Here is a 72,089-nt window from a genome sequence, read left to right on the forward strand (position 1 = left end):
GGAGAGCATTAAACTCTGGCCGCTTTTCAAGGTGAGGTGATTCCAGATTGGATTTACCTGGAAGTAGAAAAACCCCTCCATCTGTGCAGCGTCTCTGTAAATTCTCCCCGTGAACTTAGCCAGGCGCTCAGCGAGCTGTCTTTTGGCTCCACTGTTCCTCTGGACGTGGCGTCCATGTCTCAAGGCTGCTCCGGCAAACTGTCACCAGCGGGGCGGCTGCAAACAGCAGACACGCATTATCTCACAGTTCTGGGGGGAGCTGTCAGGGTCAGCGTGTCCCCGAGCCGCGTTCAGGCGTCCATGGCGCAGCGTCCGGGGGTGCTGCTCAGCCAGCGCGGGGTCACCCCGTCTCTGCATCCATCTCACTTGTGCAGCCCTCTCTGCCCTCATGTGATGGGGTCCCCTCGGTGCTGATCTCGTGGCTTCTTGTAAGGACACCAGTCATCTTGGATGAATGGCCCATCCTATCCAGTGGAGGAGCCTCTTGGAACCGCATCTTTTATTTTTTTAACTTTTTGTTTTGTGTTTTTTTTTTTAATGTTGGTTTTTTATGATAGCTGATTTTTTTTAACTTTAATCTTTTTGTTTTGTATTGAGGTATAAGCGATTGACAATGTTGTGATAGTTACAGATGAACAGCAAAGGGACATGTACCTATTCTTCCCCAAACCTCCTTCCCAGCCAGGCTGCCACACAATATTGAGCAGAGTGTCTTCTGCTACACGGGAGGCCCTCGTATATATGTATCTGGAAGGGAAAGTTGCTCAGTCGTGTCCGACTCTTTGTGAACCCGTGAACTATACAGTCCATGGAATTCTCCAGGCCAGAATACTGGAGTGGGTAGCATTTCCCTTCTCCAGGGGATCTTCCCAACCCAGGCATGGAGCCCAGGTTCCCTGTGTTGCAGGTGGATTCTCTGCCGGCTGAGCTTCTAGGGAAGCCCGATTCTTCCGCAGAGCCCCTTCCCATCCAGGCTGCCACACAATATTGAGCAGAGTTCCTTCTGCTACTCAGGAATTCCTTGTTGGTTACAGGCATGTGTGCCAAGTCGATTCAGTCATATCTGACTCTTTGTGACCCCATGGACGGTAGCCCGCCAGGCTCCTCTGTCCATGGGATTCTCCAGGTAAGACTACTGAAGTGAGCTGCCATGCCCTCCTCCAGGAGATCTTTCTGACCCAGGGATCAAATCTACATCTCCTGCAACTCCTGCATTGCAGGCAGATTCTTTATCGCTGAGGCACCAGGGAAGTCCCCGTGTTGGTTATCCATTTAAAATATAGCAGTGTGAACATGCCCATCCCAAATTCCCTATCCAGGCCATCAGGAACAGAACTCAACAGCTGAGTTTCTTTCGCCCCAGGTAGGATGAGAGAACATTAGTCTTCTCCCCTCTGCACAATGCAGGGATTTGTTATTATTGTTCAGTAGCTCAGTTGTGTCCAATTCTTTGCAACCCCATAAGCTGCTGCACTCCAGGCTTGCCTGTCCTCCACCATCTCCCAGAGTTTGCTCAAATTCATGTCCATTGAGTTGGTGATGCCATCCAGTCATCTCATCATCTACCTTCTTCTCCTCCTGCCCTCAATCTTTCCCAGCATCTGGGTCTTTTCCAATGAGTTGGCTTTTCGCGTCAGGTGGCCAAAGTATTGGAGCTTCAGCTTCAGCACCGGTCTTTCCAGTGAATATTCAGGGTTGATTTCCTTTAGAATCCTCCAGGCAAGAATACTGGAGTGGGTAGCCATTCCCTTCTCCAGGAGATCTTCCTGACTCAGGGATCAAACCCAGGTCTCCTGCATTGCAGGCAGATTCTTTACCATTTGAGCCACCGATGCAAGCACTTATGTTGACATGCTGATTGGAGCAAAGGAAGGAGTTTACCTATACATATAACCAAAAATCCACTCCCCTGAATTCCCAGGGGTCTACGGATATTGTGACGGCCACCTTCCTTTCTATTTTCTTTTATGGGGTGTGCCACGCTGTGTGTGGGATTTTAGCTCCCTGACCAGAGATCAAACCTACATCCCCTGCATTGGAAGGATGGAGTCTTAACTACTGGACCACTAGGGAAGCCCCTCCCCACTTCTTCTATTTATTACTTGTTACATTTTATTTCCCATGTCCGCTTACTGAACAGCCAACCAGTCTCCCCACCAGTCAACCAGTCTTCTCTCTCTTTCTGCCTTCACTAGCTTCCCTAATAAAAGGCTTGTTTTCACGCTTTTAGCTCATCTAGATTGCAGGGAAATTAGAGCTTTGGATGAGAGCATGTAGAACCCTTTTGAATTGTCGCAAGCTTTTTTCTAGTTGAAAATGTTCTGTTTCTTCAAAAAAAAAAATATGTGCCCACTAAAAGCAAATATGCTCTCTGATTCTATCGCTTTGCTTACTCAGAAATCACCAGTGTAAAACTGCTACCGCTATTGTAGGCATAACGTTTTTCCCTTTCTTTCTGATTTCTTTAACACATGGTTCGTGGCCTTTGCTACATTTCAGCAGAGTTGATTAAGTTTTCAGCTACAAGCCTAAATAGTAAGTGTGCTTGTTACGGTCACCAAAAAAAAAAAGTTTTTGTTTGGTTGTGTTGTTGTTGTTGTGTCTCCACAGCAATTTAAATTGCATTAAAAACAACAACCAAATTTAATATCCCCATAAATAATATCCAAATTTTAAAATTCCCTTGTGACTTAAAAGCTGTAGGTGAGTTTTATGTTTTTTTATAGTAGCTTAATCTCTCTCTGACATGATTATTGTGTCTAATAAGGCAAAAGAAAAATAAATTCTGACACTGGAGAAAATAAGACAGCAGAGTTAATTGGCCCATTAAGAGTGCAGCAAGAAGTTGCAAACCCAGTGAGCTGTGAGGGTGGAGGGCAGCGGGGTAGGGGTGGTGGGCCCTGCCTCTCCCTCCCCTCAGTCCTCTTGCTGCAGTATTTTTCATTTTTGTGCAGTCTCTAACTCACACTCGACTCTTTGTGACCCCATGGACTGCAGCGTGCCAGGCTTCCCTGTCCTTCACCATCTCCTGAAACTTACTCAAACTCACGTCCACTGAGTCGGTGATACCATCCAACCATCGCATCCTCTGCCACCCTCTTCTCCTCTTGCCCTCAGTTTTTTCCACTGAGTCAGTTCTTTGCCTCAGGTGGCCAAAGTATTGGAGCTTCAGCTTCCAGCATCAGTCCTTCAAATGAACATTCAGGACTTATCTCCTTTAGGATGGACTGGTTGGATCTCCTTGCAGTCCAAGGGACTCTGAAGCGTCTTCTCCAACACCACAGTTCAAAAGCTTTGATTCTTCAGTGCTCAGCCTTCTTTATGGTCTGTATTTCACATCCATACGTGACTATTGGTAAAACCATACGTTTGACTTATGGACCTTTGTCGGCAAAGTGATGTCTCTGCTTTTTAATGTGCTGTCTGGATTTGACATAGCTTTCTCTCCAAGGAGCGAGCATCTTTTAAACTTCATTGCCGCAGCCAACATCTGCAGTGATTTTGGAACCCAAGAAAATAAAATCTATCACTGTTTCCGCTCTTTCACCGTCTATTTGCCATGAAGTGATGAGCCCAGATGCCATGATCTCAGTTGTTTTTTTTTCATGTTGAGTTTTTCCAGCCAGCTTTTTTGTTGTCCTCTTTCGCCCTCATCGCCAGGACAAGGGTGTGGTCCCTGAAGCGGCTGCTGGCTTTCACGGGGCTGCTTTGGAACCAGGGTCATGTGTAATTCTGGCTGTCTATGTGCCCTCTCCCTCCTCCAACTTGCATGCTGCTGCAGATACTGTATATTTCACTCGGCACCTTCTTTGTCTTCCTGTATGATCCGGCCAGGAAAAGGAAAGCCCTCGGCTCCTTAACCCTCCTGGTGTAAAGCTGCCATGCATTTCCAGGTCCTGCCAGGTGGCTGCCCTTCCAGGAGACCTGATTGGGAGTTTACGGCTGGGAGTTTAGAGCTGTCTCTCACAGCTCTTGAAAGGAACCCACTCCACCTACACCCTGAGTTCGAACTTCTAGCCTCCTGAACTGTGAGACAAGATGTTCCTGTTTAAATCACCCAGTTTATGAAACCTTGTTATGGCAGGTGTAGCAACTGAGACAGGCTTGATACTCTGTTGTGTTTGGGAAATGGACTGTGGCCAAACCTAGAGGGAAGGTCAGATGCCCACGGCTTAAAGGTACTGTACATCTGCAGGAGACGCAAGATATGCGGGTTCGATCCCTGTGTTGGGAAGATCCTCTGGAGGAGGAAATGGCAACCCACTCCAGTATTCTTTCCTGGGGAATCCCGTAGAGAGAGGAGCCTGGTGGGCTACAGTCCATGGGTCACAAAGAGTCAGACATGCCTGAACAACAACATATCTGCATAGGTCAAGACAGATGATAAATGAAGAGCCTGTGAGTGTGTGTGTGTGTCTGTGTGTGTCTGTGCTCAGTCATGTCCGACCCTTGGCCACCCCGTGGACTGTAGCCTGCCAGGTTCCTTTTCCATGGGATTTCCCAGGCAAGAATACTAGTGTACTGCCGTTTCCTCCTCCAGCGGATCTTCCCGACCCAGGGGTTGAATTTGTGCCTCAAGTATCTTCTGCACTGGCTGGTAGGTTCTTTACCACGGAGCCACCGGAGAGGCCATAAAGATTCTGGGTTGTTAATAAATGAATGGATGTGGCTGAAAGTCCTGGAACTTTTAGGAGGAATAGCCGTGACAATGATGCAAGAAGCAAAGCAGGCATTTTAACACTGCATAAGCAAGCTGGCTAGAAAACTTCCCAATAAAAATTTCACATGAATGGTTCATAGTTTTGTAATATGAAAAATAAGGTAAATCAATAAGAAAAGACATCAAAAATCTAATATATAAATGACAGAGGTTATGAACAATTTTTAAAGAGGATATATAAAAGCTAACAGATGTGAAAATGTTTAGCTACATCAAATACAAAAAAATAAAAATTTTGCTTTATACATTTAGAGTTTCATTTCTTGGACATTCATTCAGTTAAGGGCAGATTTCTCCTGCCAAATTTGTTTCATCTCATTAAACTAAGAAGATTCTTTATATATATATATATATTTTATGCTTATACTTTTATCTGATAGTATGTTTTACCATGTACGATTTTAATTGCCAACAGTTTAACTGTTGACTTTTTCCACTAATAACTTTCATTATGAATTGGATGATAGAAACTTTAATTTTTCAAAAAGTATTTTTTATGGTATAAATTATATAAAATACATAATTTATTTTATAAATTATAAAACAGAAAAAACAAACAGAAACTTACAGTCGCACTATGAAGATCTTCCCATTGATACTAAGAGTATAATACATGTACTTAGTTCAAATGATACAGAAAGATGCAAATGAAAACTCCAAATCTCAGTTTTCCACTCCCCTCTGTTCATCTCTGCAGTGATGACCACTTTAAATTGCTTCCATATCATGCACAAATATTTTAACTTGTATTTTTACATGTATTTTAACTCAAATTGTTAGAAAATTTTAAGTACTCATGGGAAGAGAATGAAAAAGAAAAACGAAAAGACACATATAGATGAGAGAAATGTACACGCAGAGACTGGATGCTCCCTCAGTAGAACTTTATACTATTTTACATTACAGCCTAAGTGTTTCCACCGTCAGATTTGCAGGGCTGTGGATGCTATAGCGTATACTGGACAGACTGTAGGCCACCAGGCTCCCATGTCCATGGAATTCTCCAGACAAGAATACTGGAGTGGGTTGCCATTTCCTCTTCCAGGGGATGTTCCCAACCCAGGGATGAACCCACGTCGCCTGTACTGGCAGGCAGATTCTTTACCATCTTCACCAGGGAGAACTGTGTATTCTCCCTCGTAATTGTGAAATACCACATTTTATGAAACCTTAGGAGTTACTCAGATTTTTACATGTGGAGGAGGAACGTCTTTAAAATCCTCAGATCCTGAAGTTATGCAGCTAGGGTGCTCTCCTAGGGAAATATTTAGAAGTGCAGATAGAGTTTATGAATAGTGATATTTATGCAATATTAATATAAATAAGAAATGACCCAAACATCCACTCTGGGTGATTAACACAAAGTATGTCCATGCAAGGAAATATCATGTAACCATTAAAACAGTGAAGACTGCTTAAGGACCCACCTAGTGATATTATTTTCTAAGCAAAGCAGAAGTGGGAGGTGGGTGGGAGGTTCAAGAGAGAGTGGACATACATATACCTGTGGCTGATTCATGTTGATGTATGGCAGAAACCAACACAATATTGTAAAGCAATTATCCTCCAATTAAAAATAAATTTAAATTTATTTATCTAAGTAGGCTGTCAAATTGTAGATAAAGAATGATCTCAAGGGACTTGCCTGATGGTCCAGTGGTTAGGAATCCACCTTAAAATGCAGGGGATGCGGTTTCGACCCCTGGTCAGGAAACTAAGATCCCACGTGCGGCTCAGCCCATGTGTGACAACAAAGATCCTGACTGCCACAGTGAGGACGGCGCAGTGCAGCTGAAATTTTAAAAAAATTAAATAAAAAAAAATTAAGGATTCAGGGGGAAAAAAATTCAAAACTGGAAAAAAAGAATGATCTCAAGCATGGGGGAAACACAGACAGATACAATCGGAATAAATTATGCCCATATTCATAGGCTGGTTATTTCTGAGGGATGAGATGATGTATTTTCTAATTGTTCTACTGTACAAAATAGATTAATATTCAATTTCAACATTTAATTAAAATTGGCACATAACTGTTAGAATATTGCTGTCACAGCTTTTCTCTGCAAAACCAAATTTTGTTGTTTAGTTGCTAAGTTGTGTCTGACTCTTTGCAATCCCGTGGACAGTAGCCCCCCAGGCTCCTCTGTCCCTGGGATTTCCCAGGCAAGAGTACTGGAGTAGATTGCTACTTCCTTCTCCAGCAAAACCAAATAGACCAGCAGTAATCACGTCGAAAAACGTGGGCTGAAGAGACTGCTCGGAAACCTGTCACCAACGCTCGGCCAGGTTTGAAGGGGTCAACAGACTTGCCGAGAATAAAGCAGTTAAAAGACACCATAAAAATGCAGGGCAGAGGCTAATATATCAAGCTGGTTCTCTGAACTATTGAATCTTTAATTCAGAATTTAAGCAGTCATAAAAATGAACATGAATCGCCTATATCACCCACATCTCTTCAGAAACTCAGTTGCTATCACTGGTCCCTAAGGATGAAGGATGAAATTTTTTAAAAAGCACATTTCCTGGAGTTTTAAGAGATTCAGTAGACTTAAGTGAACCTCCCTTGCCTGGGTATGCAGAGAGTGTGAACAAGCAGGAAATTAGGAAGCTCAAAACTTCAGACTTTGATGAGAAGAACGCTTCCTGTTTAGCCAGGGGTGAACAGCTACACCCAGGACTGAACCCATATCGCAAGTTTAGCATCGATATAGACAAGATCAACATCAGACACAGGGCCCGGCTGCCCCTCATGCTTCCTGTGTAAGTGAATTCCACAGCTTCGCCACCCCGAGTTTTCTCCATTTCCCTCCGTGAAAGGGAGGTCATTGTGGTCTCCTTACAGTCAGCTCATTTCCTCCAAGGAGCAGAAGGGGAGGACTAACTGGGGAGCTGCAGACCTCCAACCAGCCTCGTTTTTCTTATTTAAATTCTGATTCTCTGGGAAAGACGTGTGTTTCTGTTAGACTATTTTCAGAAACGGGCCTGTTCGTAAATGGGTCGGTGGTGCTGCGGAATAATATACAGGACTCTCCCAAGTGCGAGGAGAGGTTGACCCAGGGATTGGGAAGAAAGGAGTTACTTAAAAAAAAAAAAAAAAACAAAACAAAAGCGAAGTTTTATAATGTTGAAAGAATAAATTCGCATTTTTTCTTCTCTCTCTCTTTTTTTTTCACTTACTCAAAGGCTAAATATTGACTTATTGTTCAGAAAGAATGATAACGCAACATTATTTTAAAATTCTCGTTATTAAACCAGTTTGAGATCAGTTCACTTGGTTTTGAAAAAAAAAAAAAGAAGAAGAACCGTCAATTCGTGGGCGTGTTCATGCCTGGAGGAGTCTGGGACTCTAGCAGTGAGAGCTGAAGCCCGTCGTGTCTGGGTCTTCATGGGCGGGTTTCGGGATGATTCAAGAACATCACGTTTCTTGTGCTCTCATTTCTAGGACTGTTACATCAGCTCCACCTCAGATCATCGGGCATTAGATCCCAGAGGTTGGAGACCCCTACCTTAATCCTTCCCATGATGGATAGTGAGGCTTTGTTCCACCCCCGGTCCTTGGAAAACTTGTTCTCCACAAAACGGGTCCCTGGTGCCAAAAATGTTGGTGACTGCTGGTTTGCAGAGAAGAAGGACTTATTTCTGGTTAGAGGGTCCTCCAGTGTGGTCAGGTTGAGAATATTTGCCTCTGTATGCACCACAGTAACAACGAAACACCGGTTTCATCATTATTATTTTATAAGTAAAGGTACAGCCATTCTTCAGCATGCCAACTGCTAGCACATGCTGCTTAATTCTTATCATGTCCTTGCATGGTTGTTATTATCAACCCCATTTTTTAAATAGGGAAACTGAGGCCCAGCAGGACTAAATAAACTTGTCCCAAATCACACGGGCAGAAAGTAAAAAAAGTCAGGAATCAGAGCTTGGACCACACGATAGCATAAAATCACATTGCTGTCACCAAGCGTGAACCCCTCAGAATGAAGGGTTGAGGAAGGGTAATGCCTTCACAGTTGCTTCAGAAAGTAAGACTGCCATATGCTCAGCTGTGTCCGACTCTTTGTGACCCCATGGATTGTAGTCTGCCAGGCTCCTCTGTCCATGGGATTCTCCAGGCAAGAACACTGGAATTGGTTGCCATGCCCTCTTCCAGGGGAGCTTCCCCATCCGGGGGTCGAGCACGCATCTTCTGTGTCTTCTGCACTGCAGGCTGATTCTTCACCCTCTGAGTCATCGGGGAAAGCCCTGAAGAGACTTGTGCTTCCAGAATCCAGGGAAGACCCTTCTAAAAGGTTTCATTCAGTTAGACCACACTCAACAGGAGCAGCGCATGGGGCAGCCTCAGGCAGGGAGGGACGGGGTGCCTGGGGAATCAGGGAGACATCTGCTCCAACAACACCGCCCGCTTACTGGGGCCACCGTACTGCTGATCCTTCCGTGAATACTTTTTCCCTTTCTCTTACGTCTCAAGCTCAGGCCCTCCTCACTCTAATAGCTCCTAACTGATTTTTTTTTTTTTTCTTGACTCTTTTCCATCCATATCGGGTCCCAACCCATAGCACCATCTAATTAATTTTCCTGAAGCACTTTGATCATGTAACCACTCTGACCTCAAAACATTCATAACTCCTCTGGCCAGTTGGACAAAACAAAACTTTTTTAAGCCTTGCATCCAGGGTGATGCTGACCTTTGCTTTTCCCGGACGGGCTGAGATTCTGGACGAACACGTTGGCTGGAAACACTTTGACACTTTTGCTTCTGAAGTTTTGTCTCTACTCTTTCACTCGGAAACACACACACACGCACGCACACACACACACACAATTCTCCTTTCCTCTCTGTCATGCCAATCAAGACCACATTTTCAAAGCCAGATGGATTTTATTTTTGTTGTGGAGCAACCCCTTAAGTCTTGGGTGCTTAAGTCATCCAGCTTGAAAGACACCACCGCTGAGTCTCCAGCCACACCAGAAGCCAGAGGTGGTCTTGTTTCAGTATCAGCAGGAAGCAGTGGCAGGGCTTGAGGGTAAATTGTGGAAAAGAACACGGGACAGTTCTGTGCGCAGAATTCGCGGATGGATGGTATTGTGAGGTAGTGGGAAGGAAGATGGGATGAAAAGAGCTGGGACTGCCTTAGAGAAGAAACGAGGGCTTGAGGTGTTGCTCACAACCATCGCTTTAATGACTTGTCTTGGAAAACTCTGAAGCCTTTGTTGCGCTTCTCCTGTGGCTCAGATGGTAAAGAAGACCCGGGTTCAGTCCCTGGGTCAGGAAGATCCCCTGGAGAAGGGCATGGCAACCCACTCCAGTATTCCTGCCTGGAGAATCCCATGGACAGAGGAGCCTGGTGGGCTCCAGTCCATAACATAAGGTCGCACAGAGTCACACACGACTGAAGCGACTTAACACGCATGCACGCAGCCCGTGAGACCCTTGGTACCCGGTCCCCGCAGCTGTCACTGATGGAGAGCATCCAAGACTTAGAGGCTGTGGTGTGAGGTTTCCAAGGAAAGGATCCTTCTCAACCTGTAAGAACCCAAAATGCCTCTAAAGACTGGAAACTCCAGGCAGGAAAACACACTCCCCTCCTCCTAAATGTAGAAGACCTACCTTCCCACTTCGGTTGCTGTTGCAAACACTCGGCGGGACCCGACCACTCTAACCCAGGCCTCCTATCTTCACAAACCTCTCAGTGGAGGCTTTGATCAAACCCCGCTCAGTCTGATGTTATCATTAGCAGCATTTTACAGCATAAACGTATTCCACGCTGTGTGCTGGTCACAGTCTGTCTCCGGGATTAGAAGTCCTGGAGTCTTGGTTTATAAGTTTGAACTTTCAGGACCACATGTGATATCCAGGATAAAGCATTGTGACTAAACAACATAAGTTGGAAGAAATTCATGGTAATGGCATTTGGCTAGAGTTGAAAGCTTAGCTTTTAATGTTCCTGAAGATCTAAGAGCAACTCGGATTTTGTTTTCTCCCAAGGTCCTTCTCAGTTAACTGCATAATATCCAATTATGCATCACAGAAGAATTTAGGGTTGAGGAAACCCAGGGACTATCGGAATCTTTGATTCGACCAAATATTCGTTCCCCAAACCAGTGCTTACACAGCTAAACTCTCCCCTCTGGGACTGAGTTGATCGTCATAACTTTTGAGCTTGCCTTGCAAACCCACAGACTCATTACAGTAAGATGCTATAGCTTACAATGTTTTAAAAGTGTAGTGCTGTAGCTGATTTTGTTCGTTATTTGATCAGGAAAGGAAAAAAAAAATCCCACCAATCTTTTTTTTTTTTTTCCTCTTGATAAATGAACTGGGCTTTTCATATTTATTTTTTAAGACTGTAGAATTTTAAACACATCATTTTTATAGGTGTAGGAATCACAAGTCACTAAAATATTTTGATCTTAAAGATGGAAAACAAAAAACTGCTGTTATCATTTACTGCAAGTATGCAAGGGGGCCCCAGGATGGTTTGTTTATTCTGATGTTTCTTTGTGGAGAGGCGAATGGCAGGCTACCCTCCTAGCCGCGTCTCCTAAACAGATTGCTGCCGCCACAGAGATTGTGCTCACATAAAAAGGTGTAAGTTATTTGTCTTCTTTGCAGAAATACTAGGCTGTAGAGGCATTTATAAATAGTTTTCTCTAATTTGATGAAGACATCATATGGACACACTTTCCCTAGGTCCAAAGCAAGAATTGGGTTCATTTTCCTCTTATTGGAAGAATTATATTCTCCAGGGAGTGAGTCCGAAGTTAAGGGTTTGTTTTAGGCAGAATGTCACTCGGGGACCCATTTCAGTCCTCCACATCAGCGTTTCTCAGCCTCAGCAAAACTCATCTTCTGTGGCCAGAAGTTCTTTGCTGGGGTGGGGACTGTTTGTGGCTCATAGGATGTTTCATAGCTTCTCTGCCTCCTGTCCACTAGAAGCTGGTAACACTCCCCTCCCCCAAGCCAAGTTGTAAGGATCAACTGTTCACCCGTGAGGGGCAGGGAAGGGAAGGGAATCTCCTCCAGCTGAAGATGACTGCATCGTTGTTTAGTCGCCAAGTCGGGTCTGACTCTTTGCGACCCCATGGACTGTAACCCACCAGACTCCTCTGTCTGTGGGATTCTCCAGGCGAGAATACTGGAATGGGTTGCCATGCCCTCCTCCAGGGGATCTTCCCACCCAGGGATCGAACCGGTGTCTCCTGCGTTGGCGGGTGGATTCTTTTTATCACTGAGCCACCTAGGAAGCCCAAAGGTAGTAAGCTGGGGACAGGCAAACGTCCCTGTCACCTGGTAGATGGGTAGCTGGTGACATGCTTGGTTCCAAGGCCAGTGAAGCTTCACCCTGCCCCCACTGCCTTTCTCTGCTTCGACAGCAGTGGCTCAATCTCACAGCTGAGGCAGCAGCCTCTGACATGATGCTTCTACTTTCTACATCACCCCCTAACCCTTCCTGACAACGGTTCTACACCCTCAGGGCCAGGCACTCCTGGGTTAAGGAGCTTTCTCAAAGAGAAATGGCGATTCTTCTGATCCTCTTTAGACACTTGCTGGTAGTCTGTGAACCCACAGCAAAGGCAGACACACAGATGGCACCGCACAGCCACTGAGTGTTAACAAGCTGGGCGTGGGTGGCCCGCAGTGGAGGGTGGGTGGCATGCAGTATGCAAATCGATGTTAAACTAACAAGGCCTACAGTCCACGGGGTAATAAGGAGTCAGAGGTGACTGGGCTACTAACACTTTCACTTTTTTCACTTCTTCAAACTTTAGCATCAAGGTCACCTAGGGTTTACTCAACTGCAGATTACTGGGCCTGCCATGAGTTTCTGCTTCTGTGTCCAGGCTCCCAGACTAACCCAATGCCCTGTGACCTGGGTTGCCTCTGTTGAAGCAGTTTGGTGAGTTGTCCAGATCCTCCTGACATTTGAGGAGATGGAAAGTCTGGGCACGCGCAGACGCAGTCATCATCCGTCTCAGTTTGAGGCATGTTTCTTTTTCAGCAAACTCTCACTTCAGGGTGATTTCTCTAGGTTTTCTCAGCCACCCACACACCCCAGAGTGTGGAAAGCCTTCCTTCCCTAGCATGGGCCGGGTGGGGTGGGGTTGTGCTGTCTAAAGGCCCATCCATCATTTTCAAAGTAGCATTTCTCCTCAATTTTCAGGAACGGCACACAGGAGTGGTTCCTGGGGGGCAGCCTTGATCCATCAGGAGTGATGCTCAGGCCCCCAAGTCTCCAAAGTTTCAGAATTACTCACTTGACCTAAGTGACCTTGGGAGAAGAAAACTCCATGCCTTAGGTTCCAAAGAAAGAAGTCAACTTTATCTGGATTTCCATGTTTGCCAGATACACTTGCTTTGGTGATGATATTAATATTTTCTACTAGAGACGTTTATGCTTCTGTATGTAGCTTGTATGTCAAGCAACATGATCCATCACTGGTTACCACTGTCTTTAGAATAACTGGAAACAGTTTAAAAGCAGTGTTACAGAGGGACTTCCCTGGTGGCCGAGTGGCTAAGACTTTGTGCTCCCAATGCAGAGAGGGGCTCGGGTTTGATCCCTGGTCAGGGAACTAGGTCTCGCATGCTGCAACTAAAGATTCTGCATCTGTGTCCCACAACGAAGACCCAGTGCAGCCAAATAAATAAATATAAAAAATAAGTAAATGAAAGCAATGGTTACAGATAGGTTTCAACTTGCATCCTAATTCTCAGGTATGAGTAGCAATGGCTAGAGTCCTGTATGGAGAAAGATCTCCAAGCTGACGAGAGTCTCAACACCGGAGTGCGATGACCGATTAGCGATGTCCACTATGGGAAGGGACGCGGGGAGCAGCAGTAGGGTTTTGCCCTCCTCGGTTTTCCAGCGTATATGCTGCTTTCAGTTTAGTGACCATCAATTTCAGCTTGGGGGCCGCAACTTTTTATAGGGATATATATACCCGAAGCGAAAGGAATGTGTCCAGATGAAAGTAAACTGGATTTTCAGGGAAACATGACCATCCCAGATGCCCTACAACCTTACAAAAGAGTTGCCTGGGACTTTCCTGGGGGGTCCAGTGGTTAAGAATCTGCCTGCCAGTGGAGGGGACATGGGTTCGATCCCTGGTCTGGGAAGATTCCACGTGCAGCAGGGCGACTGAGCCTGTGAGCCGCACCACGGGGGCTGAGACGACGCACCCTAGAGCCTGTGCTCCCATTAACAAGAGAAGCACATTGCTGAGAGGAGCCGGACCCCTCTGAGCAACTCACGCAGCTTACTATGGCTGCCATTCTTCTCCAGTGCCACCCAGGCAGGCTGCCAGGAGACTCCCCGTTGCAAGCAGCATGCTGGGTCTTGGAGCCTGGTTGGCTCCTGGATTCTAAAATATTCTTTTTTAAAAAATATATTTATTTATTTGACTGCATTGGGTCTTAATTGGGGCACACAGGCTCAGTAGTTGGCGGGCGTGGGCCCAGTTCTCAGCGGCAAGTAGGATCCTAATTCCACCACCAGGGATCGAACACACATCACCTGCATTGTAAGGTGGATTCCTAACCTTAGGACCACCAGGGAAGTTCCCAGACAGTGCTTTCAATCACAGTTCAGTTCAGTTCAGTTCAGTCACTCAGTTGTGTCCGACTTTGTGGACACCCCATGGACAACTGCATGCCAGGCCTCCCTGTCCATCACCAAGCAACTGTCTTTGGAATCACCGGGGAGCCCAGAAACAATCCCCCCATGTTTTTCAGAGGACTGGGTTCAGGAGGAGGGTCAGGATTTCCAGAAAGCATGACCACTCTCCCAGCAGGAAGTGCTGCCGCTGGGAGAAAGGAGGCATGGTCTTTGAAGGCGACTCCAGATCCCAAGAGAGTCAGAGATATACCGGAAATGACCCTTGTCAGGCTCTGGGGAGAAGGTGGCTGTGAGCCTTTGAATGTACAGCCCTGGTATATTAAGAGTTGTCTTCGCTGGGTCACTGATGGAGGTGTCTCGAATGCTCTTGCCTGCACTCAGTCCTATCCGACTCTTTGCAACCCCTGGACTGTACCCCTCCAGGCTCCTCTGTCCATGGGCTTCTCCAGGCCAGAACACTGGAGTGGGTTGCCATGCCCTCCTCCAGGGCATCTTCCCAACCCAGGGATGGAACCTGTGTCTCCAACACTGCAGGCGGGTTCTTCACCACTGCGCCACCTGGGAATCCTCCGTGTAAACAGACAGCCCCCAGGACCTTTTGAGGGGAGCAGAGGAGGATGCGAGAGTCCTGGGCATTTCTGGAGGGGAAGTGGGGGACCCGGAGACCCAGGGCTCCGGAGAAACAGCCTAGCTCGCAGTTTCGTTTGAGGCCACCTCTTCAGCTTCGCACAAAACCATTCTTGGTGAGAGGGAGCGAAGGCGGCTGGTGAAACCCCTGCGGTTCAGTGAGTCAGCCGCTCCCCACAGAGCAGGCGACCAGACTCCTCGAAATGTTAATTATCTGTTAGAAAAAACAGTTTATTTTACACAATTTCAAAACCCCAAACCCAGTTCCTGGGCAGACGCTGTTATTTAACTCCCTCCACTTACAAGTCTATGCGCTCCATAAAGGTATGTGAAAAAATCATCAAGTGGGCTTTTTGGAGGTGACAACAGACGCTCTTGACTCTAACCTGTGTTACCTACCCACACCGTGACCGAGTTCCAGGCAGACGTGTGCCGTGAAATGACATCTCCTCCCTGCCGCAGTTTTAGATTGCCCAGGCCGTTTGGGAGAACCGGATTAAATCTTAAGCACAAAACGATCGCTTCCATTCCAGCTTTATCACATCATTCGCATAGTTTCTTAGGTTATTTTATCAGCTCAGCTTCCTCCATTTCTCCAGCGATAAATTGCACTTGATTTCTTTATTTTATGGAGTGCAGAGTCACAGTCATTTCCTTGTCCTGGTTCCGTTCACTTCCTGGAAGCTTTGTTTGAAGTCTGCAGACCGTGATGTGTAATTCAACTGTGGCCCTAATATGTGGGAAGCAGCAAACTGCTAGCTTACGTCAGAAACAGTTCTTTTCCCACGAAGGTTCTGGCAGTGGCCTAATAAGTACTTTAGGGCTTAGCGCAAACCTGGTAGAAAGTGAACATTCCAGGAATGTTTGATGACTGACTGATAAGATTGATCTGAAATAGAGTACTGATCTCGCCAAGAGACGCTTAAAAATGTGAAAAAGAGGCCACACCAGGATTATTTTCATGTTTGCTTTTTGTTGGCTTCCTCAAAGTGTCTGCACCAGTTTTTTTTGTTTTCCACTTTTGTCATGTCCTCTATTCCACCCACATCACCCACCATTTCACAAGGTAAACAGCCTCTCAGTTTATCATGAAGATCAAAGCTGCCTTTCCTTTCTCTTGCTTCTCCCCCAGCTCAGAATTCCTCCACATTGCTTCTAGTGAAGTGAAGTCGTTCAGTCGTGTCCGACTCTTTGCAACCCCATGGACTGTAGCCTACCACGCTCCTCCATCCATGGGATTTTCCAGGCAAGAATACTGGAATGGATTGCCATTTCCTTCTCCAGAGGACCTTCCCGACCCAGGGATCAAACCCAGGTCTTCTGCATTGTAGGCAGACGCTTTACCGTCTGAGCCACAAGGGAAGTCCTCCTCTCTAAGCCCCAACGGGCATCGCTTTTCTTTCCCCAGGTAACCTGCTCACCTGTGCCCGGATCTCATTCCTTCCATCGCCTTCTTTAATTCACCACCACTTCTTCACACCTGGACGTCCTCTTTCTAGCTTCTCTTTTGCCTGTTGATGATGAAATGACCTGTATATTAGGATTCATTCAAATCTGTCTTCATAAACATAACACTTGAAATACTGGCCTGGCACTGTCTTGGATTTCACTGCGAAACATTTCCTTCTAAGAGAAGCCACTTGCACACTCTATCTTTAACCCTCTACCTACTGATTCCTTTTCAAACACAGTTTCCAAAACTGGAAGAGGAACAGAAATGAGAAGAAAGAGAAATAGGCGTATAAAGATAAGTCCTGGCAAAACCCTGATTATTGTTATTTTGGCCATGCCGTATAACATGTGGGATCTTAATTCTCCCACCAGGGATCGAATCCACTCCCCCTGCTTTGGAAATGTAGAATCTGAACCCCTGGACCACCAGGGAAGTCCTGCCTGTTTATTATTTTTAAGGCGCAGATGTGGAAATGGGGAGAAAATAAATCTCGAACATATTCTTTGTGCCGTTTGCCCGTAAAACGTGTGATAAGGAAGAGGCATGAAACTGTCGCAGGAGAGAGATGTTGAGTTTTCTAAGGATTTAAAAAGATTCGTGCCACCTCGTCTACTCCCCATCAACATGTCTGATGGAGACCTGGATGTGTTGATTGTCGAGCGAACAGCAGACAGGAAGTCCGGGTTTATGGTCTTTTTTTCCTCCTAGGACAAGCCATCTCACTCGTTTTTCTTTGAGTTTTGATGACTAAAATGAGGGAGACTGCATTGGCCTATGACTGAAAGGAACCAGGAAGCCTGATAAAACTGGGCATCTGATTCTGAAGTCACCGAAGGCTCGTCTCCAGGTAAGTAACAAGTGGGGAGGAGGGATGTCCCTGAGAATCCACAGTTCCGGAGAGGGGTGGGGACCACACAGCAGCCACTTTCCTTGGCTGGTGAGTGCACTGGCTCAGTAACAAGTAATGCTCACCGTTTTGGAGCCTTTCTTAAGAAACCTCAAATGTCAGGAAAGCTACCCAATTGAAAGTAATTACAGACGCCTGAGGGAGCTCGGACCATTTCTAGCAGCCGCCGATTCCTGTCCAGCTAACTTATCCTCCTTCTCACTGTGTGGGATGGTGTGCAATTTGTGCTAAGTGCCTTGGGTATCATTTATCCAATTTTCTGTCCAACACTTTCCTAAATTCAGGTGAAAAACTTGCTTTCAATCAACTAAGATACTTTAGCAATTACTGAAGGCACCTGAAATCTTTCTGGAAACAGATTAAGCAAATATTGTACTAAATAAATATATAAATGACACTGCTGACATAATTTGCTAACTTTTGCACTATTATCATTTTAATGATTATTGATATATATTTTTAACTTCTTCTATTTGCTAATAACAAGGAAGGAGCTAAGAACGTTTGAATTAATGTTAGTATTAATTTTTATAGATGTTGACATGTTCCTGAATGTCAGGAAAGCTATTTCCATGGCTGTTTGTAAAGTTATAATAATTGACAGGAAAATAGAATAATAAACCAAAAGGCATACATTGGAATGATAGCGAATAAAGCTTAACCCAGGGCATTTCCCTCTGATAGAAAAGACCTTCAGCTTTTGAATCTTATTTATGCGTCTAGCCAGATGGTGATAAAAACAGGAAAGAAGCATTGGGATGGAGCGTTTTAATGAATTTGTAACCTTTTTATTTTCCTGCGAAAGGGAAGTACCTAACATTTCGAGTCGCTAAGTGGAGTTTCGAGGAGGTTTATCAAGAGTCTTGAAATCATTTCTCTGGAACCGTCTCTAAGATGAGGATCTGCAACCATCTCGCGTGACTGATGGCATCAGGAGAAGAGGGCTGTGGGAGTGACTGTGGGAAATAAAGTGCATTTACGGGCCGAGCTGGGGCTGGTCCAGGATCCCCGTGCTTTAGGAGAGAATTTGCCCCACAGTCTTAGTCTAGCCAATAATTCCAACCACATTTCCTATGAAATCTTTTATTCATGCACATTTCAATACCCATTTCAATGGACTAGTTTGAATTTTGTGTCTTTTTGAAACCGTAATGACGATGGCTTTGAATCAATTATTTCGTTCCCAAAATGCTTTTTGGTGCCAATATCCATGACTGTGAAAAAAAAGGGGAGAAAATCAGTACTTTGTGAGTGAACGTGTCTGTATGCTGAGTCCTAAGGATGTGACATCCCGCTGCCTAGACTACAAACTTGTAGGACAGCACGGAGCTGCCCAGCACACAAGGGCACCACCCAGCTGACACAGCCACAGCCCGAGAAGGCAGCTGGTCTTCTTGAGTCATTCGTGGCCCCGAGGGCGGTCCTAGGGGGTCCTCCCTGATAATGACACCCGCAAAGATTCCTTCCTGCTGACAGTCAGTGCCGGCTCTGAGTTCAGGAGTGCTCCAGTGCATCTTACGCCAACAAAAGGGCTCCTGTTCCTTACCTGGAAAGAGAAACAGTGGTCTGGTCACCGAAGTATACACCGAGCATTTGTGTTGTGATTGTTCAGTTGCCAGGTCAAGTCAGACTCTTTGTGACCGCATGGACTGCAGCACGCCAGGCTTCCCTGTCCTGCACTATCTCCCAGAGTTGGCTCAAACTCATGTCCATTGAGTTGGTGATGCCATCCGGCCATCTCATCCTCTGTCCCCTTCTCCTCCTGCCCTCAATCTTTCCCAGCATCAGGGTCTTTTCCAATGAGTCGGCTCTTTGCATCAGGTGGCAGAGTATTGGAGCCTCAGCTTCAGCATCAGTCCTTCCAGTGAATATTCAGGGTTGATTTCCTTTAGCATTTTATCAAACACCAAAAAATTCCACTTTAGGAAAAAACCCCAGATGTCTTCCTTTGTTGTAAAAGCATCGTCTTTGTTTGCTGCCCCCACTGTACGGTTCTGAGTAGAGAGGTGAGGAGGTATAAACTAGGGGAAGCTAAGACTCCGCCCTGCCTTGCTCACTGCTGTCTTCCAGCGACTCACGCAGTGCCAGACACACAGCAGATGCTCAAGCAGTATTGTCGAATGAATGGGGTCAGAGAAACGGGACGACAGGGCTGGGGGTACGGCTGTGTTGTCGGCCCTTTGACATTTCCCCCGTCTTTTCTTGTAAGTGCCTCTTTTTTTCCCCTTTGTGTTAGGATATAGCCAGTTCATGAACAATGTTGTGATGATTTCAGGTGGACAGCGAAGGGACTCAGCCATGCATATACATGTATCCTTTCTCCCCCAAACATCCCTCCCGTCCAGGCTGCCACGTAACACTGAGCAGAGTTCCTGGTGCTCTACAGTAGGTCCTTGTTGGTTCTCCGTTTTAAATGCAGCAGTCTTTGTACATACTTTCTTGACTTTCTTAAAACTATCTTTAATATATCTTCTATGTAGCAGGCCCTACAGGGACTGTAGGGCACATAACCACCAATAAGAAGATTTGGAGTTTTAGAGTATTTCTTCATGACTCTTTGTTAATTTCCTTATTTATCCCACTTCACAATCATTGTGGTTCCTCTTACAAGGAATGGATGAATCCTGAGTTTTGTGTCTGAAAATAGCCCTGTTTCAAAGGTTATGCTCTAATGTACCTTGCAGTTTAGCAGCAAAGGCCAAGCAGTTGAAAATAGTAAGAGGAATCTAAACTCACGAAAATGGTGTAATAATACGGACCATTAATCCCTAAAAGTAGAGTAATCTGCTGAGGAGCCTTAAATTGGAAAAAGAATGGGTCTTAATATTAATAAATATCACCTTAGAGACTGTCAAAGAAAAGCAGCTGAAACCAAATTGGCTAAAGGAAGATTTAGTCATAAGATCTTTTGGGAAGAAAAGGTATGAAGAGATAATGAAAAATAGAGCTATTAACTGCTTCCATTGCAGTAGCTAATATAAATAGTTATTAGGCTATGTGACCTGGAGCCCAGGAAAATAAACTCTTTTAGTCTTTACTCTGCTGATTACCTCTATGCCTTAATACATTGAAAAGCTGAACAGATTTGACTTAACCAGCATCAAATACTCCATAATGATTATAAACCATATAGGAAGAAAGCATGAATCCTAATAGATTCCAATGTGAAACTGGACGGAATGTTAAAGTCATTTTGTCCAAATTTCCTATCTTCTAGAAAGGAAATTGAGGTCAAGAGAGGTTAAGTGACTGATTCAGTGTCAGACAGTTAGAGTCTGTGACTTCTGCTGTTCTGTCTTCACACTCTGCAGCCACACTTCCATGGGACATGGGTACATTCTCCTCCTGGGAGAGAGCTACCTGGCTGGGCTGTTCAGTGGTCCGAGTTAACTAAACCAGTTCGGCGTATTTCCATACTGACCCTCAAGACCATACCCCAAATGCAGAATCGACTGAAACCCACCTGCACTCCCCACCCTGACAGTGTTTGTTTGAAGACAACAAAATGTGACTAGTTTGATAACTTTCTGAATTTAAATCTGGGTGGCTCTTTACTATGTTATTGGTGACAGTTCAGAGAGGGAATCCAGCTTTGCTAACCAAACACTCCTCATCCTTCAGACAGTCCCAAATCCTGTTTGTTCTCATTTATTTTATTTGGGGAAGCACATTACAGGTAATGGACGGTTGGATGCCATCACCGATTCAATGGACGTGAACCTGGGTAAACTCTGGGAGATGGTGCGGAGCAAGGAGGCCTGGCATGCTGCAGTCCGTGGGGCTGCAAAGAGTCAGACACAACTTGGAGACTGAACAACACCAACTATTACAAGTGAGGGGACCGAGGCCAAGGATTGTCTCGGGGTCATTTGAATGGCAGATCTTCCACGTGCATTCTAGTTTGCGTGCTCCTCCTGTGTCGCCTGGCGAGGGTACCCAGCCGTTTGATTAAACATCCGTCTAGGTGTTGTAGTGAAGGTGTTTTTAGTTTAACAGTTAAACCAGCAGACTCAGTAAAGCTGACTCCCTCCCCTAGTGCCAGTGCTATGTTGAAGGCCTCAAGAGAAAAGACTGCAGTTTCCCGAAGAAAGAATTCTTCTTGAAACAGCAACATGGAAGTCTTGCCTAAATGTTTGGCCTGCTGCCTTATAGAATTAGACTCAAGGTTATAGTAACTCTTCCCTGAATGTCTAGCTTGAGGACCCGATCTATAGATTTCGGACTCACCAGCCTCCATAATTAAAATCAGTGTCTTATCTATCTATGGCAGCCCACTCCAGGGTCCTTGCCTGGAGAACCCCATGGACAGAGGAGCCTGGCAGTCTACAGTCCATATGGTCACACAGAGTCAGACACAACTGAAGTGACCTAGCACACACTCATCCATCTATCTATTGATATATTTCTATTGGTATCTATCTATCATCTATCTATATCTCTATCTACCTACCTATATCCATGTATCTACTGATATCTATTATTTATCTAACTCTATCGCCTCTCTGGAAGCCTAGCGTGCTGCAGTCCATGGGGTCGCGAAGAGTCAGACACGACTTAGCCCCTGAACAACAACAGCAGTATCATCTATCTATATCTATACATCCATCATCTATATTCATCTTTATCTACCTACTTACCTATATCTATCTACCTATCTACATCTATCTATTGAACGTTTTTCTGTCTCTATCATCTATCTGCTTTTCTATCCATCTGTCTCTATATCTATCTAATCTACCTGCTTTTCTATCCATCCATCTCCATATCCATCTATCTGCCTCTGAGTGGCTCTCCTTCTCTGGAAAGACGTGATACACTTCCTTCCATGCTCTTCTGCTTACTCTCTGTTGTACAAAAGCTGGACTTTTGAGCGAGCAGAAAACACGCGCTTCTGTGGGCCAGGAGCCTGGGGACCCGTGAGAGAGGCTGGCTATGGAGTGTCCACTCCGTCCGAGAGAAGGGCATTCAGAGAGGCCATGCACGACCCAGGAGTCAGGGCGGTCACGACAGACACAGCTGCCCAGGCCCGTGGGCGCTGCAGCATCAGGAAAGGCATCACAGGTCACCCCCTCCCACTGCACCCCCCTGCCCACCCCCTTGCCCACCGAAGGCCTTGGAAATAAAGAGGCTTCAGAGCAAGACCACCAGTCTCAACGAAGGGTGTCTTCCGGAGAAGAGCTCTGCATGCTAGAAAAGAGACGCGTGGGAAGACATTTTACAGGGTACCTTTTGAAAAAGGACAAAACATATATATTCTTCTTATTCATAGGAGGACATCAACACTTTCTTGCATAGGAAAGAATTTAGATTCTGAACTAACTGCTGTAATGAGGGACAGACAATAAGTGTGAATTGAAACTAATTGGTGTTTCAGATCACTGAGCCTGCTGAAAAACCATTTGTGATGAGGCCTGTATAAGTTAACAGTCGCTTTTAAATGCCTAATTAAACATCGTTCTGTCCCCAGTGAGAATAAAAAAACCCTGTATTGTCACTCATTGCACGACACTTAACCAAGTGATTGAAGCCAACGGTCTGCACAGATTTCACTCTTGTGCGTGACGAAAGCTCGTTTTCCCTGGAGCAGACTGATGGAGGGGGCCTTCGGACAATGACACATTGTGTCCCTTACAGACGGGAACACGGCCTCGCGGTGAACAGGAATAATGGGCTAATGGGAGGAAAAGCCATGAGATTCTTGCTGAACAAAAAGGAAAAAGAAAGAGACAAGGTGAGAGGTGGCCTGAACTTGGTCGATTTTTTTTCTCTCCCACAAATGATAATTAAAAGCTATCTGTCAATCAGGGAATTTTTTAAATGATGCTATTTGGGCTCTAAGGGTTAAGGGTAAAAATGTTTGTGACGAATTATATTACGAAGAGCCCAAAGTTTCATACTTGTGGTTTCATTTTACAATCGGCCAAAGCCCCCAGGAGTCCCGTGAAAAGGGGACGGTGTGACAGACGGAGGCCTGGACGCGGTCAGAGGGACTCTTCTGGGGCCACCGCCTGTGGAATCATTTTCTGGGCTTTCGGGCTGAAGAGCTGTCCTAGAAATTAAGTAATTCTTTAGGAGGGTGTCCGAGAGGTACCGCCTGCAAGGCGAAGAGGGTCTGATAAGACATCTGCCCCTCCCTCACCCTTTCCCTCCCGCCACCAGTTCTTTCCACTGCCATTCCATGTCTTGGGGTAAAGCATCGGCTACTACACGGTTTTACACCAAAGCTGCGTATTCAGTTCAGTTCAGTCGCTCAGTCGTGTCCGACTTTTTGCGACCCCATGAATCGCAGCACGCCAGGCCTCCCTGTGCATCACCAACTCCCGGAGTTCACTCAGACTCACATCCATCGAGTCCCTGATGCCATCCAGCCATCTCATCCTCTGTCATCCCCTTCTTCTCCTGCCCCCAATCCCTCCCAGCATCACAGTCTTTTCCAACGAGTCAACTCTTCTCATGAGGTGGCCAAAGTACTGGAGCTTCAGCTTTAGCATCATTCCTTCCAAAGAAATCCCAGGGCTGATCTCCTTCAGAATGGACTGGTTGGATCTCCTTGCAGTCCAAGGGACTCTCAAGAGTCTTCCCCAACACCACAGTTCAAAAGCATCAATTCTTCGGCGCTCAGCCTTCTTCATAGTCCAACTCTCACATCCATACATGACCACAGGAAAAACCATAGCCTTGACTAGATGGACCTTAGTCGGCAAAGTAATGTCTCTGCTTTTGAATATACTATCTAGGTTGGTCATAACTTTTCTTCCAAGGAGTAAGCATCTTTTAATTTCATGGCTGCAATCACCATCTGCAGTGATTTTGGAGTATTTTGGCCCCCCAAAAATAAAGTCTGACACTGTTTCCACTGTTTCCCCATCTATTTCCCATGAAGTGATGGGACCAGATGCCATGATCTTCGTTTTCTGAATGTTGAGCTTTAAGCCAATTTTTTCGCTCTCGTCTTTCATCAAGAGGCTTTTAGTTCCTCTTCACTTTCTGCCATAAGTGTGGTATCATCTGCATAGCTGAGGTTATTGATATTTCTCCCAGCAATCTTGATTCCAGTTTGTGCTTCTTCCAGCCCAGTGTTTCTCATGATGTACTCTGCATATAAGTTAAATAAGCAGGGTGACAATATACAGACTTGACGTACTCCTTTCCCAGTTCCCTGACTGGGAAAAACATCTATTTCTGCTTTATTGACTATGCCAAAGCCTTTGACTGTATGGATCACAATAAACTGTGGAAAATTCTGAAAGAGATGGGAATACCAGATCACCTAACCTGCCTCTTGAGAAATCTGTATGCAGGTCAGGAAGCAACAGTTAGAACTGGACATGGAACACACTGTTTCCAAATAGGAAAAGGGGTACGTCAAGGCTGTATATTGTCACCCTGCTTATTTAACTTATATTTAAGCTGCATATTAGGTAAAGGAAAAAAAATGTTATTTCTATGATTAGCTTCCCTAAACATTTGCAGAGTAGTTGATCTGACTACTTTAGCATAAGGCAAAAGAAGATATTTTTAAAGAAATATTTTGTTCCTTATAATCCCAGAAAATGAACAACAAACTAAAGCCAACCCTACAGACATTCAAGGCGGGGGCGGGGTGGGGGGGTGGGAAAGAGTAGTTCAGATTCTTTGTGGAGCTGGGACAAACGCTCACATTTTGGGGGGAAACTTTATTTTGGGGGGAAACATCATTTGATGATGCATGTGATAACACATTGCTTCTCAGGGAAGCAGGGAGCTTCCTAGGGAGATTAGAGAGAGGGAGAGGCTGTGGTCTGGAGGGCAGGAGATGAGGGAAGGAACATGGGTGGAGGAGGAGCAGAGGAAGCTTCATCACTCAGGCTGAATCGCATGTGTCTTGGTTTGATTGCACTTTCCTCCTTATTTTGGGGCTTCCCAGGTGGCGCAGAGGGAAAGAATCAACCTGCCAATGCAGGAGACCCAGAAGACACGGATTGGATCCCTGGGTTGGGAAAATCCCCTGGAGCAGAAAATGGCAACCCATTCCAGTGTTCTTGCCTGGAAAACTCCACGGGCAGAGGAACCTGGAGGGCTACAGGGGTCAAAAAAGCATTAGACATGACTGAGCAGACACATTCCTTATTTCTGCTCCCTGAAAACCGCAGTGGAGGTGACAAGTCAGGGCACACAGGAGGGTTAAGATATCATATTTGTGTACTATGGCTACATTAAAAGCAGAGACATTACTTTGCCAACAAAGGTCCGTCCAGTCAAGGCTATGGTTTTTCCAGTGGTCATGTATGGATGTGAGAGTTGGACTATAAAGAAAGCTGAGCACTGAAGAATTGATGCTTTTGAACTGTGGTGTTGGAGAAGACTCTTGAGAGTCCCTTGGACTGCAAGGAGGTCCAACCAGTCCATTCTGAAGGAGATCAACCCTGGGATTTCTTTGGAAGGAATGATGCTAAAGCTGAAGCTCCAGTACTTTGGCCACCTCATGCAAAGAGTTGACTCATTGGAAAAGACTCTGATGCTGGGAGGGATTGGGGGCAGGAGGAGAAAGGGATGACAGAGGATGAGATGGTTGGATGGCATCACCGACTCAACGGACATGAATTTGAGTAAACTCTGGGAGGGGAGGCCTGACGTGCTGCGGTTCATGGGGTCACAAAGAGTCGGACACGATTGACTGAACTGAACTAAAGGCCACATAGTATATTTATATATATTTGTATCTTGTATGTATATATATGTATGTGTGTGTGTCTTTTATGGGTAATATGTTTGAGTTTGCATACTTGTGTCTTATATGGTCTAATTTTTTGCTTGTTATCCTCTTATAGTTCTTATCATTCTTTAGAAATGTAGACTTTTGTACTTTGGCTAATATGTCTTCAACCTGCAAAGGGCTGGAACCTTCTTAATGGCATTTCCTTCCCTTATTCCTCTAAGTAATCATTTGCCTCAAACAGCACTGCTGGCTTTAACACATTATTTGCCCTGATATCTGTTGAGCGACACCAGTTGGTCAATAACATTCATGGGTCCTGAGGCCACATTTTTTTTTTTCTTTTTAAACTATTGCTCTTTAAAAATAAAATTTTACAAATTGATGTCTTTTTAGTTTCTACTATTTTTTTTGGCCACACTAGTCGGCATGTGGGACCTTAGTTCCCTGACTGGGAATTGAACCCCAGCTCCCTGCATTGGGAGAGCAGAGTCTTAACCACTAGACCAACAGGGAAGCCCCCTGAGGCCATGTTTCCTTACAGCCGACCCCAGTCTGCACCGATTTGTTTCCCTTCCAAGTCAGATTGTAATGTAGGTACTCTGGCCATTCCTGTCTTTTTGGACTGTAACTGGGTCAGCCCAGTCCTGCTTGGATGCTATAAGCCAGTGGGTGCTGTGTGTAAGTGTGTCTTGTGAGAAAGGGTCAGATCCTTCTAGTTTAAGCCTACGTTGCTTGATTTAGACCCGCAAACTGAACTGAACTGAAGTTCAAATGAACTTTTCCTGAAACTTCATTTCTACCTCCCCTTATGCCTTCCCTAGACACACTTGAATTGCACTCAAAGCCTGCAGCGAAGTCAGCCGGGGAAGGTGGCGGCTCGCACACCCCCAGGCCCAGTGAGGGACACAGCCCTGCTCAGACAGGTCCCTCGCTGGTTGTGGGCCGGGTGGGAAGAGCACGGGATCCCTTGTGGAGGAGGCATCCACCTGGCCTCAGCCAGCACGGTGGTCCCCTCTGAATCCTGAGCACACACCTGGACTCTGACCTCACCCCCTCCCCGCCTCAGGCCCCCCAGCCCTGGGAGGCTGCATTGCTGTCTGGAAGTGAAGAGCAGTCTGGAAACATAACTGTCTTCTGAACTGCTCTAGGATGCTCATATCCAGGACTTTCCTGGTGGCCCAGGAGTTAGGGCGTTGATCTTCCACTGCAGAGTCACGGGTTCGATACCCGGTCAGGGAACTAAGATCCCACATGCTGCATGATGTGGCCATAAATAAATATAAAAAGCAGGACTTAAAAAAGCTACTAATATACAGACAAGAACACTGTTTCCCCAACAAGACCCACAACAAATACAGAGGAGACAGTGTTAGCTCAACCAAGTGTGTGCGTGTGCGTGTGCGTGTGTGTGTGTGTGTGTGTGTGTGTGTGTGTGTTAGTCGCTCAGCAGTCCATGGGGTCGCTAAGAGTCGGACACGACTGAGCGACTTCACTTTCCCTTTTCACTTTCATGCATTGGAGAAGGAAATGGCAACCCACTCCAGTGTTCTTACCTGGAGAACCCCAGGGACGGGGAGCCTGGTGGGCTGCCGTCTATGGGGTCGCACAGAGTCGGACAGGACTGTAGTGACTTAGCAGCAGTAGTGGGCATGAAGGTTTGAGTATCTCCTGTTGAGTCAGGGTGCATGATGCCACAGCCCGGCCATACTCACCTGGGAACGATCAGGGCCTTCAAGTCCCCATCTCTGTACTTTTCACTTTTCTCCTTTTCCTGTTTGCTCTTGACTTTCCCAGCTGCCAATGGGCAATTCTCTCATTTCTAACTGCTTGCTTTTTCAGTGTTGTATATGCTTTGATGATTTCCCTTCCTATTTAACCCATGCCCTGTGGGACCTTGCTTTGGACTAGACGAAGAGTAGAGCAGGTTTAATAAATCATCAAAATAAAAATATTTACAGCACGTCTGCCACAATTCGACTCTCCAGCTATCACTACCCAGCTGGAGAGAGAATTCAGATATGAAAGAACTGTGTGAAGTAAATATCTTCATAACTCTTTAATCTTTTCATAAGCATATTTTTAGAATGGGTAGATGAAGCAGATACGGAAAAATTATAAATTACAAAAAAGTTCCTTCTTGTATATTTTGCTTATAATTTCTGAACACCTTTTATTCAGACACTATACTGCCTAGAGTTTCCATTACAAATCTCTAAACATGTTTAATTTCTAAACATGAAGTCATAAATCTCTAAACATGGAAGGTTTGCTATTTAAACTTATAAGTGATTATTTCAGACATATTTATCTAAGAAGGAGGAAACTAAAATATATACTAGTAGTACTTAGGATTTTAATATTATAGAAAATCTCTCATATCTTTAAGGACGTTAGAGATAAAGGACTAAGGCGGCATTTTAAACCATAATGTAAAATAAACTATAACTATTCTGTGATTGTCAATGTCTTACCCTGCTGGTTTTAATAATGTGAAACAGATTTCATGATAATAAACTCCATATGAAGAGCTTTTTTAAAAATGAAAAGATCAAGACAAATCGAGTCAGTCTAACCAGCCTTTTATATAAACTGTAATACTTTGTATATACCATAATACTGAGACTGGATAAAAATGGAGGAGTAGGATGAAAGTTCTTATAAAATGGAAAATAATGCCTATCTGTTGCTAACTGTTCCTTAGCAAATAATTTAGGATATTAGGATTTCAGTATCAGCAAATCAGAATGATAGGAATTGGAGTAGGCATCTTGAGACTATGTAAAAATTACTCCTATTTTTAAAGATGTAAACTCATGGGGAGAGTTGAGATTCATGCATGAAACTTCACAACAAAAGTAATGCAGCAGGCTACTTTATCTCTGGCTGTGTCCACGGAAACAGTTATGCATGCTTTGGACAAAGTATTTGATGCGTAATAAATGGAGGCTAATAACAGAAAATCAGTGAAGGACAGGAAAGCCCGGTGTGCTGCAGTCCATGGGGTTGCAAAGAGTCGGACATGGCTTAGCAACTGAACAACAATATAAAAAGATTAAATAGGCCCCCAAACAAGTGAGACTAAGATATTAAGCTGTTTTTCTGTTTTTGTTTTTTCCTTTTGATAGCTTCCTCTGTCCGCTTGAGAGCTTCTGACCTTCCTCAAGGCTGAAATCAGAGCATTCCTCTCCAAGCATGGCATACTTACTCCATGGAGTAAGGACTGCCCCCTTCCCCAGTGTTAAACCTGTGTAACTTCTATAAATTTTTGTACCGTGTTAGTTAGTCCATGATTAGAGTTACTCTTGTGAATCAATTTTTCTTCCATTATGTTTTCTAATTGCCTTCTTCCTGGGAAACTATTGATCTTTGTATATTTGTGTTAGGGTTTCCCAGGTGGCTCAGCAGTAATGAACCTGCCTGTCAATGCCGGAGACCTAGGGTAAGAGGTTGAGGGGGTGGTCCCGGAAAACCTCTTGTGGAAGGAAATGGCAGCTCACTCCAGTATTCTTGCCTGGAAAATTCCATGGATGGAGTAGCCTTGTGGGCTTCAGTATGACTGATTGACTGAGCACACTCACAGACATCTAGGTTTGCTTATCCTTTTTTTTTTTTCTTTGCCTGAGTTGAACACTTTAACGAGAAGGTGGGTTTAAACTGATTTGTAAACCTATCTTTTGGTTTTGTGGGTGAGAACTTATTTTTCTCGGCATAGTCTTCTCTGACCTACAGCTGCAAATCATAGACCTAGTATCTCCAATGCAGGAAACTTTCAGAAGGAACATTTATTAAAATTAAAAAAATTTTTTTTTGTTTTATTGTTTTATATTTTACTGTTTTTATCCTTTTTCTTTTAGAATAGTTTTAGACTTATAGAAAATTTATAGAGGTAGTGCGGATGTCCACTATGTTAATACCTTACATACCCATAATACGATGACCAAACTCAGGGAATTAATGAAGATACAATGCTGATGGGCTAAATTACAGACTGTATGAGAGTTCCACCAAGTTTTCACATAACGTCTGTTTTCTGCTCCAGGATCCAGTCTGGGATCCCATATTGCGTTCAGTCATTAAGCTTGAAATTGTGACTGTTTCTCAGTCTCTTTGTCTTTCACATCCCTGTGACTTTCACAGAGTACAGGTTGATTATTGAATGTCTGAGGTTTGGGTTTGTTGTTCCTTTTATTTTTAAGGAAGGAATCTGTCAGTGTTCCTGTCACTTTCTGATCTGATTCTGGTCTAAACCTGGCCAGAGAGACTGGGCGATCCGTAGAAGACCTGACGTTCTCTTTGCTCAAACGGTCGTCTTGTATCTTTGAAGACTTCTAGTTGGAGTGATGGACTTCCTGGACGCTCAAGCTATTAAAGAATCCATCTGCGATGCAGGAGAGCCTGGTTCAATACCAACTTCGCAGACCTTCACCTTTTACAGGTATGATCCTCCTACGTGGATCCCTTACAATTCTATGGTGTATCCAAAAGTCTCTCAGCAAATTCAAAACAGCTGGAAATAATTGCATGCCTAAGAGAGAGAAATCGTTTCAGGGAGTCAACCAAACCTGGGTCTGATTAGTGCACACCTGCCTCTTGGAGACAGTGATCTGGAGTCGGGGTGCAATAATAATGGCTAATAAGAGCAAACAGTATTTGGTAATTACTACATGCCAGGAGCCGTGCTAAACGCACAATGATCTAATTTATTCCTCACAGTCACCCCTTGAGGTGGGTAGAAGTCGCAGACCTGAGCAGTTACATAGCTTGCTTATGGTCGTGTACTGGGGAGGGTAACGCTGTCTGGAACAGAAACAATTTGTTGGCGAATGAATAGGAGCAAAAAGTTCTGTTGCATAAGCTGGCTATCTGATGAGGGCAGGTGGAAGTGCAGTTAGGTGGCCAGTAACTGGGTGAGGAGACGAAGAGGACAACCCAGTCAAAGACTGGAGGTGGAGGATTCCTTAGCAGTTATCCAGGATTAAAAGCTTCTTTCTGATTGTGATATTCCTGCTTTGTTTTCCTACCAGATAAAGAACCAGCCTTAATTCTTTACCAAACAGTGCTTTCTCTTTGGGGACAGCTGCAACTGTTGGTCTTTTTCCTCCTTCTGGGCTAAGACCTGGTTTCCCTGCTGGCGCGGTGGTAAAGAATCCACCTCCCAACGCAAGAGATGCAAACGACGTGGGTTCGATCCCTGGGGCGAGAAGATCCCCTGGAGGAGGGAATCGCGCCCCACTCCAGGATTCTTGCCTGGAGAATCCCGTGGACAGAGGAGCCTGGCGGGCTGCAGCCCATGGGGTTGCTACAGCACACACACAGCAGCCTGCTGTTTGGTGTTAACATGATAAATATAACGTCTCTCTCACTCAACAGTCCTTCAGATATTTGAAGATAACAGTAACGTTCACCTTCAGTCTTCCCCCCCATTTGCGTGTTTCTGAACTACTTTTCATATGATTAATAATCCTCTTACCAGCCGTGTTTCTATTACTTGGTTTGATAGTAGAAAATATTGTCTAATGCGGACCTGTGAGGGCAAACAGGGCTAGCTCTGTGGTCCTTGTGGAAGACAATTGTGCTTTTCCTGTTCACAACAATACATCAGTGACACAGCAGAAGAGCAAGGGAGAAAATTGCCTTCTCCCTTGATGAACAAATACCAGAAGACTCTTCAAGTTTGAATCTGACATGAAAAGCAAATGAAAGCCATTGTACAATTAAGGCAACTTAGATGTCAGGAAAAGAGAACGGCATGGCCAGCTTTGAGTAGCCAGTTGAGAATGGGAACAGATCCACCAGAGAATCTTGTGAGCACAGTACCAGTCTGGAAAGATTCAGCATAATATCATTTTGACAATTATTCCTTTTAAGATTTCCCTTAGAAGAACACATAACTTAGATTTCCTGAGTACATAATCTGGAGCACATCTGGACATTTATAAACTGGGTTCTGCCTGGCACTTAAAATGTTTTCCTATTTAGGAGATGTGATTGGCAAATGAGACTTTTATCTTTTGATGCCATCAATTGTTATCCTGCAGAAAAAGTTAGATGATGGATTTCTTTTGGAACACATGATCGTTCTGTAATGTTACCTCTTCTCTTCTCTTTCTGTATTTGTAACTGAACCCTGAAATAGAACTTAATCTGTCAAATGAACTCTCTATTTGTTCTTTTTGAATAGCAAATACTACTACTGTGGATGTCAAAATTATAAAGCTTCTTAATTAAAAATAGTTCAAAAAAGAAAATATCTCTTGCAAATATGTTTTCCTATGATCTTTGGTGTTTACTATGCTATCTTAAAATACTGTATTTTAGTAGGAAAAATAAATACATGTCAAAGTTATGTCTTGTGTGTGTGTGTAATGCTCAAAAGAGATCAGTAAACTTAAAGGCTAAATACTACTGAGAGTTTGAGTCAACTGAAAATCAATCTGAGTAGTTCATAATTCCCTTCTAACTTTGAATTCCCTTTGCAACTGCTCTTCAGACTGTCCTGAGATGCTAGGACATAGCTTGAAGTTGTAATAATTTGTGGCCCTCTCATTTATCAAGACATTACATAGAAGTTCAAAAAACTATACTGTTTATAAGACAATGAGTTATACCCATCTTTAGAGAGGTGAAGTAAATGCTTTGAAATATTTTCAAGATTTCAGGAGCCATGACAGAAAGAATCAAACTGATTCTTTAAGTCTCCTTAAAATTTGTTCATTTGTTGGCAAAAATAGGAATTGATTAAATAATTTCAAGTCTAATTATCAACAGTTTTCTCCATTTGTATTTGAAATTGGAGAAATAGCTGTATTTATTCATGGAAATTTCTCTTTACTTACTGCCAAAAATTCTTCAATTTGTTCCTTATGAAATGTGTAGATGTCAAATTTTTATTAGAATACATTTAAAATGAAGAGATCTTCTTAGCAATAATATGGTGCAGAAAGAATGAGCATTGGATGTTACATCCATGCTTTGAAAAGTTAATGAAAAGTGAAAAAAAGACAGGCTCAAGATTTTTACCACCCACCCCCCACCCCCGGTGTATCTATTACTAAGATCAGGTGTCATAGCATTTAAATGAAGAATTTTGGTTTATAAATTAGGCATTGCTCAAAGAAATGACCTAAGTTTGGGGGTGAAAATAGCAAACTCAGTTAAAAGGTTCTGCTGAAATACTTCTAAAATTATTTTAGAGGTGTTTTTTTTTAAGGCACAAGACTGATTCTTGAATACTCCAAAAGTCAGTAAACCTTCCAGCACCGAATTTTCTCCCTTGCTCTTCTGCTGTGTCACTAACATATTGTTGTAAACAGTAAGGGCATAATTGTCTCCGGCAAGGACCGCAGAGCCAGCCCTGCTTGACTTCATGGGTGCGTGCCAGCATCTACACAGGCATCATATGCTTTCAAGTGATGCCAAGCAACTGATTCATGTGTGGCAGGAAAACGAAAAAGTGAAAGTGTTAGTTGCTCAGCTGTGTCTGACTCTTTGCAACTCCATAGACTGTAGCCCACCAGGCTCCTCTGCCACGCGATTTCCTAGACAAGAACGTGAAAGAGGAGAGTGAAAAAGTTGGCTTAAAACTCAACATTCAGAAAGCTAAGATCATGGCATCTGGTCCCATCACTTCATGGCAAATAGAAGGGCAAACAATGGAAACAGTGAGAGATTTTGTGTTTTGGGGCTCCAGAATCACTGCAGATGGTGACTGCAGCCATGAAATTAAAAGATGCTTGCTCCTTGGAAGAAAAGCTATGACCAGTCTAGACAACATATTAAAAAGCAGAGACATTACTTGGCTGACAAAGGTCTGTCTAGTCAAAGCTATGGTTTTTCCAGTAGTCATGTATGGATGTGGGAGTTGGACTTTAAGAAAGCTGAGCACCAAAGAATTGATGCTTTTGAACTGCGGTGTTGGAGAAGACTCTTGAGAGTCGCTTGGACTGCAAGGAGATCCAACCAGTCCATCCTAAAGGAGATCAGTCCTGAACATTCATTGGAAGGACTGATGCCGAAGCTGAAACTCCAATACTTTGGCCGCCTGATAGGAAGAGCTGACTCATTGGAAAAGACCCTGATGCTGGGAAAGATTGAGGGCAGGAGGAAAAGGGGACGACAGAGGATGAGATGGTTGGATGGCATCACCGACTCAATGGACATGAGTTTGAGCAAGCCCCAGGAGTTGGTGATGGACAGGGAAGCCTGGCACGCTGCAGTCCATGGGGTCACAAAGAGTCAGACATGACTGAGTGACTGAACTGAATAGAGTGGGGAGCCGTTTCCTTCTCCAGGGGATCTTCCTGACCTAGGGATCAAACCCAGGTCTCCTGCATTGCAGGCAGATTCTTTACTGTTTGAGCCACCAGGGAAGCCTGGAAAGAAAACACAACATCTAATTTTATTTTTCACTTAGAAATGAAAGAAATCAAGCATTTTAAATATTAAATATGCTTGTGAACACTGATGCCTTCCCTTGCTTACACGAGCTGATGGTTCTTACATGTAACACCTAATGTGTTATGAAGGCAGAGTGGGCTTGCCACAATGTGTTAAGGCCATTCTTACTTATTTTTGCCAATATAATTTGCAGGGTAGATGTAAATAGTTTGCTTGTTCCTGACCTGAAATCAATTCCGTTTTCTGCTCCACTGAACTTTGGGGCAATGAAAGTGCCAGGAATATTCAAGTTATACATGGGCTTTGGCCCATTAGATGGACATTATTTAATTTTCAAATGTCACCCAAGGCATTGACAGATGAAATCGTAAGCATTGTATTTGTGTGAAAAAAGCGAAAAGTGAAAAATTTGATATTTAAAAGCCCTCTGTAAAACTTGACTATTTTTCTTACTTGTGGATAAAAATGTTATCTACGTCAAAGAAATAACATTTCTTAAACTTTAGAAGTGAATTCATTCTGATGTGTAGTTAACCAGATTAGTCATGTTGCTGTTTTTTTTTTTTCTTTAATAATTTTGGTCTTTGTCTAGTTAATTTCTCTGCATCTTATTCTTTATGTTCTGCTCTTATTTGTTTGTTTGTTTTCCCCATTAAGTTGAACTGCAGTGTTGGGGAGAATGTTCGATTCTTTGCAGGTATGTGTATTTTACACGCAGTGGGCAGGAGCAGCACTTTATCACCTTTTTTCTTTGGTCAGAGCTCCTCTTTAATGTTGGAAATTCCCCCTGGTATAGTTGGGCTGTCAATCACTTACCCCTCAAACATCCATCAGTGTCACTGTCTTGGGCCTGAGTCTGAGCAGAGCTGTAGACTCAAGCCAGGACTTCTGCAGAAGAGAGCAGGAGAGAGGAGCTCTCTGGTTGCTGAAGTCCCTGTTCTAAGGACCAGGGAAAGCTGGAGCTTTCAGTAGCCACTGTTGAACTCCGTGAGGAGTCTCACGCAAAAATGAATCCAACTCCAGCAGCATCTGGATAAGGAAGAGAGAAAGAGATCTGATATTTGAGCCTCTGATCAGTCTCCGCCTGATGCCAGCCACCTGCAGGCCCTTGATCCTTCCAGTGATCAGAACTCCTATTTGTAGGGTAGTTTGTGCTAGCATGGGGGCTTCCCTGGTGGTTCAGACAGTGAAGAATCCACAGGCAATGCAGGAGACCCAGGCTCCATCCCTGGGTTGGGAAGATCCCTGGAGAAGGAAATGGCTACTGACTATTCTTGCCTGGAGAATTCCATGGACAGAGGAGCCTGGTGGGCTACAGTCTGGTGACTTGCAGTCCAACACACTAGATGACTCACACCTGTTAATATGTGTCACTTGATGCTACAGTGTTTCTGAGTAAGACAATAGAGTACGGGGAAAGCCGGTGACTTTAAGGAGTCTATTAAAATGGCCACTGCATAGAGTTTGACCCAACACACTGGCAAATCTACGTGATCAGAAAACTCCAAAGTCCAGTCTCCACCGTTTCTTTGGTGTTGTTGGCCCCTTCAAGCCTCAGTTTTCTTTTACTGAAAAGAAAGGGGTAAGGATCTACCTGGCCTTTGTACATACTGATTGTGAAAGCTGATAGAGCACGGTGAAAACCTTGGTAAGCAATCAGACTCTGTATATATATAAAAAATGTCACGTGTTGTTCCTGATTGGAAGGTCTGATTCCTGAGACAAGTTACAGTCTGTCCCAGTGATCTTTCCGGTAGCACCCGGGCAGGTTTGTAGAATTGGTGGCACAGGCGAGGCTGTGCAGATGTCAAAGCTTGTCTGAGAATGTTACAAAGCCCTGATTTATGGCAGATGGTCTTCTCCACAACTAGGTGGAATAGGAAGACACTAGTGCTTACTGAGGAGAAGGCAATGGCACCCCAGTCCAGTACTCTTGCCAGGAAAAATCCCATGGATGGAGGAGCCTCATGGGCTGCAGTCCATGGGGTTACTAAGAGTCAGACACGACTGAGCATCTTCACTTTCCCTTTTCACTTTCATGCATTTGAGAAGGAAATGGCAACCCACTCCAGTTTCTTGCCTGGAGAATCCCAGGGACGGGGGAGCCTGGTGGGCTGCCGTCTATGGGGTCGCACAGAGTCGGACACGACTGAAGCAACTTAGCAGCAGCAGCAGCAGTGCTTACTGAGTACTTATTCTGTTGCTTTGAGCCAGGACAGTTAATCTCACATCGACCTCAGAAGATGAGTGTTGTTCCTTTAACAGATGGACTAGCAACTGCTCAGTGGCTCCATCAAGACCCCAACTTCCAGGGGTAAGCTCCCAACCCAAGACCACCCAGCCTCACTTTCCCATGTTGCTATTAGAGAAGCAAAGACCGCCTCCTTCTTCTGTGACAGGTCAGTTAAGACTTCAGGTGAGTCACTCAGTGGCCTGGTTCTAGTATTTCCAGCCATATGGGGAAATCCATTTTTATGTCAGAAGTCTCCATAAACCCATAGAAATGTTTAAAGGGTGCAGTGCTTCTAAAAATGCAATCCCTGTCTTTCAAAAAGGCCATTTTGATGCAAAATGTATGGACATGAATTTGAGCAAACTCCAGGAGATAGCGAAGGCCAGAGGAGCCTGGTATGCTGCAATCCCCGGGACTGCGAAGAGTCAGACACTACTTAGCGTCTGAACAAACACGTGTGTATATGTAAATACATAAAAACCCACTAAAATGGACACACAGTAAAATCTGGGTTTCATAATTAGTAGGACATGACACATAACTCAGTCGCTATGATATAAAGTACCTTGAAAAATAAAAATGGTAGAAAACATGGGAAAACACTGCTTTAAAGAGACATAATGAGTCCCATTTGGAAGAAATAAAAACAGACAATAAATCAGTCGAGTAAACACAGACTCAAATCTGGATAGAATTATCTCAAATGAGTTAATAGGTTAATTCAAAATAATATTTTAGGCTTCCAGCCCTGGGCTCACAGATTCGCTGTCTGTCCTCAGCATCAGTTTTCTGAATCTGTTCTGGATTTATTTTAGTGGAAATGAGTGAGGAATTAAGACATAACTAAATTACTTTTCCATGATGCATATGGGGTACTGGTGCCATAAAAACACTGCTTCCTCAAAGTTTAATTAATCAATTGGAGTGTAAGATTAAAATAGAGATACTCCCTAGACGTAGACAAATAAACACATGTGTACACAGATAGGCATTTACCTCTCATGAAGGTCTCCCGGGTACTGTGGGCAGAGAGCAAATTATGTCACCAGCCACAGGACTTGTTTTTATAAAATTACTTCTAAGATAAGTAGTTGCTGGAAGATACTCCTCTGGCATTCCCTAATATCTCAGACTCAGACTGAGCGGTCTTAGGATCTGCTTTTTATTGTATAAATCAACTTTAGCAATATTCATAAACAGTGAAATGCCAAGACGTGAACATTAAAGAGCGTCACATCTTTTGAAACTATACAGCAGTGCATACAGTATGACATGTCAGATAAACATAGTAGCCTTCTGCTCTGAAAACAAGAGGAATCTTTATCGATAGAAGAAATATTTCTTAGACATTTTTATAAGTGACCTGATATTAACATGCTGCAGTCCATGGGGTCGCAAAGAGTCGGACACGACTGAGCGACTGGACTGAACTGATTAGCATCATCACTCGATCCTAAGTACTGTTTTGTTTCTTTCTTTTTAAAAAAATTTTCATTTACTTCCGTAATTTCGGTTGCCACGCGTGGGCTTTCTCTAGTTGCGGCGAGCGGTGCCTATGCTTTGCTGAGGGGCACCGGCTTACGGTGGTGGCTTCTCTTGTGGAGCACGGACTCTAGGCTCGGGGGCTTCAGTAGTTGTGAGGCACAGAGGCTCAATAGTTGCGGTGCATGGGTTTAGTTGCTCCAAGGGGTGTGGAGTCTTCCCAGACCAGGGATTGGATCCACGTCCCCTGCACTGGCGGGCAGGTTCTTATCCCCCGCACCACCAGGGATGTCCTGCTTTGTGTCTTAATATTAGCCGGATAACCAGACCAGGAGAAGACATTCGCAACCCGCATGGCAAAGATCATATCCAGATTATATAGAGGACTCTTACAAGTCAATAAGAAAATGTTTAAACATGAAATAGGAAAATAATGGCGAAGGGTATAAAGGGATATGAAAGAAGAATCAAGAAACAGAGCAACTAGCTTATAGGAAGATGTAAGAAGCAGCCACAGTTTCCTTTTTATCCTATTGGCCGATGAGGATGTGGAAAGACAGGAAAGATGATATATCCCTGGTGGAATTGTGAGTGTCTCACCTCTTCAAATCTTCCCTGGTGGCTCAGAGGTTAAAGTGTCTGCCTCCAATGCAGGAGGCCTAGGTTTGATCCCTGGGTTGGGAAGATCCCCTGGACAAGGAAATGGTAACCCACTCCAGTATGGAGAATCCCATGGACGAAGATGCTGGGTAGGCTACAGTCCACGGGGTCGCAAAGAGTCGGATACAACTGAGCGACTTCACTCACTGACTTACTTCAGTTCAGTTCAGTTCAATTCAGTCGCTCAGTCGTGTCCAACTCTTTGCGACCCCGCGAATCCCAGCACGCCAGGCCTCCCTGTGCATCACCAACTCCCGGAGTTCACTCAGACTCACATCCATCGAGTCAGTGATGCCATCCAGCCATCTCATCCTCGGTCGTCCCCTTCTTCTCCTGCCCCCAATCCCTCCCAGCATCACAGTCTTTTCCAATGAGTCAACTCTTCACATGAGGTGGCCAAAGTACTGGAGCTTCAGCTTTAGCATCATTCCTTCCAAAGAAATCCCAGGGCTGATCTCCTTCAGAATGGACTGGTTGGATCTCCTTGCAGTCCAAGGGACTCTCAAGAGTCTTCTCCAACACCATAGTTCAAAAGCATCAATTCTTCGGCGCTCAGCCTTCTTCACAGTCCAACTCTCACATCCATACATGACCACAGGAAAAACCATAGCCTTGACTAGACGGACCTTAGTCGGCAAAGTAATGTCTCTGCTTTTGAATATGCTATCTAGGTTGGTCATAACTTTTCTTCCAAGGAGTAAGCATCTTTTAATTTCATGGCTGCAGTCACCATCTGCAGGGATTTTGGAGCCCCCCAAAAATAGTCTGACACTGTTTCCACTGTTTCCCATCTATTTCCCATGAAGTGATGGGACCGGATGCCATGATCGTCATTTTCTGAATGTTGAGCTTTAAGCCAACTTTTTCACTTACTCACTTACACTTTTTCAAAGAGAAACTGAGCAATGTGGGAAAAGCTTGATGGTGCCAGCACCCCACGTGGAGGTGTCTCTTCTAGAGAGACTTTCACAGAAATGTTCAAGAAGGTGCATGGAATGATCACAGCAGCATCATATACAGCAGTGGAAACGGGACACAAGTTAAACTTCTTCTTTTTTTAGTATAATGGATGAGGAAACTATGATTCTAATCATAGTATAAGCTAGCATGTAACAGAAGTGCCCAACCTGATCGGCACCAGGCACAGATTTCCCGGAAGACAATTTTTTCACGGACCGAGGAGCTGGGGGTGGTTTGGGGATGATTCAAGGGCATGGCATGTATTGTGCATTTTAGTCTAATGATGCTGCTGATCTGACAGGAGGTACCAGTCCACAGCCCGGAGGCTGGGCCTCCTGGTATATAACTTATGTAGAGCTGTGCTTAGTCGCTCAGTTCTGACCGATTCTTTGTGACCCCGTGGACTGTAGCCCGCCAGGTTCCTTTGTCCATGAGCGTTCTCCAGGCAAGAACACTGGAGTGGGCTGCCATGCCCTTCTCCAGGGGATCTTCCTAACCCAGGGATCGAGCCCAGGTCTCCTGCATTGCAGGCAGATTCTTTACTGTCGGAGCTACAAGGGAAGTTCTATATGTAGAGTTAGATCGATATAAAACTATACAGATAAAATGGAAAAACATAATTGTGGAGGAAAGCCACAAAATAAACAGCATGAAAACATTGATGTGAATTTCAGAACACAGAAGCAATTGTTTACATATACCGCTTGTAAATTCTCACACAAACGAGGTTACAAAAACAAGCTTGGGAATGACACACATTTTCAGATGAGAATTTACCTCTAAGGAGGGAGATGAGAAAGGGAAAAGAAGATGGTCATTGTCTAACTTAGAATGATTAATCTCTTAAAACTAAAAGAGCTGAGGCCAATACGGCAAAATGATAGTATCTGTGTAACGTCTACGGTAGGTGAATAGTTGTGCATTGCATTTTGGGGAACTTTCATACAAATTTGAAATACTTTGTTCTTAAACAATTTGAATGAAAATGACTTCAAGTTGAACGTAATAAAATACATTGCTTCTCCTCTCCTCTTCAGTTTCCGCATTCTGCTTATTCTCCCAGAGTAAATCCTGAGCACATCTTGTTTCTGTGAGGTTGCACAGGCAAAGGTTTGGCTGGCATTGAGTGAGTGCCTCATGTCGGTCCCAGTCTTTGGGGCTCCCTTAGAAACCTCCTGATCTGTCCACTTAACATCAAATGCAGAGGGAGTCCCAGTGGGAAAAGTTTGGTGACTTGCCTGTAGGTCCTAGGCAGGAGGCATCTCTGGGGAAGGTATTTTAGGGGCGGACAGAGGAGGAAGCTTGTGATGAGGACAGATGAGTGAGATGACGCTGCTTGAGCTCAGAGTTCTGGACGATTTGTGAGGCTAGTGATGTTGATGTAGGCATGGCACACGCCAGCCAGGTTGGAGAAGGGAGCAAGCCTAGGTCTGGGCAGTCTGGTACCAGGCTCTGCAGACAGCAACTCACTAGGATCAGAAAGCACTGCCTCCATCAAAAATGCCACTTGCAACCACATGGATGGACCTAGAGAGTGTCAAATGAGAGAAGTAAGACAGACAGAGAAGCAGAAACCTCATACGGCATCGCTTATATGTGGAGTCTAAAAAGACATGATGCAAATGAGCTTGTCTACAAAACAGACCCACGGATTAGAGAACAAACTTACGGTTGCCAGCGGGGAAGGATGAGCGGAAGGGATAATTAGGGAGTTTGGGATGGACATGTACACACTGCTGTATTTAAAATGGATAACCAACAAGGGCCTACTGGGTAGCACAGAGAACTCTGCTCAATGTTATGTGACTGCCTGGATGGGAGGGAGTTTGGGGGACAATGGATACATGTATATGTGTGCCTGAGTCCCTTTGCTGTTCACCTGAAACCCTGACAACATTGTGAATCACCTGTTAGTCATCATTAGCATTTGTTGCTGGGTCGTCTTCGACTCTTTGCAACCCTATGGACAGTAGCCCACCAGGCTCCTCTGTCCATGGAATTCTCCAGGTGAGAATACTGGAGTGGCTTGCCATTCCCTTTTCCAGGGGATCTTCCCAACCCAAAGACTGAACCTGGGTCTCCTGCACTGTAGGCAGATTCTTTACCACCAAGCCACCCAGGAAACCCATACGCCAATACAAAATAAAAAGTTTAAAAGGAAAATGGCTAGGAACTGGAGAGCCAATGGACAGGACCCACAGAGCTAGGTCCCAGCCTTGAAAAGGTAGTGGTATTTGTGACAAACGATAGAGCTGAAGTTGGCATAAGAAATACTTTGGAGCCAACTCTGTCCACAGCTCCCAGCTCTGCTCCCAGCCTTCTCCCCTGATCTTTCAAGAAGCGCCGAAGAGGGCTGGCACTTTGTGGTTCTGGCAGTTGCACTGGTCAAGTCTCAAGGAGGAACCCTTGGTTCTGATGAAGATGTGGAGGTTGTTGGCATCTCTTGGCTTGATGGCATGAAGCAATACCAGTTAATACCTACATAGAGGAAACACTTAAAATCAGTGGGCGTGAATCTATAAACGCCTATTTCCAGAAATACCAATTCTTTCATTGTTCTGCTTTAGTGAAGTTGGTATCTCCAAACAAAAAGAGAGATGGAAATAAGAATGGAGAGCTGCGAACAGGTTGTGTTCTCAAACTACTTCTGACACGTGAAAAATTTTAAAACTCTGATTTTGATTGTCTCGTGTGTCTATGAAACCAGAAAAGAACTAAATTTGGGAAATGATTAAAGGTATGTCACCCCTACCCTCCCAAATCAAATCTCTCTCTTTTTTTAAAAACTTCTTTATGGTAAAGATTTTCATTTACTTTATGTCCAGTTAAGTATTTAGTTCTTTGCAGAATTGGATCAGTTATTCACTGTCTTGCTCCTTTTGAGCTGAGCCATGGTGTTCTTTTTCAGCTGCGTATCAGAAAGTAAACAAGTATAGAAATTTCTCCTTTGAAGATTCCGCATGAGTCTGTTGCTGGTTAGATTTTCCCTGCAGAAATCAAACAGAGTTTCCTGTTGCATGTTTACCAAAGCCCTTTCTCTCCAGAAAGAACAAACGCAGTGCTACAATTTTCCCATTTGTTAATTTTTCCCGTTGAGCTCAGTCCTTCCCCTGAAATATCTTCTTTCTCGTAGTCCACCTCGTTTAGCGGTAAATACAGAGGATTACAAACATTCTTGTCAGATATAAAACATTTCAGGAAATTTAATTTCTTCAGTCATGGATTTTAGCTGTAATGATACTCTGCATTTGTATAAAATCTCCGCTATGAGAAACCCAAGCCCCGTCTTCATTATCTGGAGACAAGCATTATTATCATAATTTAGCATCCTGTGTAACTGAGTCACAGGAAATGAACCAGAAATAAATCATACCTGGAGTGTAACTCACAAAAGAATGTGGCCCCAAAGAGAGACGACTGCTTTGTGCCTTGGAAAGTTTCACGCTGGAGGACAGTATGGCTGAGGACCATTTAGGGAAGAAGGGGTCTCAATGGGTGGGTGTGGGGTAGGAGCTGGAGTTGATGGGAAGGGGGATCAGGGGCCGGGCGGTGGAGGAACCCAGGGAGGAAGGCTTCGGTGCTGCTGCTGGATCCTGCTCCCTGAGAGCCGGCCTGGGAGCCTTCTCTGATGCATCACGCCCTCAGCCTGTCCAGGAGCCTCCTGTCCTCCACCCGGGACCCTGCTGGGTGCTGAGCCAAGATTCAGGTGCTTCTGTGGGCCCGGCTACCCTGCCCACGTGACCCAGTGTGGTCCTGCCTGGGGCTGAATTGCTCACAGCCTGCTGGACCTGACACTCAGAGTCCTTAGTGATCTCGATTTTCACCCTGGGGGCTTTCTCTGCTCAAACCAGCTTCCCAAAACAGAGCAGACGTGCTTGAGAAAAAGGAGGGAAGAGGAAGCTGTGATGATAGCAAGGTTCTCCTGGTGCCCCTGGTGAGACTGAAGGGAGCCGTGAGCTTCTCCGTGTCCTTGAAGATTCCTTCCCCACTGAGCGCTGAGAGCGGGGTTCTCTGCCATGGTTCATCCTATTTGACAGGTCAACCAGGGGCAGTGGAACTGGCAGGAGTGGTAAATCGGGGAGGGTCAGATGATTCTCCCCCTCCCGGCGTGGAAAGCGTAGTGCCCACCAGCTGCTGTCTGTGGGCTTTGTCCTTGGGGGTTTCTCACCGCTTCTGGTGGTGCTTTTTTTTTTTATCTTAAGGTAGAAATCAATGAACGATTCTGTTCTAGCACAAAAGACACACTAACCAGCTCTTGAAACTGAGATAACTAATCACTGCAAGTGGGAGGATGATATGGGACCAAGAACTGCCTAAACGCAAGGGGCTCCCAGGTGACGCAGTGGTGAAGAATCCGCCTGCGATACAGGAGACTTGGGTTCGATCCCTGGGTCGGGAAGATCCCCTGGAGAAGGAAATGGCAACCCACTCCACTATTCTTGCCTGGAGAATCCCATGGATGGAGGAGCCTGGCTGGCTACAGTCCACGGGTTTGCAGAGTGAGACACGGCTAAACACGCGTGCACCATCTCACGCACGATGAAAAGCACAGTTTTCTGGAACACCTAAAAGATTAAACACTCAAGTGAAAAAGCAGAATGCAACCTCTTGGGTCCACTCACAAAGGAATTCTGCCCCAATTCAGTCACGGATCCGTGTACCATGCATTTATTATTTATTTTAATTTTTCGATGTGGACCATTTCTAAAAGCTTTTATTGAATTTGTTACAATCTTGCTTGGGTATGTTTGTTTTGTGGCCTTGAGGCATGTGGAACTTTAACTCCTTGACCAGGGATTTAACTCCAACCCCCTGCACTGAAACATAAAGTCTTAACCACTGGACCGCCAGGGAAGCCCCAGTGTTGCATGAATTTAGAGCAAGCTGTTGGAATTTGGAGGGGCTTTCTTATCTGGCATTCCAACATTTATACAGTTAGTCACGGTGTTGGCTAAGAGGCTGTGACAAAAAAAGGCAAGCAAAGCAAAAAACAGAAAAAGGAATACCTGCAAATCTGTCACCTTTTTATTGGTGTGCGTGGAACACGGTTCAAGAAACTCTCATGAGAACTTCAAGAAAGGAAACATACCATGTCTGTCACTAAAAGGGAAGAAAAAGTCACTGGGCCAGGGAGCATTGATTAGAACAATAAGGACTTCCTGGAGCCAAGAGTCAGAACAAATGTGTGAAAGCATATGAAGGGACATTACCATACTCAGCCTTTCACAGGAAAATGCTCAGTAAACGGAGGGGCTCATGTCAATATTTGTACAAGGAAACATGCCTCCGTCTGACTCCAAGGAATACTCAAAAAAAAAAAAAAACAAAAAAAACCTTGAGAAACTTTGTACAGTATCCACAATAGCAAAAGAAAAAAAAATACTTGGAGATGGGGGTGGCCATTCTCATGGCAATGAAGTGTATTTAACATGGATCCCTTATTTTGAGCTTGGGGTGGGGGATGTATCTAGTGGCTCTGGTCCAAGGGAGGTGTGGCCACTGGCTTGGGCATTCTGGCCTCAGCTACCTCTTGAGAGTTTCAGCTGGGAGGTTCTCAGGTCCTCTATGGACTGGGCAGGGCACAGGAGGAGAGATGGCTGCTTCATTTATAGGCAACACAGTTTATAAACAGCAAATCATCACTTGCTTCACATTTTATGTGTGAGGGTCATTTTTAGCAAAAGCTGGGCGTTGGGACCCATGTAGAGGGCAGCTGTGCCTCCGGTCAACCCAGCTGGAAGAAAATGGCAAACGTTATTGAAATGAAATTGGGACGGATGGCCGCTTTCAAGAAGCACAGACTCCCACCTGCGGACCCTGCTTTTTCTGAACCTCCCGTTTGGAGGAAGTTGGTTGCATTCTTTTGAGTTTTGCTGGTGTGGTTCTCTTCTCCTTGTCGACCAGCCTTTAAAAATAGGCAGTTTTGTGTGGAAGGAGAATGCAGCAATCCACATCTTGAATTTCAGATTTTGAGAAAGGTTTCTGGTATACTGAGAATCTTGAAAAGTAGAGAAATCCACTGGAAAGGAATTTTCAAAAAAGATTTCTTCTTTCTCTTTAGCAATAACAAAGAAAAAGAGAGAGAGGAAAATAAGACTTCTCTATTTTAACACTTTAGTGGATAATGGCATATGAATAATATCATCATTTTTCTGCCATTTATTCAGATGTGAAGGAACTCAGTGAATAATAATAGCTGCTGTCAAAGGTATTTATATTTAAAAGGTCTTTATGTAAAAAAAAAATTTTTTTTTTTTTTTTTTTGTCAGGACTGATTTTTCTCTAAGAGAATCCCACCATCTCCTAGCAACCAACCTGGCCATCTTTTTGAATAGATGCCGCATTTACAGTGGGTGCATAACCTTTATGGGGAGGCATTTGCAAATTTCGCAGTCAGGACTCATATGCATTCAAAGCAACTGATCCCAGAGCCAGCCTGGTGATAGAAGTCTTAGGGGGTCTCTTCTCTTGGCAAAAACTCACACATCTGATATGCACACAATTCCCCTGCCTGGCTTGCTCCAGCCTTGCATGTTTTGCAAATGAAAAACGGCCCCTTAAATAACCTGTTCACAGAACTTTTATCTATTTAAAAACAAGAACTAACTCGACAAAATACAAAGATTTTGCTTCGCAAATTACCATCCTAATGGAAAGATTATCTCTCAAGAAAGAAAGCATCTAGCAGGAGCTCATTTATTAGAAAAAAATATTTTTTTTTGAAGAGTAATGGAAACATTAGGAATTCAATCATCTCTTTTTGTTACTGCATTCTGATTATTTGTAATATATTAACGTCGCTTTCTAAATCTGACAGTGAGGACTTTCAGATAGTCTGAAAACATTGGCTGAGGTTCCTAATCTTTCTTTGAGATAAATATTGTAATAACGAGATTATACATCTGAGACAGGGCTAGAAACAGTTTCCTGTGATTTCTTAACTCTGTGAAGTTGTGTTTAACAACAGAATGGGTATTTTCATCTAAATGAAAGATGGTATTTGTTTCATGTAAATATTGCAACCTATTAGAATGAGGATATGCTTTTAAAAGAGCACTTGAATAACCAAGAAAATCTTTAAAATGCACCCCCTGGAATCAAACTTCTGCACCTGAAGTATTTGTAGCATAAAAAGGAATGCGAGGAGATCTTTATCACTCCTGGGACCATTGTCCTCTGTCCTCGATCCACTCAAGGTTAACTCTGGCACTGCTGTAACTTCAGCCAACTTTGTTATGAGACCCTCCTCCTTCCTGTTTTTACACACTCTTTCTCCTGCATTTTCAGATTTCCGTCTCTTTTTACCATCAAAGGTTTCTCGGGTGGCTTTGCCGTAAAGAATCCGCCTGCCAATGCAGGAGACACAGGAGACGTGGGTTCCATCCCTGGGTTGGGAAGATCCCCTGGAGAAGGAAATGGTAATCCGTGCCAGTATTCGTGCCTGGGAAATCCCACGGACAGAGGGGCCTTGTGGGCTGCAGTCCACGGGGTCACAAAGAGTCAAATATGACTGAGCACATAGACACGTACCATCCAAACAGGAACCTCTCAGATAACCAGATACGATACTTGTTTATTTTTGGTGTTGCTGTTTAGTCGCGAAATCATATCCAACTCTTTTGTGACCCCGTGGATTGTAGCCCGCCAGGTTCCTCTGTGTCCTGCATCGGCAGGCAGATTCTTTACTTGTTTATTTACTGAATCATTTTACGTTAGTTCTGATCCACTTGCCTTCCATGTAACTATGCATTATAATTCTTCTCTTAGTTTTGGAAGGCTGTCAGGACTCTGTAATGACAGTCTTTGAAATTTCTGGAGTGCTTTGCCGTTTCAAAGAGGTTTCAACGTTCTTATTGATCCTCACAATGACCGTGTAGAGGTATATATTACTTTTTTAATTAGCACCACCAGTTTTGTATCGGAGCAGACTGAGCTTTGGAGAGATGACCTGATATGCTCAAGCCAGAGTCTCTAGGGGTCGTTGCCTAGAAATTAGTGTCTTTGCAAACCTCCTCCTGCCCTGGTGATTCTTTAAGGTTTGAGCGCCACTTCCAGACACCCCAAAATCCACCCACGATGTGGGAGACCTGGGTTCCATCGCTGGGTTGGGAAGGTCCCCTGGAAAAGGGAAAGGCTACCCACTCCAGTATTCTGGCCTGGAGAATTCCAGACTGCATAGTCTATGGGGTCACAAAGAGTTGGACAGGACTGACTTTCACTTTCTAGACACCCACTCCTTATATGTCTGATGAAAGGGAGCCTACATCCCCCGTGTCTGAAATCTTAACCCTAAAAAAAGACTCTTCCTGCCTTCTCTAAGACCACCACATTGTATGTACTGTTTTTCTAGAAGAATCTGTTTTTATTCATACTTAAAATTGATTATCTTCTCTCAACTGACTCTCTATAATGTCCTTTTTTTTAACTTAAAAAAATTTTGCACAATTTTAAAGGTTAACTCCCATGTGGGGTGTTCATAGAATATTCGCTAACTTCCCCGTGTTGTACAATATACCTGTGGCTTATTCTGTACCTAGTAGTTTGACCCTCTTACCCCCCTGCCCCTGAATTGCTCTTCTCCCCCTTCCCTCTCAGGAGAAGGCAGTGGCAGCCCACTCCAGTGTTCCTGCCTGAAGAATCCCAGGGACCGGGGAGCCTGGTGGGCTGACTCTATGGGGTCGCACAGAGTCGGACACGACTGAAGTGACTTAGCAGCAGCAGCAGCAGCCCTTCCCTCTCCCCACTGGTAAGCACTGCTTTGTTTTGTCTATGAATCTGCTTCTTTTTCATCATATCCTCTAGTTTGTTGTAAAAAAAAAAAAAAAAACTTTTTCTTTTTTTTTACTCTCATAGTCTTTTTTATTGCCATTGTGAAGTTTCCAGCTATGTGTTGAAATTAAACCAGTTCTTATGTTTGTGAAAGATATTTTTACCTTTCCCAAATAGAGGTGACAAGAGAAACGGGAACAGTTCTGAAATTTTTTAAAAAAGAGAGAGAATTACATAAAATACATGAGGAAGGAAAATGTTTTGAAATGTGTGTTAGAAATTGCTATTGATTTGTTCTGGGAGGATCTCCGCCGTTCTCAGGCAGGACACAAATGGATGGCCCGCCGCAGAGCTGCCTGCAGCTGCCTTCCTGTAAAGACGAGACCGTGGATCAATCCGGTTAAGAATCTCGTTAATTCAGAGAGAAGGATGTGATGGGCTGCGTGTGGCTGTTAGGTGACCATTCCCACTTGCTCACTTAATTGCCTGAGACGTTCTCTTTTAATGAACTGTTTTTGTATTCCGGAGAAGATTTTTAGAATTATGTCATCGTAAACTGTTATTCACAGTAGTATGGGAAGAGTGGATTTTCGGTCTTGTCCCACCCCAGTATTCTGCATGCCAAAAAACGAGAGCACGCATTCCAGTAATTGGAAGACGTCGTGTCTCACTCTTCGGGCGTGCGCGCTCAGTTGCTCAGTCGTGCTGACCCTTCGCGGCTCCTCCGTCCACCGGATTCTCCAGGCAAGAATACTGGAGTGGTTTGCCATTTTCCCCTCCAGGGGGGTCTTCCCCACCCGGGGATGGACCCCGCATCCTCTATGTCTCCTGCATTAGCTATTCTTTTCCTCTTCTACTTGATGCTAAACACACATGCCCGCACACACACTCAGATCAGCTGCCCCTTTTAGCAAATGTGTCACAAGGCTTTGTTTCCAACTCTAGAGGAAAATAAGACATCTATCACACTGCGTTTCTCCCACTTGAAAGCATTTCCAGCAGACAGTTGCACAGGGTGAAGCCAGATGTATGACCCGAGCTGCGGGGAGCGGAACGCCACGAGGCCGAGTGCTCCGCGGAGGATTCTAGGGCCGGGATCACTCCCAAGGATTCCTGGCTGCGCTCAGGAGTCCTCAACTCAGACAATAAGAGGTGGATTGAGGGGCGATTTGAATACAATTTTCTACATAATCAAAAAACCAATAATTGAAGATTGAACTTGAGCTATGGCTTAATGTATTTCTCTGCGTTGTTGTCTTTTAATGGTTCCATACGGAGACAATAAAGACAAGACAAATAGCCTTTTGTAAAGTTTCAGGGCTTCTCTCTGATCCCCATTCATCCTCTCTTTTCAGGTTACCAGTCCTAACCCCCCAGGTTTTCTCCCAATTTAGAGGACTTGAGCAAACACATTTTTCATTGGTACCTAACTGGCAGTCTGACCGAAAATAGCAAAGCAACCGCTAAGAACTTTTTCTTAAGTAGCTTTTCTTTTGAAGAGAAGAGGAAATATTGACTCAACTGGGTTAGGAAGATGCAGAATATAGTTACCTTTATAGGATACTTTTTATTTATGCCTTCTGCTCAGGATCCATTTCAACTTTATTTTTAGTTTGCAGACAAGTATCTTTCTTTAGCTCCGTGTTGACTTTGCTGCTATCTTTTGCTTTCTTAAAATGCAGGCATTTGATGAAGGAAAGTTTTATCTTGATTTTCAGACATTCTGAAACTTTTTTTTTTTTTTAGAAATAGTTCAAAATCCTCAAGTGAAAAGCAGTCATTGTATTGTTCAGTCTGATTGCTTGTCATCATTAAGATGGCTTACAGTCTTGACTTTTCCTCATTAACGTGCTACCTGGGGTTGCTTGCATGCATGCTCAAGTCAGTCATGTCTGACTCTTTGCTGCCGCATGGACTGCAGCCCAACAGGTTCCTCTGTCCATGAAATTTTCCAGGCAAAAACACTGGAGTGGGTTACCATTTCCTCTTCCAGGGGATCTTCTGGACCCAGGGGTTGAACGAGCCCTGCATTGGCAGGCCGATTCTTTACCACTGACCCTCCTGGAAAGCCCAGTACCTGGGGTTGCAGAATTGCTAAATTCATAGTTTGAGCTCCTGAGAAGATGCTGCTACTTGTGAAGAAAGTTATTCTGGGGTGAATAAGAATAGAAATAGAACTAAACACTTCAAAGATCTGAACGGCACATCAAGGGTCTCTGCCATCCAAGATAGTTGCAGAGGTGAACAGTTCAGAGAAGAAGTTTGACAACAGGACGCTCTAATGCTAGACAGAACTCCATGTCCCCATCCAACATGCGTGCTTTTCCTTTCCAGAGTTTTCGCATTCTCCAGGGAGAATCTCTGTGGCTCCTTGGGAAGTCTCTGGTGTCCTAATTGTCTTCCTCGGCAGCTTTGGAGAAGTGTAATAAAGACACCAGTGGCACCATCAGATGCGTAATTGTTATAATGTAGAGGAGGCTCTCGCATTTATTGCTTCTTTGTGGGTCTTTTATAATCTACATGATTTGGGTACCAAGATAAGGATGAGAGGCTGCTTGCCCCAAACCCTCTTCCTGAGCTCAGTGAATGACTCACTGCAATCATTTGAGGATTGTTCGTGACTCTTTCCTCTCCTCTATCCATCTCTTTGTTGTTCAGTCGCTCCAGTCGTGTCTGACTCTTTGCAAACCCATGGACTGCAGCACACCAGGCTTCCTTGTCCTTCCCTACCTCCCAGAGTTTGCTCAGACTCATGTCCATTGAGTCGGTGATGCCATCCAACCATCTCATCCTCTGTCATCCCCCTTATCCTCCTGCCCTCTGTCTTTCCCAGCATCAGGGTCTATTCCAACAAGTCAGCTTTTTGCATCAGGTGGCCAAAGTATTCGAGCTTGAGCATCAGTCCTTCCAATGAATATTCAGGGCTGATTTCCTTTAGGATGGACTGGTCTGATCGCCTTGCTGTCCATGTTCGAAATCGACCTAAAACCCTCTCCACTCAGCCTTCCAGGCAGCATTCTAGTCTTTCTGCTCATCTCTATTCTATTCTCTCTGTCCTTAGTTAAATCCATGACACTGTGACCCTCTTCTTTCTTGATTTCACTGGGTTCACCTGACTGTCTTTCCCTCCTGGAACTCTGCATCCGCTCTCCTTTGAATAAACTGCAAACCCTGATGACTGGTGTCTGTGGTTCCAGCCTCATATCTACCCTTAGAGCTGGCATTGTGTCCCTCTCGTGGGCCACCTGGTACCCAGAGCTTCTCCAGGTAGCGGCCACCCTTCCTACTGCTTCTGCTTACCTACCTGCAGCCCATACCATATTCTGTGAAGACAAAAAAGGTTTCATTCAGTGGTATATTCCTGGAGCCAAGCTTGTCTGCTAGTCCAGAATGAAGGCGAAAAACAGTGTACTGAGGAGTAAGTGGAAGGTGAGAAAGATGACTGGACAAATATAAACAATATTTTTCTGAAAGTCTACCAATTTGCCAGTGAAGGAGAAGATGTTGAGGTCAGGTTTCCCTCCTTTCCTCTCTCTCTCAATGTGCATAATGTACGTTTTTTAAAAGCATGAGTGGCTCAGATGTAGAGAATCTGCCTGCACCATGGGAGACCTGGGTTTGATCCCTGAGTTGGGAAGATCTCCTGGAGGAGGGCATGGCAACCCACTCCACATTCTTGCCTGGAGAGTCCCATGGACAGAAGAGCCTGGTGGGCTACAGTCCATAGGGTCACAAAGAGCCAGACATGACTGAGCGACTAGGCACACAGGGACCTGCAGTACCCTGGGGTCTGAAGGAGCAGGTGATGGCGCTGACGACGGTGGGGGGTGGGGCGGGCCAGGCCACGACTGCGCATCACAGCACGATGCCCCAGGGTGGGAGGGGGCACCCTGGACCAAGAGTCAGCCTTGGTACAGCACCAGGATGGGTTGTCTAGAGGCATGGATGCCTTTTATGATGGTTTTTTCACAAAGATGCTCAAAGGTGCCTTACACGCCAGCAGGGCTCTGGCAAAGGGGAGCAGCATTTAGTGACTGGCTGAGTGAGGACTTGAAAAACGAATGCCTCCGGTGGTGCAGGAGGACGAGGCACCCTGGGAAGTGTCACCTGTTCTACAAAGAGACTAGGCCACAGCGGGAAAAATGGTGCAGTTGTCTGGAAGCTGTGTGACGCAGTGCTGAGAAGCCGGGAGAGTTTCTCTCCCCATCCATCCATCCATCATCCATCATCCATCTAACCTCCTATCCCTTCATCCACCCATCCATCCATCCATTCAACCTCCTATCCCTCCATTCACCCATCTTCCCATACCTCCCTCCCTCTCTCCATCTATCCATTCCTCCATCCACTCAGCCATCCTCCTATGCCCCCATCCATCCATCCTTCCATCCCTCCTTTATCCATCCATTCATCCATCCACCCATCCGTCCTCCTATGCCCCTATCCATCCATCCACCCCCATCCATCCATCCTTCCTTCCATCTCCATCCATCCATCCATCCCTCCCTCCCTCATCCATCCATTCATCCATCCACCCATCTGTCCTCCTATGCCCCCATCCATCCATCCATCCATCCATCCTTCCCTCCCTTCCTCATCCATCCACTCATCCATCTCCTATCCCCCAATCCATCCATCCACCCCATCCATCCATCCTTCCTTCCATCTCCATCCATCCATCCATCCATCCATCCCTCCCTCATCCACCCATTCATCCATCCACCCATCCATCCTCCTATTTCCCCATCCATCCATCCTTACATCCCTCCATCCATCCTCCTACCCCCAATCCATCCATCCACCCCCCATCCATCCATCCTTCCTTCCACCCCCTCATCCATCCATCCATCCCTCCCTCATCCATCCTTTCATCCTCCTATCCCTCCATCCACCCACCTTCCCATCCATCCATCTATCCATCCACCCATCCATCCACTGTTTCTTTGAAGAAATAGGAGAGGGAGTTTTTTGAGAGCTTGGTTAGAGAAGGATTGGGGGAAGTTGAAAGCTCTGAAGCAGCCCCCATGGTGGAACCAAGAGGGAGCTGGTCACAAGCGTTGCCGAGCTCAGTTCCCACGAATGTGGCCTTGGCAGGAAGAACCAGGCTTCCACAATGAAACACGTAATTATCTGTGGATCCAGTCTGCTGAGTTGTTTGTATGTGGCCAGACGGTCCCCAATCCATCCATGAGGACTTTTGTCCACCTCCTTATCTCTGCTTCCCAAGCCCACGAAGGACGGGGCCGTGTCGCCGGGCCGGGAGGAGGCAGCCTCTTCCTGTTTACGGCCGTGGGGACCCCTTCTCCTCCCCCAATGCTTCTGATGAGACACCATGAGTCTCGGGAAAATACTAGGAAGCTGGGAGTTTACAAACAAGCAGGCTGGGTGACATGTGGGCTCTCTCAGTGATGGATGCTGAGAAAGGGAGAATGCTGACGTGGATTCCAGAAAGGCGCCTGGGAGCAGTCGGAGATTCGTTGCCTTGGTCCAGCCAGTGCGCCCTGTCTGGGACTTTACAGCCTCCGGCTGTCAACCATCTCCTTGCCTCAGGTTACAAGCCGTCTGTTTTATTTTTTTTATGATGATGATGGCAAGTGTGTGGGCAAACCATCTCCAACAAGCTTCCGAGCCCTCATTAATTTGTGATTGAGTCGATTGCTGTCACTAAATATAAAATGCTTTACCTGCACTTAGAAGGCGATTGGCTTGGGGCCCTGAGTGACCACAGGGCATTTGTCTATGCCACTTCCCCCTGCTGTCTTTTCTGCTAAGACCTTCGTGCTCACAAGTGTGAAGAGTGAAAAGAGGGATCCTCCCTCCTCCTCCACAGCCCCTGTAAATTGGTGGTTTGGATTCAGCTCTTGGTTGCTTTTCATGGCCCTTCTTATCCCTCTTTCCACCAAAGAGGCAACTTATTCATGGTCGTGCTTGCTAAGTCGCCTCATGGCCGACTCTTTGAGACCCCGTGGACTGTAGCCCACCAGGCTCCTCTGTCTATGGGATTGTCCAGGCAAGAACGCTGGAGTGGGGTTGCCATGCCCTCCTCCAGGGGATCTTCCCGACCCAGGGATTGAACCTGTGTCTTTTATGCCTTGTGCAGGCAGATTCTCTACCGCTAGGCCACATGGAAAGCCTATGATTTCTTCATGGGTCTCAAGCCATTCCCGTAACAAGAACAATATATTCTTAAATATCGCATGCATCCGAGATTTGTCTCGATACGGTCCATTTATTTTAATTTGGGTCTGTCATCGGATAAAAAGAAGAGAAGTAATTAAACTTGTGACGAGCACGAAAGAACATTTTAAGTCCTCCTGATGCAGCCTGGGGTTCACTCCGTTTCTTCCACTTGTCACATCAAAGGCCTCCACTCCCCAAACTCAGCCACGCTTTGATTAATTACTTCATCCAGTGAATTTGCAAATTATGGTTCTATGTGATTTATGTCATTTTTAGCTTCGATCCAGGTTTTTTGGGGGAAGGCGGGGGGAATCACTGTATTCACTGAGCCAGTCAGCCTTCACCTTGGAGAAAGCATGTTTCCAACACTGCTTTATGGTTGTGTTTAAAACACAGCATTTTCTGCTTACAAGGGATATATTAAGGCTTTCAATAATATGCTGCAGTGTAACTAAAATATAGAAGAAAGTTGTTATTCTATTTGGAGATCAGACTTGCGAAAGATAGAGTTCCTTTCTACTACCTGTGAATTCTCTGAGCTTCAGCTCACCCTCTTTCTCTCGTATGTCTCAATTTCCCTCCCTGGCCTGAATAATTCATGTAAGAAATATAGAGCATTCCTTTTAGGCTTTCCCTCAGCTCCTCCCCTCCAACTTCCTGTTGAGATGAACAAGGGTACATTTATTTAACATGATTAAAATTTTTTTTCCTCCAAAATTAAAATTGGTGATTAGGACAGTGTGAGTTCATGATTTAAAGTCAGTTTTGTTTTTGTTTTCTTCTATCTTCTTTCATCCTCTTATATTTCTTTTTTGTGTGTGTGATGGTTGAATGGAGTGTCTTTCAGAAAAAGTTCACCACAATCTGCAGTGCGTCTTTTTGAAAAAGAGACAAGAAAAGGCCCCTTCCAGTTTCCCCAGCCCAGATCTTTCACTGAAATTGGAAGAAACATCTCCTGTCTGTCACCTGAATCTTTGCTCTTGAGAATGTGGTTTCAGGTGGGGGCTGGCGGCCTCTTGACCCCTGTGGTCTGAAAATATTTACTTAGGAAGGACTGTGCTCTTGTCCCAAAGAGTCTGGGGTCTTGCTTTTTAGAGAGGTAGGCTTTTGCATGGACTTCCCAGGTGACTCAGTGGCAAAGAATCTGTTACCAATGCAGGAGACACAGAGATATGCATTTGATCCCTGAGGCAGGAAGATCCCCTGGAGACGGAAGTGGCACCCGCCTCCAGTATTCTTGCCTGGGAAATCCCATGGACAGGGGAGCCTGGTGGGCTACAGTCCATGGGGCTGCAAAGAGTCAGACAGGACTGCGCGACTGAACAGGGGCACACGCAGGCCGTTTCATGGAGTTGGTCGCTGCAGCGAAGACACAGGACTAAACAAGGCAGAAACGGAAAAAACCCTGAAAGTGAAGCTCTTTCAGAGACTGTCAGCTACGAGCCAAGAGGATGTCGTTCACAATTACAACCTGTCACAAAGTTCCATATTCATAAATGGAGTAAACCAAGGAGCCTGGGTCTCAAAATAAATATATCCGTTGAAGTAGTCTTGCATTCATTTAAAAGAAATACCCATAATTGTGACATAAAGATTATAAATAGTAATATTTTCCCTTGTTATTCAAAAATGAAATTCATGACACAGTTGTTGTCCATGAGGCCAAAAGAGTATGATATTACCAAAAATATTTAATAAAATAGTCTTTAGTATGAAAGTGATGCAGACCACATTCTTGCTCTATTACAGAAAATAGTAGGCATAATCATTTCTAATTCTACCTCCCTGAGAAAACTACTCCTAGCTTTTTGCATGCCTTTTTCCCCTGGGCACTTTTTAAGTGTAGATTAACTTTTATGCTGTAATCAGAGTTTAATATATTTTTTGTGCACTATTTACTTCCCATTATAACACTTTTTATATTGATTCTAGTATATTAGTAATAATATCTCTTTAAGAGAAATACACTATAATTTACTTAACCATTTCACTATTGGGGGATATTTAATTTTTTTCTCACATTTTTAGTATTATAAAGAATACTGGAATAAGGGGCCTGTGCATGCAAGCATTTTAGGTTAATTTTCCGGCTAGATTCCCAGGAGTATAATTCCTGGACCAAAGTTCTTGATCTATCTACTGCCAGGTTATTTCCTTTAAAGGAAAAACATTCATAACTGCAAGAGCAACATATAAAATACCAATGTTACAATGCTACACTTTGGCTGACAGTTTGTTTTTTAACTTCAAATCCTGGTTTGCTAACTGGTGAAAATGCTTTCCTTTTCTGGTTTTTTTTTTTTGTTGTTCAATATAATGTTTTTAAATAAAAACATGACATTACAGGTAAGGTTGGAATCCCTGTTATGATTTTTTGAAAATCCCATTTTTAGTCCCGTCACCTCCCTCTCTCCAGAAATTGACAGCATTGGTGAATCTGGGCACGCGTCTTTCTAGTTCATCCTTTTGCTCATTGCGTGTGTACATGTGTGTGTGTTAGAGGCTTGGTCGTGTTCAACTCTTTGTGACCCCATGGACTGCAGCCCCCCAGGCTCCTCTGTCCTTGGGATTCTCCAGGCAGGAACACTGGAGTGGGGTGTCGTTCCCCTCTCCAGGGTTGTCGTTCCCAACCCAGGGGTCGAACCTGGGTCTCTTGCACTGCGGGCAGATTCTTACCATCTGAGCCACCAGCCCCCGGCTGTTGTAGGAGCTGCTATCCTTAAATGCTTAACAAAGTCTGAAACAGACCTATCTTGAATGCTTTCAATTCAGTCTGCTTTTTTCATCAATCATTGTGTTCAGCGTTTTTAGATCCACCTTAAAAAATGCTTTTCTTTAATCTGGATGTCTCATTCTTTGTAGGGTTTGTATGTTTCAACCTTCCGGAATCATCTATTCACAGGCTTTCCCATTTAGCTGTACATTTCCAGATGTCTTTTGCTCAACACCTCTCTTCCCATCTCAAGTGATTAATTCCCCACCCTGGCCTCACCGGCGTGTTGGATGATTCCTCTTTCTTGAAGCAGTCTCTTCCTCTGGCTCCTCTCACACCACCCTCCCGTTTCCTCCTCTCATTGGCACCACCTCCTCCATCTTTTTTGGGCATCCTTTCCTCTCCTGCACGTTGAATGTTTGGGGTTTCTTTGTTCTGCACATTCTTCTCACTTGCCACCCTCTTGCTGGATGATTCCATCCGTCCCCGTGGCTATAAATACGATTCCTGGGTAGATGACTTACATAGCCAGCCAGATCTCTCCTCTGACTCATATTTCTAATTATCCACAGAGCATCTCTGACTCCACATCTCCAGATTAATATAGCCGAGGCTGAATTCTTAATCCCCACCCCAGCGTCTTCCTCTCCATCTTCCCCATCTCGTTGGTGACATTCCCACCCACCGGCTTGATCCAGTGAGAGACACTGGCTTCCTCTTTCATCCCTTCCTCTCCCTTCCTCTTGTTCAGCAAGCCTCTGAATTTATGTCTTTCCTTCCATTTTAACGGACATTGCTACAGTTCGGGCCGTTGTCATTTACTTGGAAAATGATGGTAATTTTTAGCTAATTTCTGTTCCGTTCCACATTGCATGTGTCACTATGCAAGCAGAAGGCTGCTGAAAACAAAATTAGCTTTTGTGTCTCCCTGCTTATTATCCTTGCCTTTGAACCTGCTGTCGTGTCCGACTCTTTGTGACTTCATGGACTGCAGCATACCAGGGTTCCCTGTCCCTCATCATCTCCTTGAGATGCACTTGAATCTAAATTCCTTGATCTGGCCTCCGAGACCAGGCGTGATTTGCCCCTGCCTACTTCAGTCATTCTTGCTTGCCTTCTTTCCTCTTGTCCAGCCATTTCAACCTTGCCCGTCCTCAGATGGGCCAAGCCCCCTCCCGAAGGAGGGACTTCACTGCTCCTGAATGCTGGGTTCCCTGAGTCATTGCTTGGATCTTAGTTCTCGCTTGAATGTCACCTTCTCACCCTTTGAGTTTCTGTGCGAGCCCTCGTTTCCCTGGTAACCCTCATCACAGCGCGCACCCTTAATCCTTCTCCTTGCTCCTTGACTGTCTGCCCCTCTGGACTGCAAGCTCCATGAGGGCAGGGACAGGGGCTGTTATCCCACAGTGCCCGTGTCTGGTACAGCCCAGCACTGGGCACCTGGCTGTTGAATGGATGGGCACCCACGGCCCTTGACGTTATCTTCTGATGGTAACCCTGGAAGCGCTCAGTGGTCCAACTGAACCACTGAGGGGTGTGGGAAGGTCATCTGGTGGAAGCCTGAAGGACGGCTTCTGATTTCAAAACTGGAAGCCAAGTGACCCAGTGAGGCAGTGATTTTCGCCTTGAGGCTAGAGCTGATGAGTCTTAAGCAAGGGGATCAGACGTCAAAGGTACCAAGTACCATGCTGTGTGCAGACTCTAAAGGGCCCACCCAGGTGACAACTGGCAACCTCTGCTTTGCAAAAGTGGGGGTAGTGGGTTGGTGGGGGGGCAGAAGACCCCTTGCTTCAGGTTGCAGACAAACTGAGAGGCTGAGGCAAGCAGAGGCTGAGTGTTCTTTTGGAAAGGAGAGAAGAGGTGGGCAGAGGAGGGGAGGGGAGGACTGAGGAAAGGCTTTTCACTTCAAAGGAAGCATCTTGGGCACCTGCTTTTATTCTCGGGGGCTGTGATGGATCCAACTTCAAGAGAGGGAGGTTGGACCTGGAGGAAGGAGGCAGCCCAGGTGGGTGACGTGTGGAGTTGGGGTGGGGGTCAGACCGGAGGACAGGAGACGAGGAAACAGTTCTTTGAGACTAAAGCCAACACGGTGATGCTTGGCACGGTTTGGTATCATTAGCATTATCCTTGTCCTTCTGGTTTTGATGGAAATTCCTTGAGGATGGGATGTGATTTTTACCTTTCATGGGCATCTTCCTACGTGCTGGCCTCATTTCTGAGCACAGAAAAGCCTGTGCATCGAAGATTACTATGCGATGTACGGGGTATCATCCCTTCAGGCATATTCCTGCGAATTTGTTCCAACCATAAAAAAGCACGTACCAGCCACGGGCATCAGGTCTCTGACCAACGAGCCAGGCCCTGTCCAGATCACAAGCTGCCAGGCTCCTCCTCCTCCCCTGTCCTTCATTGTCCCGTGGCAGGGGGTGCAGCCCCCCTGGATAGAAACATCCCTCCCACCCTGACCTTACCCCTCAGCAGACAGGGGCTTGCTCTTTCTTTTGCTCATTTATCAAAGCAGGAAGAGCGACAGCCTACGGTGAGGACCAGTGGTTTGGGTTTTCCTACAGCGATGACCCAGTGAGTGGCTGTGCTCTGACACTGCTGCGCATCGAGACATCACTCCCTCGTTTCATTGGCCCTTTCAGTCCTGTGGGTACAGAACGAGGTGCAGGGGGGTGGGGAGAGGAGAGTGGGAGACCCCCAGGTCTCCTTGGAGTGCTGTTCAAAGGAGTCCGGTCCTGAAAGGTCGTCAGGCGTGTTACTGTAAGTGGCTGTGGTCACCTGCCCCCTCCGGGTTCTTGACCCTGATGTGGCTGTTAGCTGCTTCTCACTGGGACCCTCGTTAACATGAGAGAGACACCAGCTGAGAGGCCCGCTCTTACCCTCGCGCACTGTTCTTCTTTACGCTCACTTCCTGCAGACAGGAGGAGGGTTTGTTCCTGCGCAGAGAGCCGTTTATCCACATCCCGTCTGCTGATGGGTCGTGGCCTCGAGTTAATCCTGGGGCGGGTATCGTTACTGGCTGAACGGACTCAGGCAGGTGTTGGGAGCCAGCGTGAGGAACTCCGCCCATGGCAAAGGTCATGAGGAAGGAAGCTTGGCATACGCAAAGGCGTGATCAAGCCTCAGGAAACCCCCTGTTCCTGAGCATCTACCCCAAAACCAGAGTACTTTACGGGGGGCTCTCCCCCATAACCATGTCTCTCAGAGAAGGAGTTAACTTGCAGCTCCAAGTTAATAAAAATTCCTGGGTGTGACAAGAGTGTTTCAACTTACGAACTCTGGAGGTTCTCTGGCCTGCCTGATCAGGCTTGTCCGGGCGCATGTGATTGTTTACAGCCTCCCAACTGTGAGAGGCACGGGATGTTTTAAAACTTTCTAAATACAGACTCTTTTGAGAAGTTAGAAGATCATTAGTATAGTATTAGTAGGTTGATTAGGAATTACATTGGTGCAGGGTTTTTTCATTTGTCCTGCCAAAATTACTGCTAATTCCCTGCCCTGGGTGTGACAAGGATGTCTCAGGTCAAACCTCTCTGCTGACAGACTAGCTTGTGTGACAACCCCTCAGTCATAAACAGCACAGAGAGTTTGGAGTATTAGCGTAGGGCTTTTTTCATTGATGAGTCAATGATTGCCATCAGCCCTCCATATCCTTAAGCACCTGGGAATATATTAATCAATGTATTTGGAATATAGAAAAGGAAATATAGTAGTTTTTGATGTTAGCAATACTAGACTTTTTGAGTTAATGAATTTTCTCTTTTGTTATAGATCACTGTACTTTGTTATAAATCACTATAAATCACTATGCTATGTAACTTTATCACTATCTTAAGACAAAATAGATCTTAAGGGAAACATTGGTGAAGGGTTTACATTTGTTGAGCCAATATTTGCTGCTAAATCTCCATATTCCTGCGCTTATAATGAATATAACTAGCATATAGGAGAAATAAGTATTAACCTTTAAGATTAATCATGTTAAACCTCAGGTTAAGTAAATTCCTTTCTTGATTGTAACTCACTACAGCCTCACCCTATAGGAATGCAACTTTATTTGGAGGGCACCTGATTTAAGAAAAAATCACCCCTGGAAAAATAAGTTTTGTGGTTAACTGACCGACCTCAGAAAGGGCCATAAAATGTCAGCAGACCTCATGGCTAAAAGATGATGAAACTCATAAGGCCTTTGTAGGCAGGAATCGGCAGCTTCAGAAAGATTCTTTAAATGATGAATTTCAGCAAAAAACATTTTATATATTGTTAGATTTTCAATGCCTTTTTATATATTCTGCATTTTGTATGCACTATACATTCTTACGGGCTTCCCTGGTGGCTCAGACGGTAAAGCGTCTGCCTGCAATGCGGGAAACCCGGGTTCGATTCCTTCTTCGATTGGGGGTTCCTTCGATTCCGGGTTCGATACATTCTTGTCATTTTTCTGATTCATTTATCGGTATATGTGCGTGTGTGTGCGTGCACACTCTGTCCTGTACGACTCTTTGTGACTTCATGGACTGTAGCCCGCCAGGCTCCTCTGTGGAAGTTTCCAGGCAAGCATACTGGAGTGGGTTGCCATTTCCTTCTCCAGGGGATCCTCCCAACCCAGGAATCGAACCCAGGTCTCTTGCGTCTCCTGCTTTGGCTGGTAGGTTCTTTACTAGCTGAGCCACCAGGGAAGCCCTTACATCCATCCTATTTCCTTACGTCTCTGAAAGTGAGAGATGCTCTTTCTCTTCCCTTGTGCGCAGTGGTTTTTCTGTAAGACACAGACTTTATGGAGGTTGGAATGGGGGGCTGGGGACAGTGAAAAACTTAACATGCGGGGCGCTGTAGGGGGTCGTTAGCACCCACCGGAACTCAAACACAGGGGTTTTTAGGAGGATGCGAAGTTTTGAAGCTTCAGGAAATCTCAGAGTTTGTAAATATACATTTTCACAGACAAGTGAAATGAAGTAAACAGTTTGAGAATGCAGGGCTCATTCAAAGCTCCAATCCTTCGGCCACCTGATGCGAAGAGAGCCGACTCATTAGAAAAGACCCTGAGGCTGGGAAAGATTGAAGGCAGGAGGAGAAGGGGACGACAGAGGATGAGATGTTGGATGGCATCACGGACTCGATGCACGAGTTTGAGTAAGCTTCGGGAGCTGGTGATGGACAGGGAGGCCTGGCGTGCTGCAGCCCATGGGGTCGCAGAGTCCTACAAGACTGAGAGACTGAACAACAATGAGTGGCTACTTTATAACTTGCATGAAGATATTAAAAGTTGCTTGAAAATGTGATCCAATCACATAGATACTGCTTCTGCTGCTAGACTTCTGAAATGGGTATGTTTGCTTATCTTTGGCCCTAACACGACACCAGTCAGTGGGCAGGAACAGTGGAAAGTGGCCTGCGGGCCTGGCCGGCTGGCTTCACTAAGGCTCTCACGTCACGAGTTTCATCTGATCGGTGGCTAAATTTCCTTGCCTGGCCAGGCCAGTGGTCACCCAGCCTGCTGGAACACTCTCTTTTATGTCCATTGCCATTTCAGGGATGATAGAGAAGGCGATGGCACCCCACTCCAGTACTCTTGCCTGGAAAATCCCATGGACAGAGGAGCCTGGTAGGCTGCAGTCCATGGGGTCGCTGACGGTTGGACACGACTGAGCGACTTCACTTTCACTTTTCACTTTCATGCATTGGAGAAGGAAATGGCAACCCACTCCAGTGTTCTTGCCTGGAGAATCCCAGGGACGGGGGAGCCTGGTAGGCTGCTCTCTATGGGGTCACACAGAGTCGGACACGACTGAAGCGACTTAGCAGTAGCAGCAGTAGCAGTACTAGGCATCACTATGTTTTGTTTATTTCTTAGCAGTATTTTTGTTACATAGATACCACATGGGGAGTGCACACTGGATAGTTCCATTATCTGTTTTTTCCCCCAGGTAATTCTGTATCATGTATAAGTTCCCTTTGCAAAAAGAGGGTTTTGGGATGCCTCACACTGGTCCAGTGTGTGAATATTCCAATAATGTGTTTACAGACCCTCATCAGATTTGCCATGAACAATGTTGCCAGTTTTGCTACTATAAACAATATTGTTATCATAACCAAATGCACTGAAGATGGATTCTGAAAACTGGAATCAGTTTTAGTGTTTTAAAGCATATTCATTAAATACCTTGAATATAGACTTAACATTCTACTTTTGCTAAAAAAAAGGATATCATCATCATCATTACTATCAATTTTACAAAAACCTCTCTTAATTTCATAGGCCCTGAATGATGTCCCATTGTTTGAAGCCATGTGTCTGCTTGCAAATGAGAGTAATAATTTTCCATCATCCATTTGAAACTTTTCCGTGATTCATTTGTTGATGCTTATTGTCCTTTTTTTAAAACTTAAAATACTGATGTATATTTTCCTTGATCTTTCTCAATTGTTTTTAACCCTGGCTGCACATTGGAATCATCTGTGTGTTTTTAATAAATATGCTAATACCAGACTCCTCCCCAGTATTATTGATCTAACTAGTCGGGGGCGGGGAGGGTCAGCATCTAACACTGGCATTTTTAGGTGGTTTTGTTGACCTAGAATCTCCATGTATTAACCTGTCCCCTTAGTATATTTTTCTATATAACTAAAATAAAAATATTTTACAGATGTTTGCATTTTCAAAAAATGAAGTCCAGGCTTGGGTTTCATAGAGCTTAAGGTCTATATACTCAGAGGAAAAGACTGATGCTGGGAGGGATTGGGGGCAGGAGGAGAAGGGGATGACAGAGGACGAGGTGGCTGGATGGCATCACCGACTCCATGGACAAGAGTTTGGGTGAACTCCAGGAGTTGGTTGATGGACAGGGAGGCCTGGCGTGCTGTGACTCATGGGATCACAAGGAGTCGGACACGACTGAGCAACTGAACTGAACTGAACTGAACAGAAGGCAAGCTGGACTTAAATCTTGCCTTCGTCCTTCGTAAACTATGTCATCTTGGACAAATCACATTCTCTCTCATAACCCCAGTTTTCTCTTCTGTACTGTAAAGTGGGATTAACTTATAGTATATCTCATACTTATATTAGAAAGATTGAATCGTTGGTGTTTGCAAGGCACAAACAGCAATGTCTAGCACATTTTTTTCTTTCATTATTCCTTTCCTTGGTGCTACTCTAACAGTCTTTTTTGACCCTGAGATCAGGTAGATACAGATGTATATTGTGTCTGAATTTTTGTTTGTTTGTTTTACTTTTCTTGTTGCCTCTTGAATCTACATTTCTCTGAGTCCCGAGATGAAGCTGTTGTGAAAGGAAGAAATAAACCCATTAGGGTGTGAGGGGTTGATGTACAATTTCCCCAAATCAACATTTCATCTGAACCACTTCCTTCTGATTTTAGGATTCCAGTAAAGTTTGTTTTCTGATATCTCGCCTTACAACACCCATGGAAAGCAGCCTTAACGTGGACTCTGCTAAGCATGGGTCCCTTTGACCTGTGCTTGTTCCCACATCTCTCCAGTTCTCAGACAGACCAGCTGTCAAGAGGTTGCACACAGCTTTCCAAATACCTAATAATGACGAGATTCCACATACTTCTGTCAAAATAAAAAAGAAATCATAGCATCGCAGGCACACGAGTGGATGAAAAATAACCCAGGGCCATTACTGAAGAGTATTTTATGTCCATGATATCCAGAGAAAGGGATTAATGGTACAGAGATTCAAAATTTGATTATAAGGATTCTGAAATGAGCCACAACAACATTATGAAGGCATATATCTTGGTAGCTTTTGTCCTCTCTCTTATCACCACCTCCTGCACAGGCATTCCTTCAATTCTCCTGTACCCTGGATGTCAGCCTCATTGTTTGAGTTCATAAATTACATCGCACAGTAACTTAAATAGGAGGAGTTGAATAGCCGCAAAAACAGCAGAGACTTTTTTTTTTACACATTTCACGTTGGGGAAAAGTATACACATCTTCTTTGTCTTTGATCAATTTCCCATCAGTTCTTAAGGAGCTGCAAGTCCTGTGAGCCTGCTTTCAGGAGAGATAGCATCAGCAAACACGGGAGGAGGAGGCAGGGCCATGCTCAGCGGTAAGGATGCCAGGATATTGGGAGTTGATCCTGGAGAGTCTGAGTCAACCTCCATTCCATGGTCCCTGTTTTTATTTCCCAAGACGCTACCCTAGTGATAGAGGCTATTAAATGTACGACTCTCTTAGAAGTACCAAGAGACTTGACCCAGTTTACCAGGTCTGTGTATATTTTCACTCTATCTTGTATCATATCATCACCAAAGGCTTCTACAGTGGGGAAACATATTCTTCTATGAACATATATATATATTCATAGATTCATAGTATTCAAAGCTCCAATACTTGGGCCACCTGATGCAAAGAGCTAAGAAAGATAGAAGGCAGGAGGAGAAGGGGATAACACAGAAAGAGTTGGTTGGATGGCATCACTGAATCAATGGATATGAGTTTGAGCAAGCTCCGGGAGATGGTGAAGGACAGGGAAGCCTGGCGTGCTGCCGTCCGTGGGGTTGCAAAGAGTAGGACAAGACTGAGTGACTGAACGACAACATGAATGTGTATGCGTGTGCGCGTGTGTGTGTACTGGGCTTCCCCAGTGACGCTAGTGGTAAAAAACCTTCCTGCCAACGCAGGAGATATGGGGACTCAGGTTTGATCCCTGGATTGGGAAGATCCCCTGGAGGAGGGCATGGCAGTGTTCTCGCCTGGAGAATTCCATGGACAGAGGAGCCTGGTGGGCTGCAGTCCATGGGGCTACAAAGAGTTGGACACAACTGAAGCAACTTAACACTCACGCACATATACATATTGGTAATAATCTTTTTTTTTAAACTCTCATCTATTTATTTATTTTTTTCCTCAAACCCTTTTCCCATTGAGGTTGTTACATAGTATTGAGCACATTTTCTTGTGCTATACAGTAGGTCCTTGTTGGTTACATGGGTATGTGCTAAATCACTTCAGTTACTTTGAAACGAATAACCCTTCTTGGTTATCCATTTGAAATATAGCAGTGTGTGCATGCTGCTGCTGCTACTGCTGCTAAGTCGCTTCAGTCGTGTCCGACTCTGTGCGACCCCATAGACGGCAGCCCACCAGGCTCCCCCGTCCCTGGGATTCTCCAGGCAAGAACACTGGATTGGGTTGCCATTTCCTTCTCCAATGCATGAAAGTGAAAAGTGAAAGTGAAGTCGCTCAGTCGTGTCCGACCCTTGGCCACCCCATGGACTGCAGCCCACCAGGCTCCTCCGTCCATGGGATTTTCCAGGCAAGAACACTGGAGTGGGTTGCCATTGCCTTCTCCAAGTGTGTACATGTCCATCCCCAAATAAAGAAAATAGTGCACACTACTTAAGTTTTATGAGTATCATGCTCTTAGAGATGGAATCTTTAAAATCACATGTGCTCATCTTTGCAAGGGTGCAGAGAGATCAAGCCTTAGATTTAAGCCCACTTCTGAGTTAAAAGCCTGGCACAGAGAAATGCTTGTTGATGAAGGAAAAGTCATTTGCTATGCTGAACAACAAACAAGGTGTCATCTGGGTCACTGACTTCCACACCATCAGTTAGTAAGCCTAATATTCTGTATAAATGAAAAATATTGGACTATATGCACTTTCCTCTATTATATGTTGAGTCAGATTTCTCCCAGTCATAACAGAAGAGAATAGGGTTTGATCCCTGGCTTGGGAAGATCCTCTGGAGAAGGGAAAGGCAACCCACCCCAGGATTCTTGCCTGGAGAATCCCATGCATGGTGGAGCCCGGAGGGTTACAGTCCGTGGGAGAGCAGAATCACCCACGACTAAGCGACTAACTACACTACGCTACTCTCCACTGTCCTCGGTGATATGTTGAGTCAAATTTCTCCCAGTCATAATAGAACTACGGTAAACTGTATTTGTACTTGGAGGCCACCGGGGTGCCACTTAGGGCGAGGAGACTGTTGATTCAGTTTCCGCTCATGTAGATTCGGAGAGTCTTTAACCCATTCCTGGGGAGGGGGCTGAGCCTTAGGAAAGCCTAATTCTCTGGATCCCCTTTCTCCTGGTCCACAAGCTGGTGAGGGGGGAGGGGTGGGAGAGGAGCAGTTATTTTTCCCCAGAGTCCCACCGCTGCAGGAAGACGCCTGCTCCAGAGGGTCACGTTCCTCTTGCTTCCTGGCCGTGGCAGTTTCTGTTGCGTAGATCTTTTGTTTTCTCTGGGTATAATCTCTGTGACACATGGCGTTGGGACAATGCAGACAACCCTGTCTTCAATGCGCAGAGTTCTCTGTCAAGATATTGTTGTCCCTCCCTGGGCCCACGGCCCAGTTTAGTAGGAGAGAGGAAAAAAAAAAAGAAAAGAAACAATGGAAACAAATTTAGACACTGATGGGAAAAGAAATTCGGCTCACTGTCCAGCGGTCCTCTGAAGTCACACCCACCAGGCCGTTTCCTGTGACCTTCTCAGGGATTCCCGGCCCCGCAGGAGAGCTCCTGAAACCCAGGGCAGACAACAGATGATTAACTTGAGGCTCACCCTGTCCATGCAAGTTCACTTCCCAGGCATCCTTCTCTTAAAAAAAAACAACAAACACCACCACTAATAACACCAAAAAAAAAAAAAAAAAAAAGTAAGAAAAAAGCCAAACTTCACGTATTCCAAACAGAAGCAGGATAATGTCTCTGTTAAGATCTAGACTTGATTGTTATCAGCATTTATTTTCCCAGCCCTTCGTGGCCACCATTAAATCTTGTACCAGATGCATCTCAGGCCTTGGTCCAGTCACTCGCCTGTATCCTCTGATGGTGGGTAGTGGGGGTGCTCGCTAGGCTCATCCTTCACTCCTTTTTCCTTCTCTCCTTTTCTGATTGTGGTTATTGTTTAGTCACTCCGTCGTGTCTGAATCTTTGCAACCCAATGGACTGGACTGTAGCCTGCCAAGCTCCTCTGTCCATGGAATTCCCAGCCAAGAATACTGGAGCGGGTTGCCATTTCCTTCTCCAGGAGATCTTCCTGACCCAGGGATTGAACCCGAGTCTCCTGTGTCTCCCGCATTGCGGGTGGATTCTCTACCACTGAGCCACCTGGGAATCCCTCCTTTTTGGAATAGACAGCTTTATCTCATATATTTGTTTGCTCTCTGCTCTCTCCAGCTCTAGACAACGTAAATTTACCCAGTGATGTGAAGAGACTTCTATCAGCATGTGAGATGGATGACTGATTTCAAAGGTACCCAAACGTCTTGCTATTTACACTGGGACACAGGCGTCTACAGCAGTGGCCTGGATAATAAGTGCAATAGCCAATAACAATGCAATCTCCTTCTGGACAGTCTTGTTAATGAACTGTGAAACCAGACAGATGCAGTCAGAAGCATATAACACCACTTCACACGGGAGTAATGTCTGTTTTGAAATCATGTATCACGTTACCTGGAGGTCTCATTTTGTTGGTCACCGAGTATCTTCTGTTTTTAAATGTCTTTAATAATTACAGACTTATTTTAGAGGGAAATACAGCTAGTTGGTGCATATTATCACTATAAGCAAAATTATCATAAATATCTAAGTTTTCAAGCAGATTTTAAATCTTATAGAGCAGGTTCTATGCTTATACTGAACCTAGTTATATGAGCACCCTTATGGACCAAATATACCCTACTCTACTTCGTTTATGGGGATGAGACTCATGGAGCACAAATTTCAGTTCCTGGTGGAGTGGTTTCTCTTGTATTGTTCCCCTCCCTAGGTCTCTACCTCTTACACATAGAAGCAAGAGGATGTGGTGGGAGGCAGAAAGGAGAAAAGAAACGGCAGCCAGTAATCGGTGATCGAAGGAGAAAATTATTACGAGCAGGGCTAAGAAAGAGAACTCCATTGGTTTCTTGTTTCTCTTTAGTCCTGAAGAAGAGTCCAACTAGCCAATTGTAAATTAAATGCAGTGAAGAGGTCTAAAGTCGTTTGATGTGGAAAAAATAAGGCAGGCATGGGAAAGTGCGATGTACACGCTTCTGCGTGGATGTGTGTGTATCAGTCACTCAGTTGTGTCGGACTCTTCGCCACCCCACGGACTGTAGCCCACCAGGCTTCTCTGTCCATGAAACTCTCCAGGCAAGAATACTGGAGTGAGTTGCCATTCCTTTCTGCAGACAATCTTCCTGAGCTGTGTGGACATTTTATAATTTTTCCTAAAATGCAAACAGCTTTCTAGTTTCCCCTCCGAACATGAACCCACCCAAATCCTTGATGTCTTTGGTAGCAGAGATAAGCACATTTTCAGGTGAAAGTTATTTGAAATGTACTATGAAAACTAGAAAAAATTTAATCTTTGAATCTCCTGCTTCTCTCTCCATCCGTTCTCCAGGCGGCATTTGTTGGTTCTCGTCCAACACAGTCTTGCCAAGAAAGCTCAGAGCTCTGTTGGCGTGGTGATGCCTGTTCTCCATGGAAGCCCAGCACCCCAGCCCTTCACCCCCTGACTCCCCGCCTCACCTCCCGTCTCCGTGATCTGCATATTTTCTCCCTTTCCTTTGCCTTGTTAGTTTTCTCTCTCTGGGTTGTTATCTATCCTTTTACAGGTAACTGTACAGTTTGCTGCCAAATTTTTAGGATCAAATTAGAGATCAAGAGGTTGTGCTACACCCTGTGAGGCAAAGTGATGCTCTGGAGCTAAGGTGAGAGGCAAGGTAGAGAGGGCCCCAAATGAGTGAGGAACTGGTACTGTGCTTTGTTTATAAACATGGCAGCTAAAGATTTTATAAAAGAAGTGGTTAACTCTACGTTAAGGTTTTACTGTGTGTTCCTTTGATACGCGGCATTTAGTGCAGTGACTATATGGTCAATTCAGCAACGCTTCTTACAAGAGGGTGTAAACAGTCTGGGCAACAGCTTGGTTTGGTCTCCTCTTTAAATTCTCTCCTTAATCTTGGACCCCACGATCACAGGAAAAGACACAGCCACAGTCTTTTCTATGGCTCTTCTTCACACCCAGAAGGCTGGAGAAGAGTCCAGCACAGAGTTTCTCAGCTGTGGGCACTGTTGACAACTCGGGCTGGATAATTAATGGCGAGGGGGCTGTTCTGTGCATTGTAGGAGCATCCTTAACCTCTATGCCAGTATAGCTGGTCCCTCCCCTGCCGGCCACCTGGATGTGACAGTCCAAAGTGTCTTCAGGCACGGTTCCAGGTGCCCTAGGCGGCAGTACCGCTCCCGTTGGAGACCCACCCACTGGGTTAAGATCTCGTAGCAGTGACTGCCTTCCTGGTGCTGGTGACCTTATAAGCTTGTTCTGCCTCAGAGCAGCTGAAGCACAGCTTTTTCATCCTGGATTGCTCTCTCTTCCCAAGAACCTTATATGCCGCATTTCTTCAAATCCTTCTATCCAAAAGGCACCCCCAAGATGACCATCTCTATTAATTTATTTGGCTGTGTCGGGTCTTAGTTGCAAGATGCAGGATCTTTGTTGAGCTCCAGAGCAGAGGCTCCTCTGTGCATGGGATTCTCCCGGCAAGAACACTGGAGTGGGGTTGTCATTTCCTCCTCCAGGGGATCTTGCTGACCCAGGGGTCGAACCTGCGTCTCCTGCATTGGCTAGTGGATTCTTTACTGCTGAGCCACCAGGGAAGCCCAGCAATGGGCTTCGGTTAAATACCCAAAGCCTTATTTCCTTTTTAACAAACAAACTCATTGGTTTTTCCCCATTATTAATCAGTTAGTGCTATTTCATAAACATACACATACATGAAAAATAAACCACTCTTGTCCTCCCATCCAGAGGTTGCCGCACAAAGTTAATTTGTTCTATTTCCTTGGGGGATTTTTCCCACACACAATTTTTTATATTTGTTTTAAAATTGAACTTTTATATGGTGATTTTTAATCTGTCAGAGTCATAAAAAATGAAACAGGGAAACCTCAGAGAACTGCCCTAAAGTGACTTTTGAAGAGACTCACACGTGGAGTCAGCATTTTGCGGAGCAGAAATAAGACTTCCTGAGGTCAATTGTTCCCTCCAGCCTTTAATCAGCATTTAATCTCATCAAGCCTTGGTTTTCTCTCAGTCCAACGGAGATCATGATTGAGCAATAGTATGGACCGCAGGTAAAGCTGGGAATTAATACAACCTTGGCTTCTGTGAATTCTTTCATATCCTGCCGTGTCCAGGGACATCTGACCTCAGTGAAGGCTGATATACTGGTACTCTCTCAAGCAGAGATTTCTACTCTTTCGCCCTGCTGTTTTTTTTTCTTTTTTTTCCCTAAATTGTGAAGAAATCTTGAAAGGACATTTCCAATTGTTATGGACATTCTCAGAAATGCACACAGCTGGTGCATGAGCTGAGGGTTCTACTCTGAGGGGCCAAGTTCCAGGCAGGAAGGGATGGGGTAGAAGGGTTCTAATTTCTAATCTCCTGGATGACTAAAAGATGCTTGCTCCTCGGAAGAAAAGCGATGGCCAACCTAGACAGTGTATTAAAAATCAGAGACATTACTTTGCCAACAAAGATCCATCTAGTCAAAGCTATGGCTTTTCCAGTAGTCATGTAGGGATGTGAGAGTTGGACTATAAAGAAAGCTGAGCGCCAAAGAATTGATGCTTTTGAACTGTGGTGTTGGAGAAGCCTTGAGAAATCAGTCCTGAATATTCACTGGAAG

At 44.9% G+C, this 72,089-nt stretch overlaps 1 long non-coding RNA gene across 1 annotated transcript; it reads left to right on the forward strand.

Annotated features, from left to right (window-relative positions):
• The first annotated feature begins 2,975 nt into the window (after positions 1–2,975).
• LOC105607421 (uncharacterized) lies at positions 2,976–32,276 on the forward strand. Its single transcript, XR_006061021.2, has 4 exons — positions 2,976–17,270; positions 18,136–23,061; positions 30,225–30,463; positions 31,053–32,276. It is a non-coding gene; the product is annotated as an uncharacterized LOC105607421 (long non-coding RNA).
• Positions 32,277–72,089: the final 39,813 nt, after the last annotated feature.

The sequence above is a fragment of the Ovis aries genome, chromosome 10 (genome assembly GCF_016772045.2).
Source record: "Ovis aries strain OAR_USU_Benz2616 breed Rambouillet chromosome 10, ARS-UI_Ramb_v3.0, whole genome shotgun sequence".
NCBI classification, from domain to species: domain Eukaryota; kingdom Metazoa; phylum Chordata; class Mammalia; order Artiodactyla; family Bovidae; genus Ovis; species Ovis aries.